A 64,074-nucleotide genomic window follows, 5' to 3' on the forward strand; every position below is an offset into this window, starting at 1 on the left:
TGGGACTGGGGGGGCACTGGGAGGTACTGGGAGGGGACTGGGGGGCACTGGGAGGGACTGGGGGGGCACTGGGAGGTACTGGGAGGGGACTGGGGGGCACTGCGATGAATGGAGAGCGGATTGGGAAGTACTGGGGGGGATTATGGGGCACTGGGAGAGGATTGGGGGAACTGGGAGCGACTGGAGGCTGACTGGGAAGTACTGGGGGGGATTATGGGGCACTGGGAGGGACTGGGAGGGTGTTGTGGGGGATTAGAAGGAGACTGGGGACTACTGGGAGGCACTGTGGGTGTACTGAGAGGGAACTGGGAAGGACTGGGAGGGGGTAGTGGGGTACTGGGGGGCACTGGGAGGGGACTGGGGGGTACTGGGAGGGGACTGGGGGCACTGGGAGGTGTTGTGAGGCAGATTAGAGGGAACTGGGAGTGACTGGGAAGAAATGGGGGGCTGTTGGGAGGGATTGAGGGGATTACTGGGATGGGACTGGGGGGCACTGGGAGGTACTGGGAGGGGACTGGGGGGCACTGGGAGGTACTGGGAGGGGACTGGGGGGGCACTGGGAGGTACTGGGAGGGCACTGGGGGCACTGGGAGGTGTTGGGAGGCGTTGTGGGGTACTGGGAGGGGGACTATAGCGAACTGGGAGTGACTGGGAAGAAACGGGAGGGATTGAGGGGGTCACTGGGAGGGGACTGGGTGGGAACTGGGGGGTACTGGGTGGGAACTGGGGGGTACTGGGACGGGACCAGGGAGCACTGGGAGGGGACTGGGAGGAATCTGGAGGTCATTGGGTGGGATTGGTGAGTACTGGGAGGTACTGGGTGGTGGTGGGAGGTTACTGGGAGGAGTTTGGGAGGGAAGCGCGGGGCCCTGGGAGGGACTGGGGCGGTCACTGGGATATACTGGGAGGAACTGGGAGGAACTGGGAGGAACTGGGAGCTGCCGCGTCCCCAGAAGCGGCTGCGGGAGGCGCTGGCGGAGCCCGAGCTGGTGGTCACCGACTTCGGGAAGGCCGAGAGAGCTCCCATGATGCACTGGGGCTGGCAGGCCCTGCACCGCTTCGTACGCCAACATGGCCGCCCACCACGGCCGCGCCACCAGGTGGGGACCGCGGGGGGGCTCGGGGACCGGGGGGTGGCCGGGGGGGTGGGGGACATGGAGGCCACCAGGTTCTGGGCCAACATGGCCGCCCGTGGTGGCTCCACCCCTGGTTGGGGACATTGGGGACATGGAGGCCACCAGGTTCTGGACCAACATGGCCGCCCATGGTGGCTCCTCCCCTCTTTGGGGATGCTGGGACATGGAGGCCACCAGGTGCTGGCCCAATATGGCCGCCCACGATGGCTCCTCCCCTGGTTGGGGACGTTGGGGCCATGGGGGACGTTGGGGACATGGAGGCCACCAGGTTCTGGACCAACATGGCCGCCCATGGTGGCTCCTCCTCTCTTTGGGGACGTTGGGACATGGAGGCCACCAGGTTCTGGACCAACATGGCCACCCATCATGGCCCCGCCCCTCTTTGGGGAGCTTGGGATAGGGGGGACCTTGGGGATAGGGGGGACCTTGGGGACATGGAGGCCACCAGGTTCTGGACCAACATGGCCGCCCATGGTGGCTCCTCCTCTCTTTGGGACGTTGGGACATGGAGGCCACCAGGTTCTGGACCAACATGGCCACCCATCATGGCCCCGCCCCTCTTTGGGGAGCTTGGGGATAGGGGGGACCTTGGGGATAGGGGGGACCTTGGGGACATGGAGGCCACCAGGTTCTGGACCAACATGGCCGCCCACAGTGGCTCCTCCTCTCTTTGGGGACGTTGGGACATGGAGGCCACCAGGTTCTGGACCAACATGGCCGCCCATCATGGCCCCGCCCCTCTTTGGGGAGCTTGGGGACATGGGGGACCTTGGGGACATGGAGGCCACCAGGTTCTGGACCAACATGGCCGCCCATGGTGGCTCCTCTTCTCTTTGGGGACGTTGGGACATGGAGGCCATCAGGTTCTGGACCAACATGGCCGCCCACAGTGGCTCCTCCTCTCTTTGGGGACGTTGGGACATGGAGGCCACCAGGTTCTGGGCCAACATGGCCGCCCATCATGGCCCCGCCCTTCTTTGGGGAGCTTGGGGATAGGGGGGACCTTGGGGACATGGAGGCCACCAGGTTCTGGACCAACATGGCCGCCCATGGTGGCTCCTCCCCTCTTTGGGGACACTGGGGACATGGAGGCCACCAGGTTCTGGGCCAATATGGCCGCCCACGATGGCTCCTCCCCTTGTTGTGGACCTTGGGGACATGGAGGCCACCAGGTGCTGGGCCAATATGGCCGCCCACGATGGCTCCTCCCCTGGTTGGGGACGTTGGGGCCATGGGGGACGTTGGGGACATGGAGGCCACCAGGTTCTGGACCAACATGGCCGCCCATGGTGGCTCCTCCTCTCTTTGGGGACGTTGGGACATGGAGGCCACCAGGTTCTGGACCAACATGGCCACCCATCATGGCCCCGCCCCTCTTTGGGGAGCTTGGGGATAGGGGGGACCTTGGGGATAGGGGGGACCTTGGGGACATGGAGGCCACCAGGTTCTGGACCAACATGGCCGCCCACAGTGGCTCCTCCTCTCTTTGGGACGTTGGGACATGGAGGCCACCAGGTTCTGGACCAACATGGCCGCCCATCATGACCCCGCCCCTCTTTGGGGAGCTTGGGGACATGGGGACCTTGGGGACATGGAGGCCACCAGGTTCTGGACCAACATGGCCGCCCATGATGGCTCCTCTTCTCTTTGGGGACGTTGGGACATGGAGGCCACCAGGTTCTGGACCAACATGGCCGCCCACAGTGGCTCCTCCCCTTGTTGTGGACCTTGGGGACATGGAGGCCACCAGGTGCTGGCCCAATATGGCCACCCACGATGGCTCCTCTCCTGGTTGGGGACCTTGGAGACATGGGGGACCTTGGTGACATGGAGGCCACCAGGTTCTTAACCAATATGGCCGCCCACCATGGTCCCACCACCCCTTGGGGACGTTGGGGACACCAAGGCCACCGGAGACGTTGGGGCCACCACGGGGGACATCAAGGCCATGGAGGCCACCAGGTCCCACCCCAACATGGCCACCCATCGTGGTCCCATCACCCCTTGGGGACACCAAGGCCACCAGAGACGTTGGGGCCACCACGGGGGACATCAAGGCCATGGAGGCCACCAGGTCCCACCCCAACATGGCCACCCATCGTGGTCCCACCACCCCTTGGGGACACCAAGGCCACCAGAGACGTTGGGGACACCAAGGCCAAGGGGGACGCTGGGGCCACCACAGAGAACATCAAGACCATGAAGACCACCAGGTCCCACCACCGCTGGTGGCCCCCCATGGCCGTCCCCAAGGACCCTCCCTGTTGTCCCCAACCCACGTGTGTCCCCCCACACCCTAGGGTGACGCGGCCGAGGTGGTGGCCCTGACCCGCGAGGTGGCCCCGCCGGGGGCGGAGCTTGACGAGGACCTGCTGCGCGAGTTGTCCTACCAGGCCACCGGCGACCTCGCCCCCGTCAACGCCTTCATCGGGGGCTTGGCGGCGCAGGAGGTCATGAAGGTACGGGGGCCACCCGTGTCCCCTCCCCCCGCCCGGCACCCGTGTCCCCTCCCCCACCCGGCACCCGCTAAGGACCCACGTGACGCAGGCGGTCTCGGGGAAGTTCACGCCCATCACCCAGTGGCTCTACTTCGACGCCTTGGAGTGTCTCCCCGAGGAGAACAAGGAGGTGGTCCTCACCGAGGAGCAGTGTCGCCCGGTGAGCACCCATGGGTGGGGGGCACCCGGAGGCGGGGGGTGGGCGGTGGGTGGAGGACGTCTGGGTTGGGGAGGGTCTTGGTGGCACCCGGGGGTTGGGTGCTGTGGTGTCACCCATGGGTTGGGGCACCGTGATGTCACCCATGGGTTGAGCACCACCTTGGGGACACCCATGGGTGGGGGTTGGCTGGAGGACGCCCATGGGTTGGTCATCATGTTGATGTCACCCGTGGGTTGGCCACCATCTTGGAGACACCCGCGGGTGGGGGTTGGTTGAAGGACAACACCCATGGGTGGGGGTTGGTTGGAGGACGCCCATGGGTTGGTCATCATGTTGATGTCACCCATGGGTTGGCCACCATCTTGGAGACACCCGTGGGTGGGGGTTCGTTGAAGGGCACCCATGGGTGGGGGTTGGTTGGAGGACACCCATGGGTTGGTCATCATGTTGATGTCACCCATGGGTGGGGATTGGCTGGAGGACACCCATGGGTTGGCCGCCACCTTGGAGACACCTGTGGGTGGGGGTTGGTTGGAGGACACCCATGAGTGGGGTTGGCTGTAGATTGGCCATCATGTTGACATCACGCAAGGGTTGGGCACCTTGATGTCATCCATGGGTTGGCCACCACCTTGGGGACACCCATGGGTGGGGTTTGGTTGGCTGGAGGACACCCACGGGTGGGGGTTGGTTGGAGGACACCTGTGGGTTGGCCATCATGGTGACATCACCCATGGGTTGGGCGCCTTGACATCACCCAAGATGAGACACCCATGGGTGGGAGTTGGCTGGAGGACACCCATGGGTTGGGCCACCATCTTGGAGACACCCATGGGTGGGAGTTGGCTGGAGGACACCCATGGGTGGGGGGGGGTTGGTTGGAGGACACCCATGGGTTGGCCGCCATCTTGGAGACACCCATGGGTGGGGGCTGGCTGGAGGATACCCATGGGTGGTGGGCTGGGTGGGCGACGTTGGGTGGAGAATGTCTGGGTTGGGGAGGGTCTTGGTGGCACCCGGGGGTTGGGCGCTGTGGTGTCACCCATGGGTTGGGGCACCATTTTGGAGACACCCATGGGTGGGGGTTGGCTGGAGGACACCCATGGGTGGGGGTTGGCTGGAGGACACCCATGGGTTGGCCACCTTCTTGGGGTTACCCATGGGTGGGCATCTCCTCGGGGTGGGTGTTGGTCCTAGGGCACCCATGGGTGGGCATGTCCTATGGAACAGCCATGGGTTGGCCACCTTCTTGGAGACACCCATGGGTGCCCTTTGGCCGTCAGCCACCCACGGGTGGGCATCTCCTTTGGGACACCCATGGGTGGGCCACCTTGGGGCCACCCACGTGCGGGCATCTCCATGGGGTCGAGCAACCCCCGAGCGCCCATTCCCTTGAGGAACCCATCCCTTGACCACCACCTTGAGGCCACCCATGGGTGCCCGTCACCCACGGGGCCACCCATGGGTGGCCTTGGGGTCCCCGGTGCCACGCCCGGGTGACGCGTCCCTTTGTCCCCAGCGCAACAGCCGCTACGACGGGCAGATCGCCGTCTTCGGGGCGGAGCTGCAGGCCAAGCTGGGCGCCAGAAGTACTTCGTGGTCAGTGTCCCCATGGGTCCCCAAGGGTCCCCACCCATCCCCAGGTGTCCCCTCATGTAGTTATGGGTCCCCCAAGTGACCTCCTGGCCCACCCTTGTGTCCCCAGGCCACCATGGCCACCTCAGGCTGTGTCCCCACATGTCCCTCAAGTGTCTTCATGGGTCTCCTGAAGGTTCCCAGGTGTCCCCAAGTGTCCCCTCACGTAGTTATGGGTCCCCCAAGAGACCTCCTGGCCCACCCACGTGTCCACAGGCCACCACGGCCACCTCAGGCTGCGTCCCCACGTTTCCCTCAGGTGTCTTCATGGGTCTTCTGAAGGTCCCCACCTGTCCCCAAGTGTCCCCACGTGTCCCCAAATGTCCCCTCACGTAGTTATGGGTCCCCCAAGTGACCTCCTGGCCCACCCACATGTCCCCAAGCCACCACAGCCACCTCAGGCCGTGTCCCCAGGTGTCCCTGAAGTGTCTTCATGGGTCTCCTGAAGGTCCCCAGATGTCTCTCAAGTGTCCCCAGGTGTCCCCACGGGTCCCCTGAGTGTCCCTGCACGTCCCCATGGGTCCTCCAAGTGTCCCCACGTGTCCCCTGAGTGTCCTCATGGGTCCTCAGTGGTCTCCTGAGTGTCCCTGCGTGTCCCCACGGGTCCTCCAAGTGTCCCCACGTGTCCCCTGAGTGTCCTCATGGGTCCTCAATGGTCTCCTGAGTGTCCCTGCATGTCCCCACGGGTCCTCCAAGTGTCCCCTGAGTGTCCTCATGGGTCCTCAGTGGTCTCCTGAGTGTCCCTGCACGTCCCCATGGGTCCTCCAAGTGTCCCCACATGTCCCCTGAGTGTCCCCATGGGTCCTCCAAGTGTCCTCTGAGTGTCCCCGCGTGTCCCCATGTGTCCCCTGAGTGTCCCTGCACGTCCCTGTGGGTCCTCCAAGTGTCCCTTGGGTGTCCCCAAGGGTCCCCACAGGTCCCTGGGTGTGCCTACACATCCCCATGGGTCCTCCAAGTGTCCCCGCGTGTCCCCACGTGTCCCCTGAGTGTCCCTGCATGTCCCCATGAGTCCTCTAAGTGTCCCCACGTGTCCTCCGAGTGTCATGATAGGTCCTCAGTGGTCCCCTGAGTGTCCCCAGGCGTCCCCATGGGTCCTCCAAGTGTCCCCACGTGTCCCCTGAGTGTCCTCATGGGTCCTCAATGGTCTCCTGAGTGTCCCTGCGTGTCCCCACGGGTCCTCCAAGTGTCCCCACGTGTCCCCTGAGTGTCCTCATGGGTCCTCAATGGTCTCCTGAGTGTCCCCTGCGTGTCCCCACGGGTCCTCCAAGTGTCCCCACGTGTCCCCTGAGTGTCCTCATGGGTCCTCCAAGTGTCCCCACGTGTCCCCTGAGTGTCCTCATGGGTCCTCAATGGTCCCCTGAGTGTCCCTGCACGTCCCATGGGTCCTCTAAGTGTCCCCACGTGTGCTCTGAGTGTCATGATAGGTCCTCAGTGGTCTCCTGAGTGTCCCTGCACGTCCCCATGGGTCCTCCAAGTGTCCCCACGTGTCCCCTGAGTGTCCTCATGGGTCCTCAATGGTCTCCTGAGTGTCCCCAGGCGTCCCCATGGGTCCTCCAAGTGTCCCCACGTGTCCTCTGAGTGTCCTCATGGGTCCTCAGTGGTCTCCTGAGTGTCCCTACACGTCCCCATGGGTCCTCCAAGTGTCCTCTGAGTGTCCCCATGTGTCCCCAAGTGTCCCTGCACGTCCCCATGGGTCCTCCAAGTGTCCTCTGAGTGTCCCTAAGTGTCCCCACGTGTCCCCAAGTGTCCCTGCACGTCCCCACGTGTCCCCTGAGTGTCCTCATGGGTCCTCAATGGTCTCCTGAGTGTCCCTGCGTGTCCCCACGGGTCCTCCAAGTGTCCCCACGTGTCCCCTGAGTGTCCTCATGGGTCCTCAATGGTCTCCTGAGTGTCCCTGCGTGTCCCCACGGGTCCTCCAAGTGTCCCCACGTGTCCCCTGAGTGTCCTCATGGGTCCTCAGTGGTCTCCTGAGTGTCCCTACACGTCTCCATGGGTCCCCAAGTGTCCCTGCACGTCCCCATGGGTCCTCCAAGTGTCCTCTGAGTGTCCCTAAGTGTCCCCACGGGTCCCCTGGGTGTCCCTACACATCCCCATGGGTCCTCCAAGTGTCCCCACATGTCCTCTGAGTGTCCCTGCACGTCCCCATGGGTCCTCCAAGTGTCCCCTGGGTGTCCCCAAGGGTCCCCACAGGTCCCCTGGGTGTCCCTACACATCCCCATGGGTCCTCCAAGTGTCCCTTCAGTGTCTCCACATGTCCCCATGTGTCCCCTGAGTGTCCCTGCACGTCTCCATGGGTCCTCCAAGTGTCCCCTGAGTGTCCCTGGGTGTCCCCAAGGGTCCCCACAGGTCCCCTGGGTGTCCCTACACATCCCCATGGGTCCTCCAAGTGTCCCTTCAGTGTCTCCACATGTCCCCGCGTGTCCCCGCGTGTCCCCACGTGTCCCCGCGTGTCCCCGCGTGTCCCCGCAGGTGGGGGCGGGGGCCATCGGCTGCGAGCTGCTGAAGAACTTCGCCATGGTGGGCCTGGGCTGCGGCCCCGAGGGCAGCGTCACCGTCACCGACATGGACACCATCGAGAAGTCCAACCTCAACCGCCAGTTCCTCTTCCGGCCCTGGGATGTGACGGTGAGGGGGTGGGGCCGGAGGGGGAGGGGCCTAGGGGGGCGGGGGGTGAGTGGGCGGAGCCTGGAGGGGCGGGGTCTAGGAGGCGGGCACCACCGTTGGGTGGTGGCCCAACGTTGGCCAACGTTGGGTTGAGCGGAGTCAACCACCAGGCCTTGGTGTGTGGTGAGTGGGAGGGGCCAAAATGGGTGTGGCTAAAGGGGAGGGGCCTGCGGGGTGGAGGGTGAGTGGGTGGAGCCTGAAGGGGCGGGGTTTCAAGGGGTGGGGTCTGCAGGGCAGAAGCTGCCGTAGGGTTGGTCAACGTTGAGTTGTCCAAGGCCAATGGTGAAGTGGTCTGGAGGTGGGAGGGGCCTAAATGGGTGTGGCTAAAGGGGAGGGGCCTGTGGGGTGGAGGGTGAGTGGGTGGAGCCTGAAGGGGCGGGGTTTCAAGGGGTGGAGCCTACGAGGCGAATCTGGTGGAGGGTTGGTCAACGTTGGGTTCGCCAGCATCAGTGGTCAAGTGGTCTGGGGAGGGCGCACAAGGTGGGAGGGGCCTAAATGGGTGTGGCTAAAGGGGAGGGGCCTGCGGGGTGGAGGGTGAGTGGGTGGAGCCTGAAGGGGCGGGGTTTCAAGGGGTGGAGTCTGCAGGGCAGAAGCTGCCGTAGGGTTGGTCAACGTTGAGTTGTCCAAGGCCAATGGTGAAGTGGTCTGGAGGTGGGAGGGGCCTAAAAGGGTGTGGCTAAAGGGGGAGGAGCCTGTGGGGTGGAGGGTGAGTGGGTGGAGCCTCAGGGGGCGGGGTTTCAAGGGGTGGAGTCTATGGGGTGAGGCTGCCGTAGAGTTGGTCAACGTTGAATTGGCCGAGGCCAATGGTCAAGTGGTCTGGAGGTGGGACGTAAGGTGGGAGGGGCCTAAATGGGTGTGGCTAAAGGGGGAGGAGCCTGTGGGGTGACGGGCGAGTGGGCGGGGTCTTGGGGGTGGAGTCAGGGGCGGAACGCCCCACCATCCAGACGTTGTCATTGAGTTGGGCAACGTCAACGGTGAAGTTGCCTTGAGGTTGTGTTGGATTGGGTGAGGGGGGAAGGGGTGGGGCTTAAGGGGGCGTGTCCGTATGGGGTGGGGCTTAAGGGGAGGAGTCTGTGGTATAGAGGGTGAGTGGGTGGAGTCCAAGGGGGCGGAGCCTGTGGGAGGGAACCGCCATCAACACCGTTGACTTGGCCAACACCAGCGGTTGCCTTGACGCTGTGTTGGATTGGATGAGCGGAGAAGGGTGGGGCTTAAGGGGGTGTGTCCAGAAGGGGCGGAGCTTAAGAGGAGGAGTCTGTGGGATGGAGGGTGAGTGGGTGGAGTGTAAGGGGGCGGAGCCTGTGGGAGGGAACGGCCATCAAGATGCCACCATTGAGCTGGCCAATGCCAATGGTCAAGTTGCCTTGATGCTGTGTTGGATTGGGCGAGGGGGGGGGGGCGGGGCTTACGGGGGCGTGTCCAGAAGGGGCGGAGCTTAAAAGGAGGAGTCTGTGGGATGGAAGGTGAGTGGGTGGAGTCCAAGGGGGCGGAGCCTGTGGGAGGGAACCGCCATCAACACCGTTGACTTGGCCAACACCAACGGTTGCCTTGACGCTGTGTTGGATTGGATGAGCGGAGAAGGGTGGGGCTTAAGGGGGTGTGTCCAGAAGGGGCGGAGCTTAAGAGGAGGAGTCTGTGGGATGGAGGGTGAGTGGGTGGAGTGTAAGGGGGCGGAGCCTGTGGAAGGGAACGGCCGTCAAGATGCCACCATTGAGCTGGCCAATGCCAATGGTCAAGTTGCCTTGATGCTGTGTCGGATTGGGTGAGGGGGGCGGGGCTTAAGGGGGCGTGTCCGTATGGGGTGGGGCTTAAGGGGAGGAGTCTGTGGTATAGAGGGTGAGTGGGTGGAGCCCAAGGGGGCGGAGCCTGTGGGAGGGAACCGCCATCAACACCGTTGACTTGGCCAACACCAACGGTTGCCTTGACGCTGTGTTGGATTGGATGAGCGGAGAAGGGTGGGGCTTAAGGGGGTGTGTCCGTAGGGGGCGGGGCCGTGACGGCCGTGGCTCCGCCCCGCAGAAGCTGAAGTCGGAGCGGGCGGCGGCGGCGGTGCGGGAGATGAACCCGGCGCTGCGGGTGAGCAGCCGCACCGACCGCGTCGGCCCCGACACCGAGCGCGTCTACGACGACGACTTCTTCGAGGCCCTCGACGGCGTCGCCAACGCCCTGGACAACGTCGACGCCCGTGAGGAGCACCCATGGGTGGCCTCGGGGGGCCGGGGGGGGTCCTCGGGGTGCTGGGGGTGGTCATCAGGGGGCTGGGGGAGGTTCTTGGGGTGCTCCAGGCCATCATTTGGGTGCTCCAGGGGGGTTTTGGGGTGCTCCAGGGGGTCTTAAGGGCAGTGTGGGATGTTCTTGGGGTGCTCTGGGTGCTTTTATGGGTGCTCAGAGGGGTTTTGGGGTGCTGTCGGGGGTCCTCGGGGTGCTGGGGGTGGTCGTTGGGGGGCTGGTGGAGGTTCTTGGGGTGCTCCAGGCCATCATTTGGGTGCTCCAGGGGGGTTTTGGGGTGCTCCAGGGGGTCTTAAGGGCAGTGTGGGATGTTCTTGGGGTGCTCTGGGTGCTTTTATGGGTGCTCAGAGGGGTTTTGGGGTGCTGTCGGGGGTCCTCGGGGTGCTGGGGGTGGTCGTCGGGGGGCTGGAGGAGGTTCTTGGGGTGCTCCAGGCCATCATTTGGGTGCTCCGGGGGGGTTTTGGGGTGCTCCAGGGGTCTTAAGGGCGGTGTGGGCTGTTCTTGGGTGCTCTGGGTGCTTTTTTGGGTGCTCAGAGGGGTTTTGGGGTGCTGTCGGGGGTCCTCAGGGTGCTGGGGGGCATCCTCGGGGGGCTGGGGGAGGTTCTTGGGGTGCTCCAGGCCATCATTTGGGTGCTCCAGGGGGGTTTTGGGGTGCTCCAGGGGTTCTTAAGGGCGGTGTGGGATGTCCTTGGGGTGCTCTGGGTGCTTTTATGGGTGCTCAGAGGGGTTTTGGGGTGCTGTCAGGGGTCCTCGGGGTGCTGGGGGGCATCCTTGGTGGGCTGGGGGAGGTTCTTGGGGTGCTCCAGGCCATCATTTGGGTGCTCCAGGGGGTTTTGGGGTGCTCCAGGTGGTCTTAAGGGCGGTGTGGGATGTTCTTGGGGTGCTCTGGGTGCTTTTATGGGTGCTCAGAGGGGTTTTGGGGTGCTGTCGGGGGTCCTCGGGGTGCTGGGGGTGGTCGTCGGGGGGCTGGAGGAGGTTCTTGGGGTGCTCCAGGCCATCATTTGGGTGCTCCGGGGGGGTTTTGGGGTGCTCCAGGGGGTCTTAAGGGCGGTGTGGAATGTTCTTGGGGTGCTCTGGGTGCTTTTATGGGTGCTCAGAGGGGTTTTGGGGTGCTGTCGGGGGTCCTCAGGGTGCTGGGGGTGGTCATCAGGGGCTGGGGGAGGTTCTTGGGGTGCTCCAGGCCATCATTTGGGTGCTCCAGGGGGGTTTTGGGGTGCTCCAGGGGGTCTTAAGGGCGGTGTGGGATGATTTTTGGGTGCTCTGGGTGCTTTTTTGGGTGCTCTGGTGTTTTTTGGGTGCTGTCGGGGTCTTTAGGGTGCTGGGAGGGGGTCATTTGGGTGCTATAGGGCATCCTTTGGGTGCTATAGGGCATCCTTTGGGTGCTCAGAGGGGTTTGGGGGGCTACAGGGGTGTTTTGGTTTACTTGGGGGGGGGTTGGGGGAGTTTATCAATGCTATAATAGGGGCTCCCAGGGGTGCTATGGGGGCTCCCAGGGCCCTCAGGTGTCCTATAGGGCCCTCAGGTGTTCTATAGGGCCCTCCAGCTGTGCTATAGGGCCCTCAGGTGTCCTATAGGGCCCTCAGGTGTTCTATAGGGCCCTCCAGCGGTGCTATAGGGCCCTCAGGTGTCCTATAGGGTCCTCAGGTGTCCTATAGGGCCCTTCAGCTGTGCTATAGGGCCCTCAGGTGTCCTATAGGGCCCTCAGGTGTTCTATAGGGCCCTCCAGCGGTGCTATAGGGGCCCTCAGGTGTCCTATAGGGCCCTCAGGTGTCCTATAGGGCCCTTCAGCTGTGCTATAGGGCCCTCAGGTGTTCTATAGGGCCCTCCAACTGTTCTATAGGGCCCTCAGGTGTTCTATAGGGCCCTCCAGCTGTGCTATAGGGCCCTCAGGTGTCCTATAGGGCCCTTCAGCTGTGCTATAGGGCCCTCAGGTGTTCTATAGGGCCCTCCAACTGTTCTATAGGGCCCTCAGGTGTTCTATAGGGCCCTCCAGCTGTGCTATAGGGCCCTCAGGTGTCCTATAGGGCCCTTCAGCTGTGCTATAGGGCCCTCAGGTGTTCTATAGGGCCCTCCAGCTGTTCTATAGGGCCCTCAGGTGTTCTATAGGGCCCTCCAGCTGTGCTATAGGGCCCTCAGGTGTTCTATAGGGCCCTTCAGCTGTGCTATAGGACCCTCAGGTGTTCTATAGGGCCCTCCAGCTGTGCTATAGGGTTCTCAGGAGTACTGTAGAGCCCTTCAGGGGTCCTATAGGGGCCCTCAGGTGTCCTATAGGATTCTCAGGAGTGCTATAGGGATCTTCAGGTGTTCTATAGGGCCCTCCAGCTGTGCTATAGGGCCCTTTAGGCGTTCTATAGGGCCCTCCAGCTGTGCTATAGGGTCCTCAGGTGTCCTATAGGGCCCTCCAGCTGTGCTATAGGGCCCTTTAGGCGTTCCATAGGGCCCTCCAGCTGTGCTATAGAGCCCTTTAGGTGTTCTATAGGGCCCTCCAGCTGTGCTATAGGGCCCTCAGGTGTCCTATAGGACTCTTCAGCTGTGCTATAGGGCCCTCAGGTGTCCTATAGGACCCTTCAGCTGTGCTATAGGGCCCTCAGGCGTTCTATAGGGCCCTCCAGCTGTGCTATAGGGCCCTCAGGTGTCCTATAGGGCCCTCCAGCTGTTCTATAGGGCCCTCAGGTGTTCTATAGGGCCCTCCAGCTGTGCTGTAGGGCCCTTTAGGCGTTCTATAGGACCCTCCAGCTGTGCTATAGGGCCCTTTAGGCATTCTATAGGGCCCTCCACCACGCCGCAGGGACCCCAGAGTTGACCCAACCCCCCCCCAGATCTCCCCTCCCCCCTCAGCCAGCCCCAAACCCTTCCCCCCCGGGGCTCCCCCCCCCCCTATAGCCACCCCCTTTCGCCCGGTACCTATAGGGCTCTATATGGACCGGCGCTGCGTCTACTACCGGAAGCCGCTGCTGGAGTCGGGGACGCTGGGGACGAAGGGCAACGTGCAGGTGGTGATCCCCTTCCTGAGCGAGTCCTACAGCTCCAGCCAGGACCCCCCCGAGAAGGCCATCCCCATCTGCACCCTCAAGAACTTCCCCAACGCCATCGAGCACACCCTGCAGGTGCTGGGGGGGCCGCCCCGCTATAGGGGACGGCTATAGGGGGGGCTTTGGGGTGGGGGTGGCGCCTGGGTGGCTGCTCCGGGGGGGCCTGGGCTCCTGGGGACCTCCTAGAGGGGGTTCTGGGTGCCTGGAGCCCTTCTATAGGGGGTCCTGGGGGCCTAAGTGTCTTCTATAGGGGGCCCTGGGGGCCTAAGTATCTTCTATAGGGGGTCCTGAGCTCCTGGGTGGCTTCTAGAGGGGGTCCTGGGCATGTAAGTCCCTTCTGTAGGGGGTTATGGGTGCTTAAGTACCCTCTATAGGGGGTCCTGGGTACGTAAGTCCCTTCTATAGGGGGTCCTGGGCACCCAAGTACCTTCTACAGGGGGTCTTGGGCTCCTGGGTGCCTTCTAGAGGGGGTTCTGGGTGCCTGGAGGCCTTCTATAGGGGGTCCTGGGGGCCTAAGTGTCTTCTATAGGGGGTCCTGGGTACGTAAGTCCCTTCTATAGGGGGTCCTGGGCACCCAAGTACCTTCTACAGGGGGTCTTGGGCTCCTGGGTGGCTTCTAGAGGGGGTTCTGGGTGCCTGGAGGCCTTCTATAGGGGGTCCTGGGGGCCTAAGTGTCTTCTATAGGGGGTCCTGGGTACGTAAGTCCCTTCTATAGGGGGTCCTGGGTACGTAAGTCCCTTCTATAGGGGGTTATGGGTGCTTAAGTACCCTCTATAGGGGGTCCTGGGTACGTAAGTCCCTTCTATAGGGGGTCCTGGGCACCCAAGTACCTTCTACAGGGGGTCTTGGACTCCTGGGTGCCTTCTAGAGGGGGTTCTGGGTGCCTGGAGCCCTTCTATAGGGGGTCCTGGGGGCCTAAGTGTCTTCTATAGGGGGCCCTGGGGGCCTAAGTATCTTCTATAGGGGGTCCTGAGCTCCTGGGTGGCTTCTAGAGGGGGTCCTGGGCATGTAAGTCCCTTCTGTAGGGGGTTATGGGTGCTTAAGTACCCTCTATAGGGGGTCCTGGGTACGTAAGTCCCTTCTATAGGGGGTCCTGGGCACCCAAGTACCTTCTACAGGGGGTCTTGGGCTCCTGGGTGCCTTCTAGAGGGGGTTCTGGGTGCCTGGAGGCCTTCTATAGGGGGTCCTGGGGGCCTAAGTGTCTTCTATAGGGGGTCCTGGGTACGTAAGTCCCTTCTATAGGGGGTCCTGGGCACCCAAGTACCTTCTACAGGGGGTCTTGGGCTCCTGGGTGGCTTCTAGAGGGGGTTCTGGGTGCCTGGAGCCCTTCTATAGGGGGTCCTGGGGGCCTAAGTGTCTTCTATAGGGGGTCCTGGGGGCCTAAGTACCTTCTATAGGGGGTCCTGAGCTCCTGGGTGGCTTCTAGAGGGGGTCCTGGGCATGTAAGTCCCTTCTATAGGGGGTTATGGGTGCTTAAGTACCCTCTATAGGGGGTCCTGGGTACGTAAGTCCCTTCTATAGGGGGTTATGGGTGCCTGGGTGGCTTCTATAGGGGGTCCTGGGGGCCTAGGGCCCTTCTATAGGGGATTCTGGGGTCCTGGGTCCCCTCTGTAGGGGTCCCGGGTCCCTGGGGGGGTGCCGGTGGCCGGGGTCCCCCCGCTGACGGCCCCTCCCCCGCAGTGGGCGCGGGACGAGTTCGAGGGTCTCTTCAAGCAGCCGGCGGAGAACGTCAACCAGTACCTGACGTGGGTGTCGGGGGAGGGGGGCACCCCAACCCCTCGCATCGCCCCCCCCCGTGCCTTGCGCCCACCCCCCCATAGCACCCCGACGTCCCCCCCCATAGCACCCACCCCCTATAGCACCCGTAAGACCCCCCAGCATGGCACCCACCCCCCCTTGGCACCCATACATCCCCCCCCCATAGCACCTACCCCCCATAGCACCCATAAGACCCCCCACCATAGCACCCACCCCCCATGGCACCCATGGGTCCCCCCCCATGGCACCCACCCCCCATAGCACCCCGATGTCCCCCCAGCACAACACCCACCCCCCCATAGCACCCATCCTGCACCCCCCCTGCATGGCACCCACCCTGTGTTGCACCCATCCTGCCCCCCTGCCCCCCCCTACCTTGCCCCCACCCCCTGTGGCACCCATCCTGCACCCCCCTAGCTTGCCCCCACCCCTCATGGCACCCATCCTGCACCCCCCTACCTTGCCCCCACCCCCCATGGCACCCATCCTGCACCCCCCCTACCTTGCCCCCACCCCCCATGGCACCCATCCTGCCCCCCCCTACCTTGCCCCCACCCCCCCATGGCACCCATCCTGCACCCTCCTTCCATTGCACCCCTGCACCCCCCCTGCATGGCACCCACCCTGTGTTGCACCCATCCTGCCCCCCTGCACCCCCCTACCTTGCCCCCACCCCCCCATGGCACCCATCCTGCACCTCCCTACCTTGCCCCCACCCCCCATGGCACCCATCCTGCACCCCCCTACCTTGCCCCCCACCCCCCATGGCACCCATCCTGCACCCCTGCACCCCCCTACCTTGCCCCCACCCCCATGGCACCCATCCTGCCCCCCTGCACCCCCCTACCTTGCCCCCACCCCCCATGGCACCCATCCTGCACCCCACTACCTTGCCCCCACCCCCCATGGCACCCATCCTGCACCCCCCTTGCCTCGCACCCATCCTGCACCCCCCTACCTTGCCCCCACCCCCCATGGCACCCATCCTGCACCCCCCTACGTTGCCCCCACCCCCCACGGCACCCATCCTGCACCCCCCTACCTTGCCCCCACCCCCCATGGCACCCATCCTGCCCCCCTGCACCCCCCTACCTTGCCCCCACCCCCCATGGCACCCATCCTGCACCCCCCCTTGCCTCGCACCCATCCTGCACCCGCGTACCTTGCCCCCACCCCCCATGGCACCCATCCTGCACCCCCGTACCTTGCCCCCACCCCCCACGGCACCCATCCTGCCCCCCCCTACCTTGCCCCCACCCCCCACGGCACCCATCCTGCACCCCCCTACCTTGCCCCCACCCCCCACGGCACCCATCCTGCACCCCCCTACCTTGCCCCCACCCCCCATTGGCACCCATCCTGCACCCCCCTACCTTGCCCCCACCCCCCATGGCACCCATCCTGCACCTCCCTACCTTGCCCCCACCCCCCATGGCACCCATCCTGCACCTCCCTACCTTGCCCCCCACCCCCCACGGCACCCATCCTGCACCCCCCTACCTTGCCCCCACCCCCCATGGCACCCATCCTGCACCCCTGCACCCCCCTACCTTGCCCCCACCCCCATGGCACCCATCCTGCCCCCCTGCACCCCCCTACCTTGCCCCCACCCCCCATGGCACCCATCCTGCACCCCACTACCTTGCCCCCACCCCCCATGGCACCCATCCTGCACCCCCCTTGCCTCGCACCCATCCTGCACCCCCCTACCTTGCCCCCACCCCCCATGGCACCCATCCTGCACCCCCCTACGTTGCCCCCACCCCCCACGGCACCCATCCTGCACCCCCCTACCTTGCCCCCACCCCCCATGGCACCCATCCTGCCCCCCTGCACCCCCCTACCTTGCCCCCACCCCCCATGGCACCCATCCTGCACCCCCCTTGCCTCGCACCCATCCTGCACCCGCGTACCTTGCCCCCACCCCCCATGGCACCCATCCTGCACCCCCGTACCTTGCCCCCACCCCCCACGGCACCCATCCTGCCCCCCCCTACCTTGCCCCCACCCCCCACGGCACCCATCCTGCACCCCCCTACCTTGCCCCCACCCCCATGGCACCCATCCTGCACCCCCCTACCTTGCCCCCACCCCCCACGGCACCCATCCTGCACCCCCCTACCTTGCCCCCACCCCCATGGCACCCATCCTGCCCCCCCCTACCTTGCCCCCACCCCCCATGGCACCCATCCTGCACCCCCCTTGCCTCGCACCCATCCTGCACCCCCGTACCTTGCCCCCACCCCCCACGGCACCCATCCTGCGCCCCCCTACCTTGCCCCCACCCCCCACGGCACCCATCCTGCCCCCCCCTACCTTGCCCCCACCCCCCATGGCACCCATCCTGCCCCCCCCCTACCTTGCCCCCACCCCCCACGGCACCCATCCTGCACCCCCCTTGCCTCGCACCCCTGCACCTCCCCGCCTTGGCCCCCCTCCCCGCCCCCCATGACCCCCTCCCCGTGCCGTCCCCCCGCAGGGACCCGCGGTTCCTGGAGCGCACCCTGCGCCTGGCGGGCACGCAGCCGCTGGAGGTGCTGGAGGCGGTGCAGCGCAGCCTGGTCAGCGAGCGCCCGCGGGGCTGGGCCGACTGCGTCGCCTGGGCCTGCCGCCACTGGCACCGCCAGTACAGCAACAACATCCGCCAGCTGCTGCACAACTTCCCGCCCGGCCAGGTCAGCAGGGGGCGCCGTCGGGTCGGGGGGGGACCCGGGGGTGGGCTGGGGCCCTTCGGGGGGGGGGAACCAGTTAGGGGTGGATCGGGCCCTATGGGGAGGATCGGGCCCATTGCAAGGGGTCGGGGTGCATTGGGACCCATGGGGGTGGATCGGGCCCCTTTGGGTGGGGGGGACCCATGGGGTGGATCAGGCCCTATGGGATGGATTGGGCCCTATGGGGTGGATCGGGCCCCTTTGGGTGGGGGGGACCCATGGGGTGGATCAGGCCCCTTTGGGTGGGGGGGGACCCACGGGGGTGGATCGGGCCCTATGGGGTGGATCGGGCCCTTTCAGGTTGGGGGGGGGTCCCATAGGGGTGGATCGGGCCCCTTTGGGCACAGGGGGACCCATGGGGGTGGATCGGGCCCTATGGGGAGGATCGGGCCCTATGGGGTGGATCAGGCCCTATGGGGTGGATCGGGCCCTATGGGGTGGATCGGGCCCTTTCAGGTTGGGGGGGGGTCCCATAGGGGTGGATCGGGCCCTATGGGGTGGATCGGGCCCTTTCAGGTTGGGGGGGGGGGTCCCATAGGGATGGATCGGGCCCCTTTGGGCACAGGGGGACCCATGGGGGTGGATCGGGCCCTATGGGGTGGATCGGGCCCTTTGCGAGGGGTCGGGGTGGATCGGGCCCTATGGGGTGGATCGGGCCCTATGGGGTGGATCGGGCCCTCTCAGGTTGGGGGGGGTCCCATAGGGGTGGATCGGGCCCCTTTGGGCACAGGGGGACCCATAGGGGTGGATCGGGCCCATTGTAAGGAGTTGGGGTGGATCGGGCCCCTTTGGGTGGGGGGGGACCCATAGGGGTGGATCGGGCCCATTGGAAGGGGTCAGGGTGCATTGGGACCCATGGGGGTGGATCGGGCCCTATGGGGTGGATTGGGCCCTATGGGGTGGGGGGGACCCATGGGGTGGGGGGGACCCATGGGGTGGATCGGGCTCCTTTGGGTGGGGGGGACCCATGGGGTGGATCGGGCCCCTTGGGGAGGATCGGGCCCCTTTGGGTGGGGGGGGACCCTTGGGGGTGGATCGGGCCCTATGGGGTGGGGGGGACCCATGGGGTGGGGGGGACCCATGGGGTGGATCGGGCCCTATGGGGTGGATCGGGCCCCTTTGGGTGGGGGGGACCCTTGGGGGTGGGCTGGGCCCTGTGGGGAGGATCGGGCCCCCGGGTCCATTGGGGTTCCTTAATGACCACTAATTACCTTCCTAATTACACGTAATCACCCCGCTCACCCCTAATTACCCTTAATTAGTCTTCTAATTACTGCTAATTATTTGCCTGGTAATTAACTTCTAATTAGCATTAATAATACTTAATTATCTTTCTAATTATTCTCCTAATTATCCCCAGTAGCTTCCCTTACTCCTAATTAACCCTTCATTACCTTTAAACCCCTCATTGTCCCAATCACTGCTAATTACCTACTAATTAATCTTTTCCTGCTCCTTTAATTATCCCCTTCTCTTAACAGCCCCGTTAACCTCCACCGCCTTTCTTCTTCCTGATTGCTCCTTAACTCCTAATTAGCCTTAATTAAATACCCTATTAAAACTTTTCCACCACCTAATTGCCTCATTAACCCCTTCTTGTGCATCCAGTTGTCCTCATTAATGCTTAAATGTGCTAATTAATCCCATTAATCTGTTCTCCAGTCATTATAAAGTAGCCTTAAATTCTTAATTACTTCGTAAGACCTAATTACCCTGCTAATTGCCCTGTCAACCCTTTTGCACCCCCATTAATTACCTCATTGTTTTTCTCCTAATTGTTCTCATTAATCCTTAATTAGCCTCATTAACAAATCATGGGTGTATGAATTGTCCTTGTGAATCCTTAATTGCTTCTTAATTGTTTTCGTTAAATATTAATTGCTGTTATTAGTTTATAAGTGCTGCTTAATTGTTATATTAATCTCTAATTACTGCTTAATTACACTAGTAATCTTTAATGGCTGTGTTAATTGGTGTTTTTATGGGCTAATTACAGCATAGTGATAATTATTAAGCCCTAATTGCTCCTTAATTGTGCTCATTATCCTCTACTTTGTCCTTATTTACTCCATTAATCCCTAATTGCTCTAATTAATACTTAATTGACTTTTTAGCTCCTTAATTATTTGTTAATTCTTTTGATTATTTGTTGCCCTTATTAATTTTTAATTGCTCTTTAATTCCACCCGTGACTCCATGACTGCCATTTAATTGCCTTCATTAATCGTTAATTGCCCCTTGCCCCAACTGATTGTTAATTGCTCTTCTCAAGCCTTAATTGCTTCTTAATTACTTCCCTTTATCATTAATTATCTTCATTAACCCCAAATTGCCTGGTGAACCCCCTCCACCCCTTAATTGCCCCGTTAATTACCCCCATTAACCCTTCCCACCCCCTAATTACCCCCCCGCCCACTAATTACCATGAGCAGTGCTCGTTAGCGCCTCCCCCGCTAATTACCGCCCCCCCCCCCGCAGAAGACGAACTCGGGGACCCTCTTCTGGTCGGGGCCCAAGCGCTGCCCCCACCCCCTCGTCTTCGACCCCGACAACGTGAGTGGGGCCGGGGCGGCCTGCGGGGGGCGCCCTTGGGCGCCATCGGTCATCGTTGGGTGGTGGGCGTCGCCCTTGGGTGCCATTGGTCATCGTTGGGTGGTGGGCATCATCGTTGGGTGCCGTTGGTCATCGTTGGGTGCCATTGGTCATCGTTGGGTGGTGGGCGTCGCCCTTGGGTGCCATCAGTCATCGTTGGGTGGTGGGCGTCGCCCTTGGGTGCCATCGGTCATCGTTGGGTGGTGGGCATCATCGTTGGGTGCCGTTGGTCATCGTTGGGTGCCATTGGTCATCGTTGGGTGGTGGGCGTCGCCCTTGGGTGCCATCGGTCATCGTTGGGTGGTGGGCGTCACCCTTGGGTGCCATCGGTCATCGTTGGGTGGTGGGCATCATCGTTGGGTGCCGTTGGTCATCGTTGGGTGCCATTGGTCATCGTTGGGTGGTGGGCGTCGCCCTTGGGTGCCATCGGTCATCGTTGGGTGGTGGGCGTCACCCTTGGGTGCCATCGGTCATCGTTGGGTGGTGGGCATCACCCTTGGGTGCCGCTGGTCATCGTTGGGTGGTGGGCGTCACCCTTGGGTGCCATCGGTCATCGTTGGGTGGTGGGCGTCACCCTTGGGTGCCATTGGTCATCATTGGGTGCTATTGGTCATCGTTGGGTGGTGGGCGTCGCCCTTGGGTGCCATCGGTCGTCGTTGGGTGCCGTTGGTCATCGTTGGGTGGTGGGCGTCACCCTTGGGTGCCGTTGGTCATCATTGGTTGCCGTTGGTCATCATTGGGTGGTGGGCTTCACCCTTGAGTGCCATTGGCCCATGACCCTTGGGTGCCATCCATCCCCCTTCGGTGCCCTTGATCCCCTTGGGTGCCATCCTCCACCTTTGGGTGCCATCCCATGACCCTTGGGTGCCATTGATGATCTTTGGGTGCTATCTCATGACCCTTGGCTGCTGTCACATGACCTTTGGGTGCCATCCCATGACCCTCGGGTGCTATCACATGACCCTTGGGTGCCATCCTCCACCTTTGGGTGCCATCCCATGACCCTTGGGTGCCATTGATGATCTTTGGGTGCTATCTCATGACCCTTGGTTGCTGTCACATGACCTTTGGGTGCCATCCCATGACCCTAGGGTGCCATCTCCCCACCCTTGGGTGCCGTCCATCCCCCTCCATCACCCTTCCATCCCCCGTGGGAGCCCTCCATCTCCTCCGGGTGCCGTCCCTCCCCCACCTTCCCCCTCCCCCCACCCCCTCCACCCATGGATGCCCCCCCGACACCCATGGGTGCCCCCCACCCGCAGCCCCTCCACCTGGACTACGTGATGGCGGCCGCCAACCTCTTCGCCCAGAGCTACGGCATCGAGGGCTCGCGGGAGCGGGGGGCGGTGGCCGAGCTCCTGCGCCACGTCCGCGTCCCCCCCTTCGCCCCCAAGGCCGGCGTCCGCATCCACGTCTCCGACCAGGAGCTGCAGAGCGCCGCCGCCGCCCTCGGTACGGGTGGGGGGCACCCATGGGTGCTGGGGGGCACCTACGGGTGGGAGTGGGTTGAGAGTTGGAGCGACCAGGGGGGTTTGGGGGGCACCCGTGGGGGTTGGAGGCACCTAGATGGTCTGGAGAACCATATCAGATGTGGGGTAGGAGCACCCATGGGTGGTGGTGGGATGGAGGTATGGGTGGGGGGCACCCATGGGTGCTGGGGGGCACCTACGGGTGGGAGTGGGTTGGGAGTTGGGGCAACCAGGGGGGTTTGGGGGGCACCCGTTGGGGTTGGGGGGCACCTATGGTGATTGGAGGCACCTAGATGGTCTGGAGGAACATGGTAAGTGTGGGGTAGGAGCACCCATGGGTGATGGTGGGGTGGAGGTATGGGTGGGGGGCACCCATGGGTGCTGGGGAGCTCCTAGGGTTGGTGGTTGAGGTGGGAGTTGGGGCAACCATGGGGATTGGGGGGCACCTGTGGGGGCTGGAGGTCCTTTGGTGGTCTGGAGAACCATATCAGATGCAGGGTTGGAGCACCCATGGGTGCTGGTGGATGGAGCTATGGGCTGGGGGCACCCATGGGTGCTGGCGGGGTGGTGGGGCTGGTTGGGTTGGGCGTCGGGCTACCCATGGGTGCTGTAGATGCTTAGATGTTCTGGAGAAGGGTGGTAGGCATGGGGTGGGGGCACCCATGGGTGGTGGTGGATGGAGCTATGGGCCGGGGGCACCCATGGGTGCTGGTGGGGTGGGGGTATGGGTGGGGGGCACCCATGGGCGCCCCTCCCCCCCCAGACGACGGGCGCCTGGAGGAGCTGAAGGCCTCGCTGCCCAGCCCCGAGGAGCTGCCGGGCTTCCGCATGTTCCCCATCGACTTCGAGAAGGTGGGTGCCGCCCCCACCCCCCCTCCCCCACCCATGGGTGCCCCCCACCCATGGGTGCCCCCGTCCCTCACCCACCCAGGACGATGACACCAACTTCCACATGGACTTCATCGTCGCCGCCTCCAACCTGCGGGCCGAGAACTACGACATCCCCCCGGCCGACCGCCACAAGGTGGGCGCTGGGGGGCACCCATGGGTGCTGGGGGGGTCCCAGGGGTGCTATAGGGGGTCCTGGGGGGGTCCTGAGGGTGCTGGGGGGGGTCCTATGGGTGCTATGGGGGTCTTGTGGGTGCTGGGGGGGTGCTATGGGGCATTACTGGGGGTCTTAAGGGGGGTTATGGGTGCTGGGGGGCACCTATGGGTGCTGGGGGGGGTCCTAAGGGTGCTATAGGGGGTCCTGGGGGGGTCCTGAGGGTGCTGGGGGGGTCTTGTGGGTGCTGGGGGGGTGCTGTGGGGCATTACTGGGGGGGCTTAAGGGGGGTTATGCGTGCTGGGGGGCACCTATGGGTGCTGGGGGGGGGTCCTAGGGATGCTATAGGGGGTCCTGGGGGGGTCCTGAGGGTGCTGGGGGGGGTCCTATGGGTGCTATGGGGGTCTTGTGGGTGCTGGGGGGGTGCTATGGGGCATTACTGGGGGTCTTAAGGGGGGTTATGGGTGCTGGGGGGCACCTATGGGTGCTGGGGGGGGTCCTATGGGTGCTATAGGGGGTCCTGGGGGGGTCCTATGGGTGCTATGGGGGTCTCGTGGGTGCTGGGGGGGTGCTATGGGGCATTACTGGGGGGCTTAAGGGGGCTTATGGGTGCTGGGGGGCACCTGTGGGTGTTGGGGGGTTCCTAGGGGTGCTATAGGGGGTCCTGGGGGGGTCCTATGGGTGCTGGGGGGGGTCCTGTAGGTTCTATAGGGCAGTGTAGAGTACATATAGGGTCTATAGGGCATGTATGGGGTCTATAGGGTACCTGTAGCACCTATAGGGCACATATGGGGCCTGTGGGGACCTATAGGGCTGTAGGGATCTATAGGGCTCTGGGGACACAGAGGTGCAGGGACATATGGGGGTCTGGGGACATATGGGGCTGTGGGGCACCTATAGGGCTGTGGGGCACATATAGGGCCTATAGGGACATATAGAGCTGTAGGGATCTGTAGGGCTCTGGGGACCTATGGGGGTCTGGGACCTATAGGGGTGCAGGGACCTATAGGGCTCTGGGGACATACGGGGGTCCGGGAATATATGGGGCTTGTAGGGACCTATAGAGCTGTGGGGCACCTATAGGGCTGTAGGAACCTATAGGGGTCTGAGGACATATAGGGCTGTAGGGACTTACAGGGTCCTGGGGACATATAGGGCTCTGGGGACCTATGGGGGTCTGGGGACCTATGGGGGTCTGGGGACATATGGGGGTTTGGGAACATATGGGGCTCTGGGGCCCTATAGGGCTGTAGGAACATATAGAGGTCAGGGGACATATAGAGGTGCAGGGACCTATAGGGCTCTGAAGACATATGGGGGTCCGGGTACATATGGGGCCTATAGGGATCTATAGAGCTGTGGGGCGCCTATAGGGCTATAGAAACATATAGGGGTCTGGGGACCTATAGGGCTGTAGGGACCTATGGGGGTCGGGGAGCATATGGGGCTCTGGGGACATATAGAGGTGCAGGGACCTATAGGGGTCTGGGGACCTGTGGGGCTCTGGGGACCTATAGGGGTCTGGGGACCTGTGGGGCTCTGGGGACATATGGGGGTCTGGGGACATATGGGGCTCTGGGCACCTATAGGGGTCTGGGCACCTATAGGGGTCTGGGGACATATGGGGTCTGGGGACATATGGGACTCTGGGGACCTATAGGGCTCTGGGGACATATGGGGGTCTGGGCACCTATAGGGGTCTGGGGACATATGGGGGTCTGGGGACATATGGGACTCTGGGGACCTATAGGGCTCTGGGGACATATGGGGGTCTGGGCACCTATAGGGGTCTGGGGACCTATAGGGGTCTGGGGACCTGTGGGGCTGTGGGGGCCTATGGGGCTCTGGGGACCTATAGGGGTCTGGGCACCTATAGGGGTCTGGGGACCTATAGGGCTCTGGGGACATATGGGGGTCTGGGGACATATGGGGGTCTGGGGACCTATAGGGCTCTGGGGACATATGGGGGTCTGGGGACATATGGGGCTCTGGGGACCTGTGGGGCTCTGGGCACCTATAGCGCCCCTCCAGCCCCCCCGACCCCCCCCACTCCCCACCCACCCACCCGCCCCGAGCCCCTCGGCCGGGGGGGCGGGGTTTGGGGGAGGGGGAGGGCCCCGCGGTGGCCCCGCCCCCTCACTGGAGGTCCCTCCCCGTGGGGCAGAGCAAGCTGATCGCGGGGAAGATCATCCCGGCCATCGCCACCACCACGGCGGCCGTGGTGGGGCCTGGCCTGCCTGGAGCTCTACAAGCTGGCCCAGGGCCACCGCCGCCTGGCCTCCTACAAGAACGCCTTCCTCAACCTGGCCCTGCCCTTCGTCGGCTTCTCCGAGCCCCTCGCCTGCCCCCGCAACAAGGTTGGGGGGGGGGGGGGTTGGGCTGCCCCATAGCTGCCCCACGGCGCCTTGGGGTGGCCCGGAGGGGTGGCCTGTGGAGCTGGGTGGGCCTCAAAGGGGTTGTGGTTGGGTTGGCGTTGGGTTGTGGGTGGGTTGGCGTTGGGTTTTGGAGGTGGGATGGGGTCTTGGGGGGGTTGGGGGGCTGCCCCACGGCTCCCTGCCCCATAGAACCCAGCCCCATAGCAACCCCGTGGTGCTTATAGAGGTCACGGGGGGGCTGTGGACCTTGGTGGGCCTCAAAGGGTTGGGGTTGGGTTGGGGTTGGGTTTTGGAGGTGGGATGGGGTCTTGGGGGGGTTGGGGGGCTGCCCCACGGCTCGCTGACCCATAGAACCCAGCCCCATAGCAACCCCGTGGTGCCTATAGAGGTCACGGGGGGGCCTGTGGACCTTGGTGGGCCTCAAAGGGGTTGGGGTTGGGTTGGGTTGGCGTTGGGTTTTGGAGGTGGGATGGGGTCTTGGGGGGGTTGGGGGGCTGCCCCACGGCTCGCTGACCCATAGAACCCAGCCCCATAGCAACCCCGTGGTGCCTATAGAGGTCACTGTGGGCCTGTGGACCTTGGTGGGCCTCAAAGGGGTTGGGGTTGGGTTGGGGTTGGGTTGGCGTTGGGTTTTGGAGGTGGGATGGAGTCTTGGGGGGGTTGGGGGGCTGCCCCACGGCTCGCTGACCCATAGAACCCAGCCCCATAGCAACCCCGTGGTGCCTATAGAGGTCACTGTGGGCCTGTGGACCTTGGTGGGCCTCAAAGGGGTTGGGGTTGGGTTGGCGTTGGGTTTTGGAGGTGGGATGGGGTCTTGGGGGGTTGGGGGGCTGCCCCACGGCTCGCTGACCCATAGAACCCAGCCCCATAGCAACCCTGTGGTGCCTATAGAGGTCACAGGGGGGCCTGTGGACCTTGGTGGGCCTCAAAGGGGTTGAGGTTGGGTTGGCGTTGGGTTGTGGGTGGGTTGGCGTTGGGTTTTGGATGTGAGATGGGGTCTTGGGGGGGTTGGGGGGCTGCCCCACGGCTCCCTGCCCCATAGAGCCCAGCTCCATAGCATGGTGGGGCACCCTGTAGATGTTCTATGGGCACATATGGTGCTGGGTGGTTCTTGAAGGGGTTGGGGTTGGGTTGGCGTTGGGTTTTGGAGGTGGGATGGGGTCTTGGGGGGCTGCCCCACGGCTCGCTGACCCATAGAGCCCAGCCCCATAGCGCAGTGGGGCACCCTATAGATGCCCCAAGTCACCCCATGGTCCTTCTGACCCCCAATCGCGCCCCACCCGAGTCCTTGCGCCCAACCGTGGCTGCGTCTCCGTGGGTCCCACCCCACCGCCGTGGGTCCAAGCCCCCCGCCGTGGGTCTGCCCCCCTTCCCCAGTACTACGAGGTGGAGTGGACGCTGTGGGACCGGTTCGAGGTGCAGGGCCTGCAGCCTGACGGGCAGGAGATGACCTTGCGCCAGTTCCTTGCCTACTTCAAGGTACTGGGAGCACTGGGAGGGACTGGGGGGGACTGGGAGGGGGGCGGGGTCCAGGGGGTGGAATGGGGCGGGGCTGGGGGGCACGTGGGCCCCACACGACATCCCCGTGTGCCCCCAAAAGGACCCCAACTCAGAGGGGACATCCCAGAGGGAAGCTGGGGGAGATGTGGCCACCACGGTGGCTGGTGCCCCCAAAGCTGTGGGTCGCCGTGGGTCGCCGTGGGGCACCCTTGGGTGCTCTGTGCCCCACACGAGGTCTCAGTGTCCCACCCAACGTCCCCGTGTCCCCCCAAGAGGACTCCAACTCAGAGGCGACACCCCAGAGGGAAGCTGGGGGAGATGTGGCCACCACGGTGGCCGGTGCCCCCAAAGCCGTGGGACACTGTGGGTGGCGGTGGGGCACCCTTGGGTGCCCTGTGCCCCACCCAACGTCCCCACCCTGTCCCCTCCCCCCCCCAGAAGGAGCACCGGCTGGAGATCACGATGCTGTCGCAGGGCGTCTCCATGCTCTACTCCTTCTTCATGCCGGCCGCCAAGCTGCGGGAGCGCCACGACCAACCGTAGGGACCCGGGGGGGGAGGGGCACACCCATGGGTGCGGGGTGGGAGGCACATCCCATGGGTGGGGTCCTGGGGGGTGGGTGTTGGCCGTGTCCCCATCCCTGTAGGGTGATGGTCACCATGGTTGAGGCCACCATGGGTGGTCACCATGATGCCACCCAGCGTCCCCATCACCCTAGGGTGACAGTCTCTGGGGTTGAGGCCACCATGGGTGGTCACCATGGGTTGATGTCACCCCATGGCCACATCCCTGGCCCCATAGGGTGACAGTCTCCATGGTTGAAGCCACCATGGATGGTCACCATGATGCCACCCTATAGGCACGTCCCGGTAGGGTGACAATCCCCATGGCTGAGACCACCATGGATGGCCACCATGATGCCACCCAACGTCCTCATCCCCATAGGGTGATGGTCACCATGGTTGAAGCCACCATGGGTGGTCACCATGATGCCACTCCACATCCCCATCCCCATAGGGTGACAATGTCCATGGTTGAAGCCACCAGGGATGGTTACCATGATGCCACCTTGTGTCCCTGGCCCCACAGGGTGACAGTCACCATGGTTGAAGCCACCATAGGTGGTCACCGTGATGCCACCCAATGTCCCCATCCCCGTAGGGTGACAACGTCCATGGCTGAAGCCACCACGGATGGTCACCATGATGCCACCTCGTGTCCTCATCCGCATAGGGTGATGGTCACCATGGTTGAAGCCACCATGGGTGGTCACCATGATGCCACCTCGGGTCCTCATCCCCATACGGTGATGGTCACCATGGTTGAAGCCACCATAGGTGGTCACCGTGATGCCACCCAATGTCCCCATCCCCATAGGGTGACAACGTCCATGGCTGAAGCCACCACGGATGGTCACCATGATGCCACCTCGTGTCCTCATCCCCATACGGTGATGGTCACCATGGTTGAAGCCACCATGGGTGGTCACCATGCCGCCACCCAACGTCCCCATCCCCATAGGGTGATGGTCACCATGGTTGAAGCCACCATGGGTGGTCACCATGATGCCACCCAACGTCCCCATCCCCATAGGGTGAAGGTCACCATGGCTGAGGCCACCACGGATGGTCACCATGATGCCACCTTGTGTCCTCATCCCCATAGGGTGATGGTCACCATGGTTGAAGCCACCATGGGTGGTCACCATGATGCCACCCAACGTCCCCATCCCCATAGGGTGAAGGTCACCATGGCTGAGGCCACCATGGGTGGTCACCATGATGCCACCCAACGTCCCCATCCCCATAGGGTGAAGGTCACCGTGGCTGAGGCCACCATGGGTGGTCACCATGATGCCACCCAACGTCCCCATCCCCATAGGGTGAAGGTCACCATGGCTGAGGCCACCATGGATGGTCACCATGGGCTGATGCCACCCCATAGCCACGTCCCCATCCCCATAGGGTGATGGTCACCGTAGTTGGGGTCACCATGGGTGGCCACCGCGCCCGCCGGGTGACAGCGGGGTGGGCGAGGCCCCCGCGGGCGGTGCCCCCGGGCTGATGTCCCCTGGTGTCCCCAGGATGACGGAGATCGTGGCGCGCGTCTCCAAGAAGAAGCTGGGCCGCCACGTCAAGGCCCTCGTCTTCGAGCTCTGCTGCAACGACGACACCGACGCCGACATCGAGGTCCCCTACGTCCGCTACGCCATCCGCTAGCCCCGCCCCCCGGGGGGCGGGGCCCCGCCCGGGCACGCCCCTCCCTGCCTGGCCACACCCCCCCCGCCCGGGCACGCCCCCCGGCGAGCCCCGCCCTGTGTTGTCTCCCCTCCCCCGCCCCCAACACGGTTCCTCTCGTTGTTGTTGTGTCGTGGCCCCGCCCCCGAGGGGGGGAGGGCGGGGCTTGGGGGGGAGGGGCGGGGGGCCCCGCCCAATAAATCTAGATGTTGGCAGAAGGTGGGCGGAGTCCCACGCGCCGCTGGGGGGGGCGGAGTCGGGGGGCGGGGTGGGCACATGGGGCTCTGTGGGGAGGGGCGGGGGCGGGGCCAAGCGGCTGTGGGCGGGGCCAGACGTGACAGATGGGCTGGGGGCGGGGCCTGCAGGCTGGAGGCGGGGCCAGACATGACAGACGGCCTGGGGGTGGGGCCTGCAGGTTGTGGGCGGGGCCAGACATGACAGAGGGGCTGGGGGTGGGGCCTGCAGGCTGTGGGCGGGGCTAGACGTGACAGGTGGGTTGGGGGGCGGGCCTGCAGGCTGTGGGCGGGGCTTAAGCATGTTGGGCCTCACTGGAGGCCAGGCAGCACGAGTGGGCGGAGCTTCAGGGTGACCCCGCCCCCCGGGTCCCACCCCTGAGGTCGTGGGGTCACATGAGGTCACGGGGTCACGTGAGGTCATGGTGTCACCCGAGGTCACGGTGTCCCCCAGGGTTGCGGGGTCAGATGGGGTCGCGGGGTCACATGGGGTCGCGGGGTCACCTGGGGTCATGGGGTCACCTGGGGTCATGGGGTCACCCGGGATTATGGGGTTTGAGGTGGCAACTCAGGCAGCAGCGCCGCTCCCTGTGCCGCTGTGCGGGCAGAGCCGTGGGCAGAGGAGGCTGAGCAGCAGCACCCCCACAGAGCCCCCCGGACCCCCACAGAGCCCCCCGGAGCCCCACAGAGCCCCCCGGAGCCCCACAGAGCACCCCGGAGCCCCACAGAGCCCCCCGGACCCCCACAGAGCCCCCCGGAGCCCCACAGAGCCCCCCGGAGCCCCACAGAGCCCTCAGGACCCTAACAGAGACCCCAGGCCCACAAGAGAGCCCCCAGGACCCCAACAGAGGACCCAGAACCCGAACAGAGCCCCCAGGACCCCAACAGAGCCCCCTGGACCCCAACAGAGCCCCCCGAACCCCATCAGAGCCCCCAGGACCCAAACAGAGCCCCCCAGACCCCATCAGAGCCCCCAGGACCCCAACAGAGCCCCCTGGACCCCATCAGAGCCGCCAGGACCCCAACAGAGCCCCCCGAACCCCCACAGAGCCCCCCGGACCCCAACAGAGCCCCCAGGACATGAACAGAGCCCCCCGGACCCCAACAGGGCCCCCGGGACCCCAACAGAGCCCCCAGGACCGCAACAGGGCCCCCAGGACATGAACAGAGCCCCCCGGACCCCAACAGGGCCCCCAGGACCCCAACAGAGCCCCCCGGACCCCAACAGAGCCCCCAAAACCCCAACAGAGCCCCCATGCCCAAAACAGAGCCCCCAGGACCCGAACAGATTCCCCAGGACCCCAGCAGAGCCACCAGGACAACAACAGAGGACCCAGAACCCGAACAGAGCCCCCTGGACCCCAACAGAGCCCCCAGGACCCCAACAGAGCCCCCCGAACCCCATCAGAGCCCCCAGGACCCAAACAGAGCCCCCCAGACCCCATCAGAGCTCCCAGGACCCCAACAGAGCCCCCAGGACCCCAACACAGCCCCCAGGACCCCAACAGAGCCCCCCGGCCCCAACAGGGCCCCCAGGACAACAACAGAGCCCCCAGGACCCCAACAGAGCCCCCAGGACCCGAACAGAGCCCCCAGGACCACAACAGAGCCCCCAGGACCCCAGCAGAGCTTCCAGGACAACAACAGAGCCCCCCCGACACCAACAGAGCCCCCAGGACGCCAACTGAGCCCCCCAGGACACGAACAGAACCCCCAGGACCCCAACAGAGGCCCCAGGACCACAACAGAGCCCCCAGGACCACAACAGAGCCCCCAGGACAACAACAGATCCGCCAGGACCCGAAGAGACCCCCAGGAGAACAGCAGAGCCCCAAGGACCATAACAGAGCCCCAGGACCCGAACAGAGACCCCAGGACCCCAAACAGAGACCCTAAAACCCCAACAGAGCCCCCAGGACCCCAACAGAGCCCCCAGGACCCCAACAGAGGCCCCAGAACACCAACAGAGCCCCCAGGCCCACAACAGAGCCCCCAGGAACCCATCAGAGCCCCCAGGACCCCAGCAGAGCCCCCAGGCCCACAACAGAGCCCCCAGGAACCCATCAGAGCCCCCAGGACCCCAGCAGACCCCCCTGGACCCCAACAGGGCCCCCAGGACGCCAACAGGGCCCCCAGGAGCCGAACAGAGCCCCCAGGACCCCAACAGAGCCCCCGGACCCCAACAGAGCCTTCAGGACAACAAGAGAGCCCCCAGGAAAACAACAGAGCCCCCCCGACACCAACAGAGGCCCCAGGACACCAACAGAGCCACCAGGACCACAACAGACCCCCCAGGACCCGAACAGAGGCCCCAGGACCACAAAAGAGCCCCCCAGGACGCCAACAGAGCCTCCAGGCCCACAACAGAGCCCCCAGGACCCGAACAGAGGCCCCAGGACCACAAAAGAGCCCCCCCCAGGACACCAACAGAGCCCCCAGGACGTCAACAGAGCCTGCAGGCCCACAACAGAGCCTTCAGGAACCCGAACGGAGCCCCCAGGACAACAACAGAGTCCCCAGGACCCGAACAGAGCCCCCCGGACCCCAACAGAGCTCCCAAAACCCCAACAGGGCCCCCAGGATGCCAACAGAGCCCCCAGGCCCACAACAGAGCCCCCAGGACAACAACAGAGCCCCCAGGACCCCAACAGAGCCCCCCGGACTCCAACAGGGCCCCCAGGACCCCAACAGAGCCCCCCAGACACCAACAGAGCCCCCAGGACCCCAACAGGGCCCCCATGACCACAACAGAGCCCCCAGGACCCGAACAGAGCCCCCAGGACCCCAACAGAGCCCCCCGGACATTAACAGAGCCCCCAGGATCCCAACAGAGCCCCCCCGACACCAACAGAGGCCCCAGGACACCAACAGAGCCCCAAGGACCACAACAGAGCCCCCAGGACCGCAACAGATCCGCCAGGAGCTGAACAGAGAAACCAGGACCACAAACAGAGACCCCAAAACCCCAACAGAGACCCCAGAACCCCAACAGAGCCCCCAGGACCCGAACAGAGGCCCCAGGACGCCAACAGAGCCCCCAGGACCCGAACAGAGGCCCCAGGCCCACAACAGAGCCCCCAGGACCCGAACAGAGGCCCCAGGACCCCAATAGAGCCCCCAGGACCCGAACAGAGCACCCAGGAACCCAACAGAGCCCCCCGGACTCCAACAGGGCCCCCAGGACCCCAACAGAGCCCCCCGAACACCAACAGAGCCCCCATGACCCCAACAGTCCCCAGGATCCCAACAGAGCCCCCATGCCCAAAACAGAGCACCCAGGACCCGAACAGAGGCCCCAGGACCCCAACAGAGTCCCCAGAACCCCAACAAAGCCCCCAGAACCCCAACAGAGCCCCCAGGACCCCAACAGAGCCCCCCGGATCACAACAGAGCCTCCAGGACCCCAACAGGGCCCCCAGGACCCCAACAGGGCCCCCATGCCCAAAACAGAGCCCCCAGGACCCGAACAGAGGCCCCAGGACCACAACAGAGCCCTCAGGACCCCAACAGAGACCACAGGCCCACAAGAGAGCCCCCAGGACCCCAACAGAGGACCCAGGACTCCCATAGAGTTCCCAGGACGCCAACAGAGCCCCCAGGACCCGAACAGAGCCCCCAGGACCACAACAGAGCTCCCAGGACCCCAACAGACCCCCCAGGACCCGAACAGAGCCCCCAGGACCACAAAAGAGCCCCCCCAGGACGCCAACAGAGCCTCCAGGCCCACAACAGAGCCTTCAGGACCCGAACGGAGCCCCCAGGACACCAACAGAGCCCCCAGGTCCACAACAGAGCCCCCAGGACACGAACAGAGGCCCCAGGACCACAAAAGAGCCCCCAGGACACCAACAGAGCCCCCATGACCCCAACAGGGCCCCCAGGACCCAAACAGAGCCCCCATGCCCAAAACAGAGCCCCCAGGACCCGAACAGATTCCCCAGGACCCGAACAGAGCCCTCAGGACCACAACAGAGCCCCCAGGACCCCAACAGAGCCCCCAGGACCCCAACAGAGCCACCAGGACAACAACAGAGCCCCCAGAACCCGAACAGAGCTCCCAGGACCACAACAGAACCCCCAGGACCCCAACAGGGCCACCAGGATCCCAACAGAGCCCCAGGCCCACAACAGAGCCCCCAGGACCCGAACAGAGGCCCCAGGACCACAAAAGAGCCCCCCCAGGACACCAACAGAGCCCCAGGGGTCAACAGAGCCTGCAGGCCCACAACAGAGCCTTCAGGAACCCGAACGGAGCCCCCAGGAAAACAACAGAGCCCCCCGGACACCAACAGAGCCACCCGGACCCCAACAGAGCCCCCAGGACACCAACAGAGCCCCCCGGACACCAACAGAGCCCCCATGCCCACAACAGAGCCCCCAGGACAACAACAGAGGCCCCAGGACCCCAACAGAGCCCCCAGGACACCAACAGAGCCCCCATGACCCCAACAGGGCCCCCAGGACCCAAACAGAGCTCCCATGCCCAAAACAGAGCCCCCAGGACCCGAACAGATTCCCCAGGACCCGAACAGAGCCCCCAGGACCACAACAGAGCCCCCAGGACCCCAACAGAGCCCCCAGGACCCCAACAGAGCCACCAGGACAACAACAGAGCCCCCAGAACCCGAACAGAGCTCCCAGGACCACAACAGAACCCCCAGGAACCCAACAGGGCCACCAGGACGCCAACAGAGCCCCAGGCCCACAACAGAGCCCCCAGGACCCGAACAGAGGCCCCAGGACCCCAACAGAGCCCCCAGGACCACAACAGAGCCCCCAGGACAACAACAGAACCCCCAGGACCACAACAGAGCCCCCAGGACCGCAACAGATCCGCCAGGACCCGAAGAGACCCCCAGGAGAACAGCAGAGCCCCAAGGACCATAACAGAGCCCTCAGGACCCCAACAGAGACCCCAGGCCCACAAGAGAACCCCCAGGACCCCAGCAGAGGACCCAGGACCCTCATAGAGTTTCCAGGATGCCAACAGAGCCCCCAGGACCCGAACAGAGCCCCCAGGACCCCAACAGAGCCCCCCAGGACACGAACAGAACCCCCAGGACCCGAACAGAGCCCCCAGGACCACAAAAGACCCCCCCCAGGACACCAACAGAGCCCCCAGGACGTCAACAGAGCCTGCAGGCCCACAACAGAGCCCCCAAAACCCCAACAGAGCCCCCAGGACAACAACAGAGCCCCCTAGGACCCGAACAGAAATCCCAGGATAACAACAGGGCCCCGAGGACGCAAAGAGAGCCCCCAGGACCCGAACAGAGGCCCCAGGAACCCAACAGAGCCCCCAGGACCCGAACAGAGCCCCCAAGAACCCAACAGAGCCCCCCGGACCCCAACAGAGCCCCCATGCCCAAAACAGAGCCCCCAGGACCCGAACAGATTCCCCAGGACCCCAGCAGAGCCACCAGGACAACAACAGAGCCCCCAGAACCCGAACAGAGCTCCCAGGACCACAACAGATCCGCCAGGACCCGAAGAGACCCCCAGGAGAACAGCAGAGCCCCAAGGACCATAACAGAGCCCCAGGACCCGAACAGAGACCCCAGGACCCCAAACAGAGACCCTAAAACCCCAACAGAGCCCCCAGGACCCCAACAGAGCCCCCAGGACCCCAACAGAGGCCCCAGAACACCAACAGAGCCCCCAGGCCCACAACAGAGCCCCCAGGAAACCAACAGAGCCCCCAGGACCCCAACAGAGCCCCCAGGCCCACAACAGAGCCCCCAGGAACCCAACAGAGCCCCCAGGACCCCAACAGAGCCCCCCGGACCCCATCAGAGCCCCCAGGACCCCAGCAGACCCCCCTGGACCCCAACAGGGCCCCCAGGACGCCAACAGGGCCCCCAGGACCCAAACAGAGCCCCCAGGACCCCAACAGAGCCCCCAGGACCCCAACAGAGCCCCCCGGACCCCAACAGAGCCTTCAGGACAACAAGAGAGCTTCCAGGACAACAACAGAGCCCCCCCGACACCAACAGAGCCCCCAGGACGCCAACAGAGCCCCCCAGGACACGAACAGAACCCCCAGGACCCCAACAGAGGACCCAGGATGCCAACAGAGGCCCCAGGACACCAACAGAGCCACCAGGACCACAACAGACCCCCCAGGACCCGAACAGAGCCCCCAGGACCACAAAAGAGCCCCCCCAGGACGCCAACAGAGCCTCCAGGACGTCAACAGAGCCTCCAGGCCCACAACAGAGTCTTCAGGACCCGAACGGAGCCCCCAGGACACCAACAGAGCCCCCAGGTCCACAACAGAGCCCCCAGGACCCGAACAGAGGCCCCCGGACCCCAACAGAGCCCCCAAAACCCCAACAGGGCCCCCAGGATGCCAACAGAGCCCCCAGGCCCACAACAGAGCCCCCAGGACAACAACAGAGCCCCCAGGACCCCAACAGAGCCCCCCGGACTCCAACAGGGCCCCCAGGACCCCAACAGAGCCCCCCAGACACCAACAGAGCCCCCAGGACCCCAACAGGGCCCCCATGACCACAACAGAGCCCCCAGGACCACAACAGAGCCCCCAGGACCCCAACAGAGCCCCCAGGACCCCAGCAGAGCCACCAGGACAACAACAGAGCCCCCAGAACCCGAACAGAGCTCCCAGGACCCCAACAGAGCCCCCAGGACATTAACAGAGCCCCCAGGATCCCAACAGAGCCCCAGGACCCCAACACAGCCCCCAGGAGCCCAACAGAGCCCCCAGGACCCGAACAGAACCCCCAGGACCACAACAGAGCCCCAAGGACCACAACAGAGCCCCCAGGACCGCAACAGAGCCGCCAGGAGCTGAACAGAGAAACCAGGACCACAAACAGAGACCCCAAAACCCCAACAGAGACCCCAGAACCCCAACAGAGCCCCCAGGACCCGAACAGAGGCCCCAGGACGCCAACAGAGCCCCCAGGCCCACAACAGAGCCCCCAGGACCCGAACAGAGGCCCCAGGACCCCAATAGAGCCCCCAGGACCCGAACAGAGCCCCCAGGAACCCAACAGAGCCCCCCGGACTCCAACAGGGCCCCCAGGACCCCAACAGAGCCCCCCGAACACCAACAGAGCCCCCATGACCCCAACAGTCCCCAGGACCCCAACAGAGCCCCCCGAACACCAACAGAGCCCCCATGACCCCAACAGTCCCCAGGATCCCAACAGAGCCCCCATGCCCAAAACAGAGCACCCAGGACCCGAACAGAGGCCCCAGGACCCCAACAGAGTCCCCAGAACCCCAACAAAGCCCCCAGAACCCCAACAGAGCCCCCAGGACCCCAACAGAGCCCCCCGGATCACAACAGAGCCTCCAGGACCCCAACAGGGCCCCCAGGACCCCAACAGGGCCCCCATGCCCAAAACAGAGCCCCCAGGACCCGAACAGAGGCCCCAGGACCACAACAGAGCCCTCAGGACCCCAACAGAGACCACAGGCCCACAAGAGAGCCCCCAGGACCCCAACAGAGGACCCAGGACCACAACAGAGCTCCCAGGACCCCAACAGACCCCCCAGGACCCGAACAGAGCCCCCAGGACCACAAAAGAGCCCCCCCAGGACGCCAACAGAGCCTCCAGGCCCACAACAGAGCCTTCAGGACCCGAACGGAGCCCCCAGGACACCAACAGAGCCCCCAGGTCCACAACAGAGCCCCCAGGACACGAACAGAGGCCCCAGGACCACAAAAGAGCCCCCAGGACACCAACAGAGCCCCCATGACCCCAACAGGGCCCCCAGGACCCAAACAGAGCCCCCATGCCCAAAACAGAGCCCCCAGGACCCGAACAGATTCCCCAGGACCCGAACAGAGCCCTCAGGACCACAACAGAGCCCCCAGGACCCCAACAGAGCCCCCAGGACCCCAACAGAGCCACCAGGACAACAACAGAGCCCCCAGAACCCGAACAGAGCTCCCAGGACCACAACAGAACCCCCAGGACCCCAACAGGGCCACCAGGATCCCAACAGAGCCCCAGGCCCACAACAGAGCCCCCAGGACCCGAACAGAGGCCCCAGGACCACAAAAGAGCCCCCCCAGGACACCAACAGAGCCCCAGGGGTCAACAGAGCCTGCAGGCCCACAACAGAGCCTTCAGGAACCCGAACGGAGCCCCCAGGAAAACAACAGAGCCCCCCGGACACCAACAGAGCCACCCGGACCCCAACAGAGCCCCCAGGACACCAACAGAGCCCCCCGGACACCAACAGAGCCCCCATGCCCACAACAGAGCCCCCAGGACAACAACAGAGGCCCCAGGACCCCAACAGAGCCCCCAGGACACCAACAGAGCCCCCATGACCCCAACAGGGCCCCCAGGACCCAAACAGAGCTCCCATGTCCAAAACAGAGCCCCCAGGACCCGAACAGATTCCCCAGGACCCGAACAGAGCCCCCAGGACCACAACAGAGCCCCCAGGACCCCAACAGAGCCCCCAGGACCCCAACAGAGCCACCAGGACAACAACAGAGCCCCCAGAACCCGAACAGAGCTCCCAGGACCACAACAGAACCCCCAGGAACCCAACAGGGCCACCAGGACGCCAACAGAGCCCCAGGCCCACAACAGAGCCCCCAGGACCCGAACAGAGGCCCCAGGACCCCAACAGAGCCCCCAGGACCACAACAGAGCCCCCAGGACAACAACAGAACCCCCAGGACCACAACAGAGCCCCCAGGACCGCAACAGATCCGCCAGGACCCGAAGAGACCCCCAGGAGAACAGCAGAGCCCCAAGGACCATAACAGAGCCCTCAGGACCCCAACAGAGACCCCAGGCCCACAAGAGAACCCCCAGGACCCCAGCAGAGGACCCAGGACCCTCATAGAGTTTCCAGGATGCCAACAGAGCCCCCAGGACCCGAACAGAGCCCCCAGGACCCCAACAGAGCCCCCCAGGACACGAACAGAACCCCCAGGACCCGAACAGAGCCCCCAGGACCACAAAAGACCCCCCCCAGGACACCAACAGAGCCCCCAGGACGTCAACAGAGCCTGCAGGCCCACAACAGAGCCCCCAAAACCCCAACAGAGCCCCCAGGACAACAACAGAGCCCCCTAGGACCCGAACAGAAATCCCAGGATAACAACAGGGCCCCGAGGACGCAAAGAGAGCCCCCAGGACCCGAACAGAGGCCCCAGGAACCCAACAGAGCCCCCAGGACCCGAACAGAGCCCCCAAGAACCCAACAGAGCCCCCCGGACCCCAACAGAGCCCCCATGCCCAAAACAGAGCCCCCAGGACCCGAACAGATTCCCCAGGACCCCAGCAGAGCCACCAGGACAACAACAGAGCCCCCAGAACCCGAACAGAGCTCCCAGGACCACAACAGATCCGCCAGGACCCGAAGAGACCCCCAGGAGAACAGCAGAGCCCCAAGGACCATAACAGAGCCCCAGGACCCGAACAGAGACCCCAGGACCCCAAACAGAGACCCTAAAACCCCAACAGAGCCCCCAGGACCCCAACAGAGCCCCCAGGACCCCAACAGAGGCCCCAGAACACCAACAGAGCCCCCAGGCCCACAACAGAGCCCCCAGGAAACCAACAGAGCCCCCAGGACCCCAACAGAGCCCCCAGGCCCACAACAGAGCCCCCAGGAACCCAACAGAGCCCCCAGGACCCCAACAGAGCCCCCCGGACCCCATCAGAGCCCCCAGGACCCCAGCAGACCCCCCTGGACCCCAACAGGGCCCCCAGGACGCCAACAGGGCCCCCAGGACCCAAACAGAGCCCCCAGGACCCCAACAGAGCCCCCAGGACCCCAACAGAGCCCCCCGGACCCCAACAGAGCCTTCAGGACACCAACAGAGCCCCCAGGACGCCAACAGAGCCCCCCAGGACACGAACAGAACCCCCAGGACCCCAACAGAGGACCCAGGATGCCAACAGAGGCCCCAGGACACCAACAGAGCCACCAGGACCACAACAGACCCCCCAGGACCCGAACAGAGCCTCCAGGACCACAAAAGAGCCCCCCCAGGACGCCAACAGAGCCTCCAGGACGTCAACAGAGCCTCCAGGCCCACAACAGAGTCTTCAGGACCCGAACGGAGCCCCCAGGACACCAACAGAGCCCCCAGGTCCACAACAGAGCCCCCAGGACCCGAACAGAGGCCCCAGGACCACAAAAGAGCCCCCCCAGGACACCAACAGATTCCCCAGGACGTCAACAGAGCCTGCAGGCCCACAACAGAGCCTTCAGGAACCCGAACGGAGCCCCCAGGACAACAACAGAGTCCCCAGGACCCGAACAGAGCCCCCCGGACCCCAACAGAGCCCCCAAAACCCCAACAGGGCCCCCAGGATGCCAACAGAGCCCCCAGGCCCACAACAGAGCCCCCAGGACAACAACAGAGCCCCCAGGACCCCAACAGAGCCCCCCGGACTCCAACAGGGCCCCCAGGACCCCAACAGAGCCCCCCAGACACCAACAGAGCCCCCAGGACCCCAACAGGGCCCCCATGACCACAACAGAGCCCCCAGGACCACAACAGAGCCCCCAGGACCCCAACAGAGCCCCCAGGACCCCAGCAGAGCCACCAGGACAACAACAGAGCCCCCAGAACCCGAACAGAGCTCCCAGGACCCCAACAGAGCCCCCAGGACATTAACAGAGCCCCCAGGATCCCAACAGAGCCCCAGGACCCCAACACAGCCCCCAGGAGCCCAACAGAGCCCCCAGGACCCGAACAGAACCCCCAGGACCACAACAGAGCCCCAAGGACCACAACAGAGCCCCCAGGACCGCAACAGAGCCGCCAGGAGCTGAACAGAGAAACCAGGACCACAAACAGAGACCCCAAAACCCCAACAGAGACCCCAGAACCCCAACAGAGCCCCCAGGACCCGAACAGAGGCCCCAGGACGCCAACAGAGCCCCCAGGCCCACAACAGAGCCCCCAGGACCCGAACAGAGGCCCCAGGACCCCAATAGAGCCCCCAGGACCCGAACAGAGCCCCCAGGAACCCAACAGAGCCCCCCGGACTCCAACAGGCCCCCAGGACCCCAACAGAGCCCCCCGAACACCAACAGAGCCCCCATGACCCCAACAGTCCCCAGGACCCCAACAGAGCCCCCCGGATCACAACAGAGCCCCCAGGACCCCAACAGAGACCACAGGCCCACAAGAGAGCCCCCAGGACCCCAACAGAGGACCCAGGACTCCCATAGAGTTCCCAGGACGCCAACAGAGCCCCCAGGACACGAACAGAGCCCCCAGGACCACAACAGAGCTCCCAGGACCCCAACAGACCCCCCAGGACCCGAACAGAGCCCCCAGGACCACAAAAGAGCCCCCCCAGGACGCCAACAGAGCCTCCAGGCCCACAACAGAGCCTTCAGGACCCGAACGGAGCCCCCAGGACACCAACAGAGCCCCCAGGTCCACAACAGAGCCCCCAGGACACGAACAGAGGCCCCAGGACCACAAAAGAGCCCCCAGGACACCAACAGAGCCCCCATGACCCCAACAGGGCCCCCAGGACCCAAACAGAGCCCCCATGCCCAAAACAGAGCCCCCAGGACCCGAACAGATTCCCCAGGACCCGAACAGAGCCCCCAGGACCACAACAGAGCCCCCAGGACCCCAACAGAGCCCCCAGGACCCCAACAGAGCCACCAGGACAACAACAGAGCCCCCAGAACCCGAACAGAGCCCCCAGGACCACAACAGAACCCCCAGGACCCCAACAGGGCCACCAGGACGCCAACAGAGCCCCAGGCCCACAACAGAGCCCCCAGGACCCGAACAGAGGCCCCAGGACCACAAAAGAGCCCCCCCAGGACACCAACAGAGCCCCAGGGGTCAACAGAGCCTGCAGGCCCACAACAGAGCCTTCAGGAACCCGAACGGAGCCCCCAGGAAAACAACAGAGCCCCCAGGACCCGAACAGAGCCACCCGGACCCCAACAGAGCCCCCAGGACACCAACAGAGCCCCCCGGACACCAACAGAGCCCCCATGCCCACAACAGAGCCCCCAGGACAACAACAGAGGCCCCAGGACCCCAACAGAGCCCCCAGGACACCAACAGAGCCCCCATGACCCCAACAGGGCCCCCAGGACCCAAACAGAGCCCCCATGCCCAAAACAGAGCCCCCAGGACCCGAACAGATTCCCCAGGACCCGAACAGAGCCCCCAGGACCACAACAGAGCCCCCAGGACCCCAACAGAGCCCCCAGGACCCCAACAGAGCCACCAGGACAACAACAGAGCCCCCAGAACCCGAACAGAGCTCCCAGGACCACAACAGAACCCCCAGGACCCCAACAGGGCCCCCAGGACGCCAACAGAGCCCCAGGCCCACAACAGAGCCCCCAGGACCCGAACAGAGGCCCCAGGACCCCAACAGAGCCCCCAGGACCACAACAGAGCCCCCAGGACAACAACAGATCCGCCAGGACCCGAAGAGACCCCCAGGAGAACAGCAGAGCCCCAAGGACCATAACAGAGCCCTCAGGACCCCAACAGAGACCCCAGGCCCACAAGAGAGCCCCCAGGACCCAACAGAGGACCCAGGACCCCATAGAGTTTCCAGGATGCCAACAGAGCCCCAGGACCCGAACAGAGCCCCCAGGACCCCAACAGAGCCCCCCAGGACACGAACAGAACCCCCAGGACCCGAACAGAGCCCCCAGGACCACAAAGAGCCCCCCCAGGACACCAACAGAGCCCCCAGGACGTCAACAGATCCTGCAGGCCCACAACAGAGCCTTCAGGAACCCGAACAGAGCCCCCAGGACAACAACAGAGCCCCCAGGACCCGAACAGAGCCCCCCGGACCCCAACAGAGCCTTCAGGACAACAAGAGAGCCCCCAGGACAACAACAGAGCCCCCCCGACACCAACAGAGAACCCAGGACGCCAACAGAGCCCCCCAGGACACGAACAGAACCCCAGGACCCCAACAGAGGACCCAGGACGCCAACAGAGCCTCCAGGCCCACAACAGAGTCTTCAGGACCCGAACGGAGCCCCCAGGACACCAACAGAGCCCCCAGGTCCACAACAGAGCCCCCAGGACACCAACAGAGCCCCCAGGACGTCAACAGAGCCTGCAGGCCCACAACAGAGCCTTCAGGAACCCGAACGGAGCCCCAGGACAACAACAGAGTCCCCAGGACCCGAACAGAGCCCCCCGGACCCCAACAGAGCCCCCAAAACCCCAACAGGGCCCCCAGGATGCCAACAGAGCCCCCAGGCCCACAACAGAGCCCCCAGGACAACAACAGAGGCCCCAGGACCCCAACAGAGCCCCCCGGACTCCAACAGGGCCCCCAGGACCCCAACAGAGCCCCCCAGACACCAACAGAGCCCCCAGGACCCCAACAGGGCCCCCATGACCACAACAGAGCCCCCAGGACCACAACAGAGCCCCCAGGACCCCAACAGAGCCCCCAGACCCCAGTAGAGCCACCAGGACAACAACAGAGCCCCCAGAACCCGAACAGAGCTCCCAGGACCCCAACAGAGCCCCCAGGACATTAACAGAGCCCCAGGATCCCAACAGAGCCCCAGGACCCCAACACAGCCCCCAGGAGCCCAACAGAGCCCCCAGGACCCGAACAGAACCCCAGGACCACAACAGAGCCCCAAGGACCACAACAGAGCCCCAGGACCGCAACAGAGCCGCCAGGAGCTGAACAGAGAAACCAGGACCACAAACAGAGACCCCAAAACCCCAACAGAGACCCCAGGACCCCAACAGAGCCCCAGGACCCCAACAGAGGCCCCAGGACGCCAACAGAGCCCCCAGGCCCACAACAGAGCCCCCAGGACCCGAACAGAGGCCCCAGGACCCCAATAGAGCCCCCAGGACCCGAACAGAGCCCCCAGGAACCCAACAGAGACCCCCGGACTCCAACAGGGCCCCCAGGACCCCAACAGAGCCCCCCGAACACCAACAGAGCCCCATGACCCCAACAGTCCCCAGGACCCCAACAGAGAACCCATGCCCAAAACAGAGCACCCAGGACCACAACAGAGGCCCCAGGACCCCAACAGAGTCCCAGGACCCCAACAAAGCCCCCAGAACCCCAACAGAGCCCCCAGGACCCCAACAGAGCCCCCCGGATCACAACAGAGCCTCCAGGACCCCAACAGGGCCCCCAGGACCCCAACAGGGCCCCATGCCCAAAACAGAGCCCCCAGGACCCGAACAGAGGCCCCAGGACCACAACAGAGCCCTCAGGACCCCAACAGAGACCACAGGCCCACAAGAGAGCCCCCAGGACCCCAACAGAGGACCCAGGACCCCCATAGAGTTCCCAGGACGCCAACAGAGCCCCCAGACCCGAACAGAGCCCCCAGGACCACAACAGAGCTCCCAGGACCCCAACAGACCCCCCAGGACCCGAACAGAGCCCCCAGGACCACAAAAGAGCCCCCCCAGGACGCCAACAGAGCCTCCAGGCCACAACAGAGCCTCAGGACCCGAACGGAGCCCCCAGGACACCAACAGAGCCCCCAGGTCCACAACAGAGCCCCAGGACCCGAACAGAGGCCCCAGGACCACAAAAGAGCCCCCCCAGGACACCAACAGAGCCCCAGGGGTCAACAGAGCCTGCAGGCCCACAACAGAGCCTTCAGAAACCCGAACGGAGCCCCCAGGAAAACAACAGAGCCCCAGGACCCGAACAGAGCCCCCCGGACCCCAACAGAGCCCCCAGGACACCAACAGAGCCCCCCGGACAACCAACAGAGCCCCCATGCCCACAACAGAGCCCCCAGGACAACAACAGAGGCCCCAGGACCCCAACAGAGCCCCCAGGACACCAACAGAGCCCTCATGACCCCAACAGGGCCCCCAGGACCCAAACAGAGCCCCCATGCCCAAAACAGAGCCCCCAGGACCCGAACAGATTCCCCAGGACCCGAACAGAGCCCCCAGGACCACAACAGAGCCCCCAGGACCCCCAACAGAGCCCCCAGGACCCCAACAGAGCCACCAGGACAACAACAGAGCCCCCAGAACCCGAACAGAGCTCCCAGGACCACAACAGAACCCCCAGGACCCCAACAGGGCCCCCAGGACGCCAACAGAGCCCCAGGCCCACAACAGAGCCCCCAGGACCCGAACAGAGGCCCCAGGACCCCAACAGAGCCCCCAGGACCACAACAGAGCCCCCAGGACAACAACAGAGCCCCCAGGACAACAACAGAACCCCAGGACCACAACAGAGCCCCCAGGACCGCAACAGATCCGCCAGGACCCGAAGAGACCCCCAGGAGAACAGCAGAGCCCCAAGGACCATAACAGAGCCCTCAGGACCCCAACAGAGACCCCAGGCCCACAAGAGAGCCCCCAGGACCCCAACAGAGGACCCAGGACCCCCATAGAGTTTCCAGGATGCCAACAGAGCCCCCAGGACCCGAACAGAGCCCCCAGGACCCCAACAGAGCCCCCAGGACACGAACAGAACCCCCAGGACCTGAACAGAGCCCCCAGGACCCCAACAGAGCCCCCAAAACCCAACAGAGCCCCCAGGACAACAACAGAGCCCCTAGGACCCGAACAGAAATCCCAGGATCACAACAGGGCCCCCGAGGACGCAAAGAGAGCCCCCAGGACCCGAACAGAGGCCCCAGGAACCCAACAGAGCCCCCAGGACCCGAACAGAGCCCCCAAGAACCCAACAGAGCCCCCCGGACCCCAACAGAGCCCCCATGCCCAAAACAGAGCCCCCAGGACCCGAACAGATTCCCCAGGACCCCAGCAGAGCCACCAGGACAACAACAGAGCCCCCAGAACCCGAACAGAGCTCCAGGACCACAACAGAGCCCCCAGGACCCCAACAGAGCCCCCAGGACCCCAACAGAGCCCCCCGGACCCCAACAGGGCCCCCAGGACACCAACAGGGCCAGTAGGACCCGAACAGAGCCCCCCGGACCCCAACAGAGCCCCCAGGATCCCAACAGAGCCTTCAGGACAACAAGAGAGCTTCCAGGACAACACACAGAGCCCCCCCGACACCAACAGAGCCCCCAGGACGCCAACTGAGCCCCCCAGGACACGAACAGAACCCCCAGGACCCCAACAGAGGACCCAGGACGCCAACAGAGGCCCCAGGACACCAACAGAGCCACCAGGACCACAACAGACCCCCCAGGACCCGAACAGAGCCCCAGGACCACAACAGAGCCCCCAGGACCCCAACAGAGCCCCCAGGACCCCAGTAGAGCCACCAGGACAACAACAGAGCCCCCAGAACCCGAACAGAGCTCCCAACGAACAGAGCTCCCAGGACCCCAACAGAGCCCCCAGGACATTAACAGAGCCCCCAGGATCCCAACAGAGCCCCAGGACCCCAACACAGCCCCCAGGAGCCCAACAGAGCCCCCAGGACCCGAACAGAACCCCCAGGACCACAACAGAGCCCCAAGGACCACAACAGAGCCCCCAGGACCGCAACAGAGCCGCCAGGAGCTGAACAGAGAAACCAGGACCACAAACAGAGACCCCAAAACCCCAACAGAGACCCCAGGACCCCAACAGAGCCCCCAGGACCCCAACAGAGGCCCCAGGACGCCAACAGAGCCCCCAGGCCCACAACAGAGCCCCCAGGACCCGAACAGAGGCCCCAGGACCCCAATAGAGCCCCCAGGACCCGAACAGAGCCCCCAGGAACCCAACAGAGACCCCCGGACTCCAACAGGGCCCCCAGGACCCCAACAGAGCCCCCCGAACACCAACAGAGCCCCCATGACCCCAACAGTCCCCAGGACCCCAACAGAGAACCCATGCCCAAAACAGAGCACCCAGGACCACAACAGAGGCCCCAGGACCCCAACAGAGTCCCCAGGACCCCAACAAAGCCCCCAGAACCCCAACAGAGCCCCCAGGACCCCAACAGAGCCCCCCGGATCACAACAGAGCCTCCAGGACCCCAACAGGGCCCCCAGGACCCCAACAGGGCCCCCATGCCCAAAACAGAGCCCCCAGGACCCGAACAGAGGCCCCAGGACCACAACAGAGCCCTCAGGACCCCAACAGAGACCACAGGCCCACAAGAGAGCCCCCAGGACCCCAACAGAGGACCCAGGACCCCCATAGAGTTCCCAGGACGCCAACAGAGCCCCCAGGACCCGAACAGAGCCCCCAGGACCACAACAGAGCTCCCAGGACCCCAACAGACCCCCCAGGACCCGAACAGAGCCCCCAGGACCACAAAAGAGCCCCCCCAGGACGCCAACAGAGCCTCCAGGCCCACAACAGAGCCTTCAGGACCCGAACGGAGCCCCCAGGACACCAACAGAGCCCCCAGGTCCACAACAGAGCCCCCAGGACCCGAACAGAGGCCCCAGGACCACAAAAGAGCCCCCCCAGGACACCAACAGAGCCCCAGGGGTCAACAGAGCCTGCAGGCCCACAACAGAGCCTTCAGGAACCCGAACGGAGCCCCCAGGAAAACAACAGAGCCCCCAGGACCCGAACAGAGCCCCCCGGACCCCAACAGAGCCCCCAGGACACCAACAGAGCCCCCCGGACACCAACAGAGCCCCCATGCCCACAACAGAGCCCCCAGGACAACAACAGAGGCCCCAGGACCCCAACAGAGCCCCCAGGACACCAACAGAGCCCTCATGACCCCAACAGGGCCCCCAGGACCCAAACAGAGCCCCCATGCCCAAAACAGAACCCCCAGGACCCGAACAGATTCCCCAGGACCCGAACAGAGCCCCCAGGACCACAACAGAGCCCCCAGGACCCCAACAGAGCCCCCAGGACCCCAACAGAGCCACCAGGACAACAACAGAGCCCCCAGAACCCGAACAGAGCTCCCAGGACCACAACAGAACCCCCAGGACCCCAACAGGGCCCCCAGGACGCCAACAGAGCCCCAGGCCCACAACAGAGCCCCCAGGACCCGAACAGAGGCCCCAGGACCCCAACAGAGCCCCCAGGACCACAACAGAGCCCCCAGGACAACAACAGAGCCCCCAGGACAACAACAGAACCCCCAGGACCACAACAGAGCCCCCAGGACCGCAACAGATCCGCCAGGACCCGAAGAGACCCCCAGGAGAACAGCAGAGCCCCAAGGACCATAACAGAGCCCTCAGGACCCCAACAGAGACCCCAGGCCCACAAGAGAGCCCCCAGGACCCCAACAGAGGACCCAGGACCCCCATAGAGTTTCCAGGATGCCAACAGAGCCCCCAGGACCCGAACAGAGCCCCCAGGACCCCAACAGAGCCCCCCAGGACACGAACAGAACCCCCAGGACCTGAACAGAGCCCCCAGGACCCCAACAGAGCCCCCAAAACCCCAACAGAGCCCCCTAGGACCCGAACAGAAATCCCAGGATCACAACAGGGCCCCGAGGACGCAAAGAGAGCCCCCAGGACCCGAACAGAGGCCCCAGGAACCCAACAGAGCCCCCAGGACCCGAACAGAGCCCCCAAGAACCCAACAGAGCCCCCCGGACCCCAACAGAGCCCCCATGCCCAAAACAGAGCCCCCAGGACCCGAACAGATTCCCCAGGACCCCAGCAGAGCCACCAGGACAACAACAGAGCCCCCAGAACCCGAACAGAGCTCCCAGGACCACAACAGAGCCCCCAGGACCCCAACAGAGCCCCCAGGACCCCAACAGAGCCCCCCGGACCCCAACAGGGCCCCCAGGACACCAACAGGGCCAGTAGGACCCGAACAGAGCCCCCCGGACCCCAACAGAGCCCCCAGGATCCCAACAGAGCCTTCAGGACAACAAGAGAGCTTCCAGGACAACAACAGAGCCCCCCCGACACCAACAGAGCCCCCAGGACGCCAACTGAGCCCCCCAGGACACGAACAGAACCCCCAGGACCCCAACAGAGGACCCAGGACGCCAACAGAGGCCCCAGGACACCAACAGAGCCACCAGGACCACAACAGACCCCCCAGGACCCGAACAGAGCCCCCAGGACCACAACAGAGCCCCCAGGACCGCAACAGATCCGCCAGGACCTGAAGAGACCCCCAGGAGAACAGCAGAGCCCCAAGGACCATAACAGAGCCCCAGGACCCGAACAGAGACCCCAAGACCCCAAACAGAGACCCTAAAACCCCAACAGAGCCCCCAGGACCCCAACAGAGCCCCCAGGACCCCAACAGAGGCCCCAGAACACCAACAGAGCCCCCAGGCCCACAACAGAGCCCCCAGGAACCCAACAGAGCCCCCAGGACCCCAACAGAGCCCCCAGGCCCACAACAGAGCCCCCAGGAACCCAACAGAGCCCCCAGGACCCCAACAGAGCCCCCCGGACCCCATCAGAGCCCCCAGGACCCCAGCAGACCCCCCCGGACCCCAACAGCGCCCCCAGGACCCCAACAGAGCCCCCAGGACCCCAACAGAGCCCCCCGGACCCCAACAGAGCCTTCAGGACAACAAGAGAGCCCCCAGGACAACAACAGAGCCCCCCCGACACCAACAGAGCCCCCAGGACGACAACAGAGCCCCCCAGGACACGAACAGAACCCCCAGGACCCCAACAGAGGACCCAGGATGCCAACAGAGGCCCCAGGACACCAACAGAGCCACCAGGACCACAACAGACCCCCCAGGACCCGAACAGAGCCCCCAGGACCACAAAAGAGCCCCCCCAGGACGCCAACAGAGCCTCCAGGCCCACAACAGAGTCTTCAGGACCCGAACGGAGCCCCCAGGACACCAACAGAGCCCCCAGGTCCACAACAGAGCCCCCAGGACACCAACAGAGCCCCCAGGACGTCAACAGAGCCTGCAGGCCCACAACAGAGCCTTCAGGAACCCGAACGGAGCCCCCAGGACAACAACAGAGTCCCCAGGACCCGAACAGAGCCCCCCGGACTCCAACAGGGCCCCCAGGACCCCAACAGAGCCCCCCAGACACCAACAGAGCCCCCAGGACCCCAACAGGGCCCCCATGACCACAACAGAGCCCCCAGGACCCCAACAGAGCCCCCAGGACCCCAGTAGAGCCACCAGGACAACAACAGAGCCCCCAGAACCCGAACAGAGCTCCCAGGACCCCAACAGAGCCCCCAGGACATTAACAGAGCCCCCAGGATCCCAACAGAGCCCCAGGACCCCAACACAGCCCCCAGGAGCCCAACAGAGCCCCCAGGACCCGAACAGAACCCCCAGGACCACAACAGAGCCCCAAGGACCACAACAGAGCCCCCAGGACCGCAACAGAGCCGCCAGGAGCTGAACAGAGAAACCAGGACCACAAACAGAGACCCCAAAACCCCAACAGAGACCCCAGAACCCCAACAGAGCCCCCAGGACCCGAACAGAGGCCCCAGGACGCCAACAGAGCCCCCAGGCCCACAACAGAGCCCCCAGGACCCGAACAGAGGCCCCAGGACCCCAATAGAGCCCCCAGGACCCGAACAGAGCCCCCAGGAACCCAACAGAGACCCCCGGACTCCAACAGGGCCCCCAGGACCCCAACAGAGCCCCCCGAACACCAACAGAGCCCCCATGACCCCAACAGTCCCCAGGACCCCAACAGAGAACCCATGCCCAAAACAGAGCACCCAGGACCACAACAGAGGCCCCAGGACCCCAACAGAGTCCCCAGGACCCCAACAAAGCCCCCAGAACCCCAACAGAGCCCCCAGGACCCCAACAGAGCCCCCCGGATCACAACAGAGCCTCCAGGACCCCAACAGGGCCCCCAGGACCCCAACAGGGCCCCCATGCCCAAAACAGAGCCCCCAGGACCCGAACAGAGGCCCCAGGACCACAACAGAGCCCTCAGGACCCCAACAGAGACCACAGGCCCACAAGAGAGCCCCCAGGACCCCAACAGAGGACCCAGGACCCCCATAGAGTTCCCAGGACGCCAACAGAGCCCCCAGGACCCCGAAAAACAGAGCCCCAGGACCACAACAGAGCTCCCAGGACCCCAACAGACCCCCCAGGACCCGAACAGAGCCCCCAGGACCACAAAAGAGCCCCCCCAGGACGCCAACAGAGCCTCCAGGCCCACAACAGAGCCTTCAGGACCCGAACGGAGCCCCCAGGACACCAACAGAGCCCCCAGGTCCACAACAGAGCCCCCAGGACCCGAACAGAGGCCCCAGGACCACAAAAGAGCCCCCCCAGGACACCAACAGAGCCCCAGGGATCAACAGCCTGCAGACCCACAACAGAGCCTTCAGGAACCCGAACGGAGCCCCCAGGAAAACAACAGAGCCCCCAGGACCCGAACAGAGCCCCCCGGACCCCAACAGAGCCCCCAGGACACCAACAGAGCCCCCCGGACACCAACAGAGCCCCCATGCCCACAACAGAGCCCCCAGGACAACAACAGAGGCCCCAGGACCCCAACAGAGCCCCCAGGACACCAACAGAGCCCTCATGACCCCAACAGGGCCCCCAGGACCCAAACAGAGCCCCCATGCCCAAAACAGAGCCCCCAGGACCCGAACAGATTCCCCAGGACCCGAACAGAGCCCCCAGGACCACAACAGAGCCCCCAGGACCCCAACAGAGCCCCCAGGACCCCAACAGAGCCACCAGGACAACAACAGAGCCCCCAGAACCCGAACAGAGCTCCCAGGACCACAACAGAACCCCCAGGACCCCAACAGGGCCCCCAGGACGCCAACAGAGCCCCAGGCCCACAACAGAGCCCCCAGGACCCGAACAGAGGCCCCAGGACCCCAACAGAGCCCCCAGGACCACAACAGAGCCCCCAGGACAACAACAGAACCCCCAGGACCACAACAGAGCCCCCAGGACCGCAACAGATCCGCCAGGACCCGAAGAGACCCCCAGGAGAACAGCAGAGCCCCAAGGACCATAACAGAGCCCTCAGGACACCAACAGAGACCCCAGGCCCACAAGAGAGCCCCCAGGACCCCAACAGAGGACCCAGGACCCCCATAGAGTTTCCAGGATGCCAACAGAGCCCCCAGGACCCGAACAGAGCCCCCAGGACCCCAACAGAGCCCCCCAGGACACGAACAGAACCCCCAGGACCTGAACAGAGCCCCCCAGGACCACAAAAGAGCCCCCCCAGGACACCAACAGAGCCCCCAGGACGTCAACAGAGCCTGCAGGCCCACAACAGAGCCTTCAGGAACCCGAACAGAGCCCCCAGGACAACAACAGAGCCCCCAGGACCCGAACAGAGCCCCCCGAACCCCAACAGAGCCCCCAAAACCCCAGCAGAGCCCCCAGGACAACAACAGAGCCCCCTAGGACCCGAACAGAAATCCCAGGATCACAACAGGGCCCCGAGGACGCAAAGAGAGCCCCCAGGACCCGAACAGAGGCCCCAGGAACCCAACAGAGCCCCCAGGACCCGAACAGAGCCCCCAAGAACCCAACAGAGCCCCCCGGACCCCAACAGAGCCCCCATGCCCAAAACAGAGCCCCCAGGACCCGAACAGATTCCCCAGGACCCCAGCAGAGCCACCAGGACAACAACAGAGCCCCCAGAACCCGAACAGAGCTCCCAGGACCACAACAGAGCCCCAGGACCCCAACAGAGCCCCCAGGACCCCAACAGAGCCCCCCGGACCCCAACAGGGCCCCCAGGACACCAACAGGGCCAGTAGGACCCGAACAGAGCCCCCCGGACCCCAACAGAGCCCCCAGGATCCAACAGAGCCTTCAGGACAACAAGAGAGCTTCCAGGACAACAACAGAGCCCCCCCGACACCAACAGAGCCCCCAGGACGCCAACTGAGCCCCCCAGGACACGAACAGAACCCCCAGGACCCCAACAGAGGACCCAGGACGCCAACAGAGGCCCCAGGACACCAACATAGCCACCAGGACCACAACAGACCCCCCAGGACACGAACAGAGCCCCCAGGACCACAACAGAGCCCCCAGGAACACAACAGATCCGCCAGGACCTGAAGAGACCCCCAGGAGAACAGCAGAGCCCCAAGGACCATAACAGAGCCCCAGGACCCGAACAGAGACCCCAGGACCCCAAACAGAGACCCTAAAACCCCAACAGAGCCCCCAGGACCCCAACAGAGCCCCCAGGACCCCAACAGAGGCCCCAGAACACCAACAGAGCCCCCAGGCCCACAACAGAGCCCCCAGGAACCCAACAGAGTCCCCAGGACCCCAACAGAGCCCCCAGGCCCACAACAGAGCCCCCAGGAACCCAACAGAGCCCCCAGGACCCCAACAGAGCCCCCAGGACCCCATCAGAGCCCCCAGGACCCCAGCAGACCCCCCCGGACCCCAACAGCGCCCCCAGGACCCCAACAGAGCCCCCAGGATTCCAACAGAGCCCCCCGGACCCCAACAGAGCCTTCAGGACAACAAGAGAGCCCCCAGGACAACAACAGAGCCCCCCGACACCAACAGAGCCCCCAGGACGACAACAGAGCCCCCCAGGACACGAACAGAACCCCCAGGACCCCAACAGAGGACCCAGGACGCCAACAGAGGCCCCAGGACACCAACAGAGCCACCAGGACCACAACAGACCCCCCAGGACCCGAACAGAGCCCCCAGGACCACAAAAGAGCCCCCCCAGGACGCCAACAGAGCCTCCAGGCCCACAACAGAGTCTTCAGGACCCGAACGGAGCCCCCAGGACACCAACAGAGCCCCCAGGTCCACAACAGAGCCCCCAGGACCCGAACAGAGGCCCCAGGACCACAAAAGAGCCCCCCAGGACACCAACAGAGCCCCCAGGACGTCAACAGAGCCTGCAGGCCCACAACAGAGCCTTCAGGAACCCGAACGGAGCCCCCAGGACAACAACAGAGTCCCCAGGACCCGAACAGAGCCCCCCGGACCCCAACAGAGCCCCCAAAACCCCAAGAGGGCCCCCAGGATGCCAACAGAGCCCCCAGGCCCACAACAGAGCCCCCAGGACAACAACAGAGGCCCAGGACCCCAACAGAGCCCCCCGGACTCCAACAGGGACCCCAGGACCCCAACAGAGCCCCCCAGACACCAACAGAGCCCCCAGGACCCCAACAGGGCCCCCATGACCACAACAGAGCCCCCAGGACCCCAACAGAGCTCCCAGGACCCCAGCAGAGCCACCAGGACAACAACAGAGCCCCCAGGACCCGAACAGAGCTCCCAGGACCCCAACAGAGCCCCCAGGACATTAACAGAGCCCCCAGGATCCCAACAGAGCCCCAGGACCCCAACACAGCCCCCAGGAGCCCAACAGAGCCCCCAGGACCCGAACAGAACCCCCAGGACCACAACAGAGCCCCAAGGACCACAACAGAGCCCCCAGGACCGCAACAGAGCCGCCAGGAGCTGAACAGAGAAACCAGGACCACAAACAGAGACCCCAAAACCCCAACAGAGACCCCAGGACCCCAACAGAGCCCCAGGACCCGAACAGAGGCCCCAGGATGCCAACAGAGCCCCCAGGCCCACAACAGAGCCCCCAGGACCCGAACAGAGGCCCCAGGACCCCAATAGAGCCCCAGGACCCGAACAGAGCCCCCAGGAACCCAACAGAGACCCCCGGACTCCAACAGGGCCCCCAGGACCCCAACAGAGCCCCCCGAACACCAACAGAGCCCCCATGACCCCAACAGTCCCCAGGACCCCAACAGAGAACCCATTGCCCAAAACAGAGCACCCAGGACCCCCAACAGAGTCCCCAGGACCCCAACAAAGCCCCCAGAACCCCAACAGAGCCCCCAGGACCCCAACAGAGCCCCCCGGATCACAACAGAGCCTCCAGGACCCCAACAGGGCCCCCAGGACCCCAACAGGGCCCCCATGCCCAAAACAGAGCCCCCAGGACCCGAACAGAGGCCCCAGGACCACAACAGAGCCCTCAGGACCCCAACAGAGACCGCAGGCCCACAAGAGAGCCCCCAGGACCCCAACAGAGGACCCAGGACCCCCATAGAGTTCCCAGGACGCCAACAGAGCCCCCAGGACCCGAACAGAGCCCCCAGGACCACAACAGAGCTCCCAGGACCACAACAGACCCCCCAGGGACCCGAACAGAGCCCCCAGGACCACAAAAGAGCCCCCCCAGGACGCCAACAGAGCCTCCAGGCCCACAACAGAGCCTTCAGGACCCGAACGGAGCCCCCAGGACACCAACAGAGCCCCCAGGTCCACAACAGAGCCCCCAGGACCCGAACAGAGGCCCCAGGACCACAAAAGAGCCCCCCCAGGACACCAACAGAGCCCCAGGGGTCAACAGAGCCTGCAGGCCCACAACAGAGCCTTCAGGAACCCGAACGGAGCCCCCAGGAAAACAACAGAGCCCCCAGGACCCGAACAGAGCCCCCCGGACCCCAACAGAGCCCCCAGGACACCAACAGAGCCCCCCCGGACACCAATAGAGCCCCCATGCCCACAACAGAGCCCCCAGGACAACAACAGAGGCCCCAGGACCCCAACAGAGCCCCCAGGACACAACAGAGCCCCCCGGACACCAACAGAGCCCCCATGAAACCAACAGGGCCCCCAGGACCCAAACAGAGCCCCCATGCCCAAAACAGATTCCCCAGGACCTGAACAGAGACCACCAGGACCACAACAGAGCCCCCAGGACCCCAACAGAGCCCCCAGGACCCCAACAGAGCCTTCAGGACAACAACAGAGTCCCCAGAACCCGAACAGAGCTCCCAGGACCACAACAGAACCCCCAGGACCCCAACAGGGCCACCAGGACGCCAACAGAGCCCCAGGCCCACAACAGAGCCCCCAGGACCCGAACAGAGGCCCAGGACCCCAACAGAGCCCCCAGGACCACAACAGAGCCCCCAGGACAACAACAGAACCCCCAGGACCACAACAGAGCCCCCAGGACATTAACAGAGCCCCCAGGACCCCAACAGAGCCCCAGGACCCCAACACAACCCCCAGGAGCCCAACAGAGCCCCCAGGACCCCAACAGAGCCACCAGGACCACAACAGACCCCCCAGGACCCGAACAGAGCCCCCAGGACCACAACAGAGCCCCCAGGACCGCAACAGATCCGCCAGGACCCGAAGAGACCCCCAGGAGAACAGCAGAGCCCCAAGGACCATAACAGAGCCCCAGGACCCGAACAGAGACCCCAGGACCCCAAACAGAGACCCTAAAACCCCAACAGAGCCCCCAGGACCGCAACAGAGCCGCCAGGAGCTGAACAGAGAAACCAGGACCACAAACAGAGACCCCAAAACCCCAACAGAGCCCCCAGAACCCAACAGAGCCCCCAGGACCCGAACAGAGGCCCCAGGACGCCAACAGAGCCCCCAGGCCCACAACAGAGCCCCCAGGACCCCGAACAGAGGCCCCAGGACCACAACAGAGCCCTCAGGACCCCAACAGAGACCACAGGCCCACAAGAGAGCCCCCAGGACCCCAACAGAGGACCCAGGACCCCCATAGAGTTCCCAGGACGCCAACAGAGCCCCCAGGACCCCGAACAGAGCCCCCAGGACCACAACAGAGCTCCCAGGACCCCAACAGACCCCCCAGGACCCGAACAGAGCCCCCAGGACCACAAAAGAGCCCCCCCAGGACGCCAACAGAGCCTCCAGGCCCACAACAGAGCCTTCAGGACCCGAACGGAGCCCCCAGGACACCAACAGAGCCCCCAGGTCCACAACAGAGCCCCCAGGACCCGAACAGAGGCCCCAGGACCACAAAAGAGCCCCCCCAGGACACCAACAGAGCCCCAGGGGTCAACAGAGCCTGCAGGCCCACAACAGAGCCTTCAGGAACCCGAACGGAGCCCCCAGGAAAACAACAGAGCCCCCAGGACCCGAACAGAGCCACCCGGACCCCAACAGAGCCCCCAGGACACCAACAGAGCCCCCCGGACACCAACAGAGCCCCCATGCCCACAACAGAGCCCCCAGGACAACAACAGAGGCCCCAGGACCCCAACAGAGCCCCCAGGACACCAACAGAGCCCCCATGACCCCAACAGGGCCCCCAGGACCCAAACAGAGCCCCCATGCCCAAAACAGAGCCCCCAGGACCCGAACAGATTCCCCAGGACCCGAACAGAGCCCCCAGGACCACAACAGAGCCCCCAGGACCCCAACAGAGCCACCAGGACAACAACAGAGCCCCCAGAACCCGAACAGAGCTCCCAGGACCACAACAGAACCCCCAGGACCCCAACAGGGCCCCCAGGACGCCAACAGAGCCCCAGGCCCACAACAGAGCCCCCAGGACCCGAACAGAGGCCCCAGGACCCCAACAGAGCCCCAGGACCACAACAGAACCCCCAGGACAACAACAGAACCCCCAGGACCGCAACAGATCCGCCAGGACCCGAAGAGACCCCCAGGAGAACAGCAGAGCCCCAAGGACCATAACAGAGCCCTCAGGACCCCAACAGAGACCCCAGGCCCACAAGAGAGCCCCCAGGACCCCCAACAGAGGTCCCAGGACCCCCATAGAGTTTCCAGGATGCCAACAGAGGACCCCAGGACCCAAACAGAGCCCCCAGGACCCCAACAGAGCCCCCCAGGACACGAACAGAACCCCCAGGACCCGAACGGAGCCCCCAGAACCACAAAAGAGCCCCCCCAGGACACCAACAGAGCCCCCAGGACGTCAACAGAGCCTGCAGGCCCACAACAGAGCCTTCAGGAACCCGAACAGAGCCCCCAGGACAACAACAGAGCCCCCAGGACCCGAACAGAGCCCCCCGGACCCCAACAGAGCCCCCAAAACCCCAACAGAGCCCCCAGGACACCAACAGAGCCACCAGGACCACAACAGACCCCCCAGGACCCGAACAGAGCCCCCAGGACCACAACAGAGCCCCCAGGACCGCAACAGATCCGCCAGGACCCGAAGAGACCCCCAGGAGAACAGCAGAGCCCCAAGGACCATAACAGAGCCCCAGGACCCGAACAGAGACCCCAGGACCCCAAACAGAGACCCTAAAACCCCAACAGAGCCCCCAGGACCCCAACAGAGCCCCCAGGACCCCAACAGAGGCCCCAGAACAACAGAGCCCCCAGGCCCCACAACAGAGCCCCCAGGAACCCAACAGAGCCCCCAGGACCCCAACAGAGCCCCCAGGCCCACAACAGAGCCCCCAGGAACCCAACAGAGCCCCCAGGACCCCAACAGAGCCCCCCGGACCCCATCAGAGCCCCCAGGACCCCAGCAGACCCCCCCGGACCCCAACAGGGCCCCCAGGACCCCAACAGAGCCCCCAGGACCCCAACAGAGCCCCCCGGACCCCAACAGAGCCTTCAGGACAACAAGAGAGCCCCCAGGACAACAACAGAGCCCCCAGGACACCAACAGAGCCCCCAGGACGCCAACAGAGCCCCCCAGGACACGAACAGAACCCCCAGGACCCCAACAGAGGACCCAGGACGCCAACAGAGGCCCCAGGACACCAACAGAGCCACCAGGACCACAACAGACCCCCCAGGACCCGAACAGAGCCCCCAGGACCACAAAAGAGCCCCCCCAGGACGCCAACAGAGCCTCCAGGCCCACAACAGAGTCTTCAGGACCCGAACGGAGCCCCCAGGACACCAACAGAGCCCCCAGGCCCACAACAGAGCCCCCAGGAACCCAACAGAGCCCCCAGGACCCCAACAGAGCCCCCAGGCCCACAACAGAGCCCCCAGGAACCCAACAGAGCCCCCAGGACCCCAACAGAGCCCCCCGGACCCCATCAGAGCCCCCAGGACCCCAGCAGACCCCCCCGGACCCCAACAGGGCCCCCAGGACCCCAACAGAGCCCCCAGGACCCCAACAGAGCCCCCCGGACCCCAACAGAGCCTTCAGGACAACAAGAGAGCCCCCAGGACAACAACAGAGCCCCCAGGACACCAACAGAGCCCCCAGGACGCCAACAGAGCCCCCCAGGACACGAACAGAACCCCCAGGACCCCAACAGAGACCCAGGACGCCAACAGAGGCCCCAGGACACCAACAGAGCCACCAGGACCACAACAGACCCCCCAGGACCCGAACAGAGCCCCCAGGACCACAAAAGAGCCCCCCCAGGACGCCAACAGAGCCTCCAGGCCCACAACAGAGTCTTCAGGACCCGAACGGAGCCCCCAGGACACCAACAGAGCCCCCAGGTCCACAACAGAGCCCCCAGGACCCGAACAGAGGCCCCAGGACCACAAAAGAGCCCCCCCAGGACACCAACAGAGCCCCCAGGACGTCAACAGAGCCTGCAGGCCCACAACAGAGCCTTCAGGAACCCGAACGGAGCCCCCAGGACAACAACAGAGTCCCCAGGACCCGAACAGAGCCCCCCCCGGACCCCAACAGAGCCCCCAAAACCCCAACAGGGCCCCCAGGATGCCAACAGAGCCCCCAGGCCCACAACAGAGCCCCCAGGACAACAACAGAGGCCCCAGGACCCCAACAGAGCCCCCCGGACTCCAACAGGGACCCCAGGACCCCAACAGAGCCCCCCAGACACCAACAGAGCCCCCAGGACCCCAACAGGGCCCCCATGACCACAACAGAGCCCCCAGGACCCCAACAGAGCTCCCAGGACCCCAGCAGAGCCACCAGGACAACAACAGAGCCCCCAGGACCCGAACAGAGCTCCCAGGACCCCAACAGAGCCCCCAGGACATTAACAGAGCCCCCAGGATCCCAACAGAGCCCCAGGACCCCAACACAGCCCCCAGGAGCCCAACAGAGCCCCCAGGACCCGAACAGAACCCCCAGGACCACAACAGAGCCCCAAGGACCACAACAGAGCCCCCAGGACCGCAACAGAGCCGCCAGGAGCTGAACAGAGAAACCAGGACCACAAACAGAGACCCCAAAACCCCAACAGAGACCCCAGGACCCCAACAGAGCCCCCAGGACCCGAACAGAGGCCCCAGGATGCCAACAGAGCCCCCAGGCCCACAACAGAGCCCCCAGGACCCGAACAGAGGCCCCAGGACCCCAATAGAGCCCCCAGGACCCGAACAGAGCCCCCAGGAACCCAACAGAGACCCCCGGACTCCAACAGGGCCCCCAGGACCCCAACAGAGCCCCCCGAACACCAACAGAGCCCCCATGACCCCAACAGTCCCCAGGACCCCAACAGAGAACCCATGCCCAAAACAGAGCACCCAGGACCCCAACAGAGTCCCCAGGACCCCAACAAAGCCCCCAGAACCCCAACAGAGCCCCCAGGACCCCAACAGAGCCCCCCGGATCACAACAGAGCCTCCAGGACCCCCAACAGGGCCCCCAGGACCCCAACAGGGCCCCCATGCCCAAAACAGAGCCCCCAGGACCCGAACAGAGGCCCCAGGACCACAACAGAGCCCTCAGGACCCCAACAGAGACCGCAGGCCCACAAGAGAGCCCCCAGGACCCCAACAGAGGACCCAGGACCCCCATAGAGTTCCCAGGACGCCAACAGAGCCCCCAGGACCCGAACAGAGCCCCCAGGACCACAACAGAGCTCCCAGGACCACAACAGACCCCCCAGGACCCGAACAGAGCCCCCAGGACCACAAAAGAGCCCCCCCAGGACGCCAACAGAGCCTCCAGGCCCACAACAGAGCCTTCAGGACCCGAACGGAGCCCCCAGGACACCAACAGAGCCCCCAGGTCCACAACAGAGCCCCCAGGACCCGAACAGAGGCCCCAGGACCACAAAAGAGCCCCCCCAGGACACCAACAGAGCCCCAGGGGTCAACAGAGCCTGCAGGCCCACAACAGAGCCTTCAGGAACCCGAACGGAGCCCCCAGGAAAACAACAGAGCCCCCAGGACCCGAACAGAGCCCCCCGGACCCCAACAGAGCCCCCAGGACACCAACAGAGCCCCCCGGACACCAATAGAGCCCCCATGCCCACAACAGAGCCCCCAGGACAACAACAGAGGCCCCAGGACCCCAACAGAGCCCCCAGGACACCAACAGAGCCCCCCGGACACCAACAGAGCCCCCATGAAACCAACAGGGCCCCCAGGACCCAAACAGAGCCCCCCATGCCCAAAACAGATTCCCCAGGACCTGAACAGAGACCCCAGGACCACAACAGAGCCCCCAGGACCCCAACAGAGCCCCCAGGACCCCAACAGAGCCTTCAGGACAACAACAGAGTCCCCAGAACCCGAACAGAGCTCCCAGGACCACAACAGAACCCCCAGGACCCCAACAGGGCCACCAGGACGCCAACAGAGCCCCAGGCCCACAACAGAGCCCCCAGGACCCGAACAGAGGCCCCAGGACCCCAACAGAGCCCCCAGGACCACAACAGAGCCCCCCAGGACAACAACAGAACCCCCAGGACCACAACAGAGCCCCCAGGACATTAACAGAGCCCCCAGGACCCCAACAGAGCCCCAGGACCCCAACACAACCCCCAGGAGCCCAACAGAGCCCCCAGGACCCCAACAGAGCCACCAGGACCACAACAGACCCCCCAGGACCCGAACAGAGCCCCCAGGACCACAACAGAGCCCCCAGGACCGCAACAGATCCGCCAGGACCCGAAGAGACCCCCAGGAGAACAGCAGAGCCCCAAGGACCATAACAGAGCCCAGGACCCGAACAGAGACCCCAGGACCCCAAACAGAGACCCTAAAACCCCAACAGAGCCCCCCAGGACCGCAACAGAGCCGCCAGGAGCTGAACAGAGAAACCAGGGACCACAAACAGAGACCCCAAAACCCCAACAGAGCCCCCAGAACCCCAACAGAGCCCCCAGGACCCGAACAGAGGCCCCAGGACGCCAACAGAGCCCCCAGGCCCACAACAGAGCCCCCAGGACCCGAACAGAGGCCCCAGGACCACAACAGAGCCCTCAGGACCCCAACAGAGACCACAGGCCCACAAGAGAGCCCCCAGGACCCCAACAGAGGACCCAGGACCCCCATAGAGTTCCCAGGACGCCAACAGAGCCCCCAGGACCCGAACAGAGCCCCCAGGACCACAACAGAGCTCCCAGGACCCCAACAGACCCCCCAGGACCCGAACAGAGCCCCCAGGACCACAAAAGAGCCCCCCCAGGACGCCAACAGAGCCTCCAGGCCCACAACAGAGCCTTCAGGACCCGAACGGAGCCCCCAGGACACCAACAGAGCCCCCAGGTCCACAACAGAGCCCCCAGGACCCGAACAGAGGCCCCAGGACCACAAAAGAGCCCCCCCAGGACACCAACAGAGCCCCAGGGGTCAACAGAGCCTGCAGGCCCACAACAGAGCCTTCAGGAACCCGAACGGAGCCCCCAGGAAAACAACAGAGCCCCCAGGACCCGAACAGAGCCACCCGGACCCCAACAGAGCCCCCAGGACACCAACAGAGCCCCCCGGACACCAACAGAGCCCCCATGCCCACAACAGAGCCCCCAGGACAACAACAGAGGCCCCAGGACCCCAACAGAGCCCCCAGGACACCAACAGAGCCCCCATGACCCAACAGGGCCCCCAGGACCCAAACAGAGCCCCCATGCCCAAAACAGAGCCCCCAGGACCACAACAGAGCCCCCAGGACCACAACAGAGCCCCCAGGACCCCAACAGAGCCACCAGGACAACAACAGAGCCCCCAGAACCCGAACAGAGCTCCCAGGACCACAACAGAACCCCCAGGACCCCAACAGGGCCCCCAGGACGCCAACAGAGCCCCAGGCCCACAACAGAGCCCCCATGACCCGAACAGAGGCCCCAGGACCCCAACAGAGCCCCCAGGACCACAACAGAACCCCCAGGACAACAACAGAACCCCCAGGACCGCAACAGATCCGCCAGGACCCGAAGAGACCCCCAGGAGAACAGCAGAGCCCCAAGGACCATAACAGAGCCCTCAGGACCCCAACAGAGACCCCAGGCCCACAAGAGAGCCCCCAGGACCCCAACAGAGGTCCCAGGACCCCCATAGAGTTTCCAGGATGCCAACAGAGGACCCCAGGACCCAAACAGAGCCCCCAGGACCCCAACAGAGCCCCCCAGGACACGAACAGAACCCCCAGGACCCGAACGGAGCCCCCAGAACCACAAAAGAGCCCCCCCAGGACACCAACAGAGCCCCCAGGACGTCAACAGAGCCTGCAGGCCCCACAACAGAGCCTTCAGGAACCCGAACAGAGCCCCCAGGACAACAACAGAGCCCCCAGGACCCGAACAGAGCCCCCCGGACCCCAACAGAGCCCCCAAAACCCCAACAGAGCCCCCAGGACACCAACAGAGCCACCAGGACCACAACAGACCCCCCAGGACCCGAACAGAGCCCCCAGGACCACAACAGAGCCCCCAGGACCGCAACAGATCCGCCAGGACCCGAAGAGACCCCCAGGAGAACAGCAGAGCCCCAAGGACCATAACAGAGCCCCAGGACCCGAACAGAGACCCCAGGACCCCAAACAGAGACCCTAAAACCCCAACAGAGCCCCCAGGACCCCAACAGAGCCCCCAGGACCCCAACAGAGGCCCCAGAACACCAACAGAGCCCCCAGGCCCACAACAGAGCCCCCAGGAACCCAACAGAGCCCCCAGGACCCCAACAGAGCCCCCAGGCCCACAACAGAGCCCCCAGGAACCCAACAGAGCCCCCAGGACCCCAACAGAGCCCCCCGGACCCCATCAGAGCCCCCAGGACCCCAGCAGACCCCCCCGGACCCCAACAGGGCCCCCAGGACCCCAACAGAGCCCCCAGGACCCCAACAGAGCCCCCCGGACCCCAACAGAGCCTTCAGGACAACAAGAGAGCCCCCAGGACAACAACAGAGCCCCCAGGACACCAACAGAGCCCCCAGGACGCCAACAGAGCCCCCCAGGACACGAACAGAACCCCCAGGACCCCAACAGAGGACCCAGGATGCCAACAGAGGCCCCAGGACACCAACAGAGCCACCAGGACCACAAAAGAGCCCCCCCAGGACGCCAACAGAGCCTCCAGGCCCACAACAGAGCCCCCCAGGACCCGAACAGAGGCCCCAGGACCACAAAAGAGCCCCCCCAGGACACCAACAGAGCCCCCAGGACGTCAACAGAGCCTGCAGGCCCACAACAGAGCCTTCAGGAACCCGAACGGAGCCCCCAGGACAACAACAGAGTCCCCAGGACCCGAACAGAGCCCCCCGGACCCCAACAGAGCCCCCAAAACCCCAACAGGGCCCCCAGGATGCCAACAGAGCCCCCAGGCCCACAACAGAGCCCCCAGGACAACAACAGAGGCCCCAGGACCCCAACAGAGCCCCCCGGACTCCAACAGGGCCCCCAGGACCCCAACAGAGCCCCCCAGACACCAACAGAGCCCCCAGGACCCCAACAGGGCCCCCATGACCACAACAGAGCCCCCAGGACCACAACAGAGCCCCCAGGACCCAACAGAGCCCCCAGGACCCCAGCAGAGCCACCAGGACAACAACAGAGCCCCCAGAACCCGAACAGAGCTCCCAGGACCCCAACAGAGCCCCCAGGACATTAACAGAGCTCCCAGGATCCCAACAGAGCCCCCAGGACCCGAACAGAACCCCCAGGACCACAACAGAGCCCCAAGGACCACAACAGAGCCCCCAGGATCGCAACAGAGCCGCCAGGAGCTGAACAGAGAAACCAGGACCACAAACAGAGACCCCAAAACCCCAACAGAGACCCCAGGACCCCAACAGAGCCCCCAGGACCCGAAAAGAGGCCCCAGGACGCCAACAGAGCCCCCAGGCCCACAACAGAGCCCCCAGGACCCGAACAGAGGCCCCAGGACCCCAATAGAGCCCCCAGGACCCGAACAGAGCCCCCAGGAACCCAACAGAGCCCCCCGGACTCCAACAGGGCCCCCAGGACCCCAACAGAGCCCCCCGAACACCAACAGAGCCCCCATGACCCCAACAGTCCCCAGGACCCCAACAGAGAACCCATGCCCAAAACAGAGCACCCAGGACCCGAACAGAGGCCCCAGGACCCCAACAGAGTCCCCAGAACCCCAACAAAGA

At 64.7% G+C, this 64,074-nt stretch overlaps 1 protein-coding gene across 1 annotated transcript; it reads left to right on the forward strand.

The window, feature by feature from the left end:
• Positions 1-908: 908 nt before the first annotated feature.
• Positions 909-29,256, forward strand: LOC142360133 (ubiquitin-like modifier-activating enzyme 1; the record flags this gene model as incomplete). Its single annotated transcript, XM_075412375.1, is given in 19 exon segments — positions 909-1,100; positions 3,437-3,595; positions 3,684-3,794; positions 5,314-5,374; positions 5,377-5,393; positions 7,899-8,054; positions 10,113-10,278; positions 13,233-13,429; positions 15,035-15,099; positions 17,592-17,787; positions 20,302-20,376; positions 21,678-21,867; positions 22,648-22,736; positions 22,816-22,908; positions 25,091-25,150; positions 25,152-25,283; positions 26,679-26,780; positions 27,240-27,340; positions 28,885-29,256. Coding segments are annotated over 19 exon segments (2,298 nt in total), but the record flags the coding sequence as incomplete, so codon positions are not given.
• Positions 29,257-64,074: the final 34,818 nt, after the last annotated feature.

Source organism: Opisthocomus hoazin, unplaced genomic scaffold (genome assembly GCF_030867145.1).
Source record: "Opisthocomus hoazin isolate bOpiHoa1 unplaced genomic scaffold, bOpiHoa1.hap1 HAP1_SCAFFOLD_226, whole genome shotgun sequence".
Classification (NCBI taxonomy): Eukaryota; Metazoa; Chordata; class Aves; order Opisthocomiformes; family Opisthocomidae; genus Opisthocomus; species Opisthocomus hoazin.